General features: G+C 36.2%; 1 protein-coding gene across 1 annotated transcript; it reads right to left on the bottom strand.

Annotated features, from left to right (window-relative positions):
• Positions 1-33,270: 33,270 nt before the first annotated feature.
• On the bottom strand, positions 33,271-38,890 carry LOC145120174 (Galactosyltransferase family protein). Its single transcript, XM_079055984.1, has 11 exons — positions 38,372-38,890; positions 37,208-37,289; positions 37,069-37,118; positions 36,787-36,959; positions 36,627-36,690; positions 36,443-36,515; positions 36,240-36,360; positions 36,079-36,166; positions 35,863-35,988; positions 35,679-35,788; positions 33,271-33,704 (listed from the first exon to the last, which is right to left on the bottom strand). Exons 1-11 carry the CDS (start codon positions 38,509-38,511, stop codon positions 33,556-33,558), a joined length of 1,176 nt encoding a protein of 391 aa, XP_078912110.1. The 5' UTR covers positions 38,512-38,890; the 3' UTR covers positions 33,271-33,555.
• Between the last annotated feature and the right edge of the window lie 33,199 nt (positions 38,891-72,089).

The following is a 72,089-nucleotide window of genomic DNA, read 5'->3' as shown; positions in this document are numbered from 1 at the left end:
AAAATGTTTAAAATCAATTAATTTGAATTAAAATCAAGAAAAGGGTATCAGGGTAATTAATCATTCCCTTATTTTAAACAACTCCTAAAATCTCTCTCTCTCTCTCTCTCTCTCTCTCTCTCTCTCTCTGTATACCTAAACCTACGACTTTATCATTCACTCCATTATTTTCCACTTGCGTCGCCGCCATCCACGAACCACTTTCATAGTCGGAGAACGAAAAAGCATCGCCTCTGCCTTCGCCACCATGATCGCCGATGATAGCCACAACAACCTCAAGTCTCCGATGGCCACAATCAAAAAGATAAATCAAGATGGTTCGCAGATTCGCAATCATCCCCAACCAAATAAATTTATACCTTGAAGGGGTTTGTTGCTTCTAGGGTTTCTTTCGTCCCCATTTTGGGTGTCATCGTTTCTCTGTTTCGCTTGAGTATTCCACATGGGAGACCAGCAGTCGGTCATATCTCTAGTAGTATCAACGGGAATTAAGAGATCTGCAAGGTGGGAAAGTCGGGTTTGAATAAAGAATGTGTAGGGGTGCTCATGGTTTTGAGGTAAATAGGAATTGGTTCGGTAATAGGTGTAGGATCGGTAGTTTTCAAGTTTACACCTTCGAAGCAAGGTTAGTTGTGTGTTTCTTGGGGACTGCTCTAAGTGCAAGTAAGTGGTTGAACGAATTTGGTACTTGTTCGATATTGAGATTTTGTGCCTTATCAACCGTTCAGTCGCCAAGGACTTGTAGTGGATTCAGCGAGAAGTGCCTTACGATATTGGAATCCGTTGAGGTATTGGGGATGATCATCCGGACTTGGAAGTTATAAGTGCTAGGTTTGGCTGGTCAAGGAAAGTTAACTGTTGTAAGCTCAGGTTTCCGATTTCTACCATCAGTAGGGACTGAGCAGTGGTAACGTATTACTCTTAAGTAATGGGAAAGTGTTGTTCGAATGGGTTATTTTAGCCATTGTGATTGTCAGCAGAGATCAAATGGTATCTTTTAGCAAACTTTTTAATACATCAATCCTTCGGCAGGTGAGTTGTATCATGGGAAGTACTTGGGATTATTGAGCTCCTTGAGAATTCGGGAAGTGTTCATCTGGTTTTGGAATGTGTGTGGTAGATGAGACTGGCTAGTAACAAAATGCTAGTTATTGTAAGCCCTGGTTGTTAACAGTTTTAATTGTAAGGATGTGAGATGGGTTGGAAATCCATCAGATTTTGTGGATTAGAAGAACGCAGTCGAATCCAAGTGGGGGAGAATTATTCTGATTTTCGGGAATTGGATTCAGGTTGAGGGTTGTGTTAGAGCTTCTCTTCATGTTCTCGTCTGATTAAGGCTTTGGGGTTCGAAGCATGACCCACGCACCTGATTTGGAAAAATTGGATGCGAGTTGGACTCATGACGATTATGGTTGGTATAGTGGATGGATGGTAAGACCATGGGTGGAGCCATGGCAGCATGGAGGTGTTGTAAGACTACGGGTAGTCGTAGCATTCACCATGTTAATAGACAGTTTTGGAAATATTGTAAGTCTGTGATGGGATCGTAGTATTCGCTAGAGTGAGTTAGACCATCGTTGGGGTGGTCGTTGGTATGAAGGAGGAATTACACGTGCCTAGTGCGAGGCGGAAAGTATTGGCGGAGAGTATCTCTTTGTTATGGGAGGAGGGCCATTGGGATCCGAGGCGAGGTTAGGCATGTGTAGCACTGGATTAGGTGAGACCCATGGGCATGGCCCGTTCGTTGGTACAGTGCGGGTGAGACCCGGTAGAGACCGGTTGGATCGAGGTAATGGATTATGGTTGGAGTGGGATGACTCTGTGGTCAATGAGTGGCATAAGTGTGATGCATAGGCTAGGGTAGCATTTATCAGTTAGACTCTCAGTAGGAGCTTGGTGGTTGGACCAGGTGTGAGACTTCCAGTCTCCGCGGTGGATTAGGGATTTTATATCTCATTATAGCGGAGAGTCACCGTGGAATCGGAAAATTTCGGATGTAATGCGAGTGTAAATCTTTGGATCTCAGGATATGAGTTATGTATCAGATTGGCAATGGGTCAAGACTCGCGTATATATATATATATATATATATATATATATATATATATATATATATATATATATATATATATATATATATATATATATATATATAATGGCCTTTCGTCAGCAAGTTATGGTTAAGGAATCTGTCTGCCAAGAGTATCAGCTGGATGGTTCTGTGATGAGTCGATATCGAGGTGCCAATCGACGGACCAAAAGGATGTTTCTCAGTTCACATTGCAGTAAGAGGTCCTCGTGATTATGTTTCGGAACGGTTCTACCAGCGTGGAGGTCAGACAAGTTATGGGGTTTTGGAATTTTAGCAGTAAGATGTTGGTTTGTCACTTAAGGGATTAGTGATTTTTTCAGCATTAGGAGGTTTTGTTCGGAGCTGGTATCCAGGAGGGTGGTAAGGAGTGATTTCGAGAACGATATCTAATTTAAGTGGGGGATAGTTGTAACACCCTGTTCATAATCGTTTCCTAATTTGGGGATGTGACCCGAAGACCGGTTATCATAAGGCTTAGGGCCTTTGGGAAAGAGATACTTGGACCCCTTTGGGTGTGGATAATGTAGGTTAGATGATTCGGGTGTTCGGTTGTGTTTTGGAGTCCAAGGGTATATCGGTAAAGTGGTAGTTCGGCTCTTTTATGAATTTTGGATTTTAGTTCGGAAAGTCTTATGGAAAGAGGGAGTTTATAGAAGTGTAGAGCTTCTCATTACCTCTGGATATAAGGATCGTCAGAATCGGATTTAGAACGAAGAGGTTATGGCTTTCAGAAGTTTGGTGGCTTTAAGGCTAAGCCTAGTACGCTTCGTGTGATTTCATGCATTTTAGTGCTCATTGAAGAAGAAGGAGCTTCTTGGAGAAGTGTGGGATTGCTTGAAGCTTGTGGATCCAGGCTTTGTGCATCTTGATCTACCTTCTGGATGTATAAAGCTTCAAACTTTATGGTTCTCTAGTGTAGATCTAGTCTTGGGTGGTATTTTATCTTATTTTAGTCCCAATGTTGTTGATCTTGTGAGTAAAAGCTACTCCATGACCTTTGAGCCTTATATTTGGTCCTTGTTGAGTTATTAAGTCATGAAAAATGCATCTTGAGGATTTTGTTGAGGCATGTATGAATTAGTGTTCTTAATATGAATAAAAACAACGATTGGGTCTCATTAAGCTATGAAAATTCATAAATTCAGGAACTTTATAACTTAAGACATCTCTTTAGGTTCAGATTTGAGTTTGGGTGCCCTGGTCTTAACCATTAAGAGCTTAATGGTGATTTTTGGCCTCTGGCGAGTATGTTGGGTGTACGTAGGAGTACGCTCAGTGTCATGTATGGATTGTGCATTGAGAACTTGTACATTGTGCTTCGGCAGTCGGTACGTCGGACGTACGTTTCTAGTGCGCGGGGCGTACTCCCCAGGGAGTCCATTTTCAGCCTTAAGACTTTTTAGGTGTTGGGCCATGAGTTGTTGGACCATTTTGGGAAAGGTAAAATGGTCTTTTACCCTTTGGGAAGATAGACTATTGTTTGGGCCTTAGGACTCTCTAATTGGGTTGGGCCATTATTGGGCCTAGTTTGGGCTTGGGCCATTATTGGGCCTCATGTCTTATGAGTTTGACCTTAACAATGTATTAAGGATTGGTATTGATTGTGTTCAGCGTGAGGAGCCATTGTGCAGCAGGTTTGGGCTTGGGATTTGCAATTGTAACGTCCGCAGATTCGGGCTAGTCAATTTAGAGACAATAAGTATCGAAAACGACTTTTCGACAAAATATTATTTAGAATAAATAATCTTAACCAAGGTGTAGAATATGTCACAAGGGTTCCGTACATATAAACAACGCCGAAATCCGAATTATAACGAAGAGGTTATGGCACGTCGAAGTTTTACGGCAAAACCGGCACGACACCGCGTAACGTAAAAAGTGAATTTTTGATAAACTACTTTTTAGCCTTAGAGATGTAAATGAAAGTTGTAGTATACGTTAAACCGAGAGCGTGCATAAAAAGAACGCTCAAATCTGAATTCGTATGAGGAAGTTATGGTTTTTTCTAAGATTTGGCAGAGCAGTACACAACCTGGAATTCGAATTTTAGATCGATCCATTTTTAGCCAACGCAACCTAAATGAGAATTGAATATCTCATTAGTAGGAGATCAACGATAAAAAGACAGACGAAAACGGAGTCCGTATGTAGAAGTTATGAATTTTACGCAGTCATTTAACAATGTAATCTTCTCATACAGTTAAATTTAAAACCGGTCGAGAATTAGCCGATGGAGTTAAAAAAGAAAGTTGTAGATATTGTCTTTACCTACGCGTGGATATAAAGAACGTCAAAAACGGGGTTGGTATGCGAAAGTTATAAATTTTTAAAGATCGGTTGTTTTACCTGCGTCTGCGCCACGTGTCAGCATCAGACTTCGCCTTGGAGCCTACGCAAGGCTCATGACGTGAGCACCCTTTTTCATGGCATGAATCGGCCCAGACAACCTATAAATAAAGACATAAATCACCCCCAAAACTCACACATTTCATACTCTTTCTCTCCCATTATCCCCCCAAACCTCTCTTCCCTTCCCTAGCAACTTCTTAGTGCTAGAGGCGAGTCCCGGAGCGCCGGAAGGCTTCGAGAAGAAGAGCTTTCGGCTCGGAAGTTCTGCCTCTGCAGAGTCCGTCTCCTAGCCAAACCCCCTCGTAGGTAAGCTCAATACTCGATTTAGGGTTTTAGGTAACAAAGGAGGCTGGTAAAGAGGCCGGTCAAGGGGACATAAGGCCTTTAAATAGCGTGCAACACCCTAAAAATTAGGGTTTCCTTCCCAGCTGCCAACACGCCGTGTTGGTTCATTAAACTCTGTGGCCAAAGATATCTCGACACGCTGTGTTGAGGCTCCAACACGATGTGTCCCAAAGAGAAAACATAAACAACTTGGAATTAAAATCATACCGGGAAATCAAGTGTTACACTACCCCTTGAGGGCCTTCTTATTAGTAGCCTCCACCCCTTGATACATACCTCTCAAAACCCTAATTCCCTTTAGTGATATTTGAGGTCCTTGTATGATATTTTGGTGCACTTTCTAGAAGGAAGACCCCATTATTGAAGATTTGGAGTGCTCAAGCTTATGAATCTAGGACCTTTTGACTCTCATCCATCTCCAGAAGGTATCAATTTTGTACCTTTATGCTTCCTTCGTTAGATCTAGCTAGGTTGTTAATGTTTATACTCTTTTTGGTCTCATTGTTTTGGTCCTTTTAAGTATGAGCTACTCTAGACCTTGTAGACTACTTTTCCAGGCATGTTTGAGGTTTTTATGTCATAAAAATGGGATCTTGACCATTTCCAACCATCCATGCATGAGTTCTTGGTCCTTAGAAGTTGTCATGAGATTAGGGTTTGTCCTTGAGCGTTGGTAAGCCATGTAAATGCATAAAGTTTGGAGCTTTATCTCTTAGTACAATTATTAGGCCTAGATCTGAGAGTTAGACGTGGTGTTTTTTTGTATTAAGCACTTAATGGGATGTTTTGGCATCAGCGTAGTTACGCATGGCGTAACTTAGGCTACGCTGCGCGTAGCTCCATAATTGTCTGTTTTTGCCGCTTTAGGCTCTATGTAGGGCATAGAGCTGTTACGCATGGCGTAATTTAGCTAAATGTTGACTTTTTGACCGTTGACCATTGACTTTAACCAAGTTTGACTTTAGGTCATTTGGGGTATTTTGAGTAGTGAATTGAGACTTGGTCCCTATTTGTTGTATAGGTGACCAGTAGAGTCGGTGTTTGGAGCAGTGATCAGTTCAATTTTATTTTGATCCTTGAGGTGAGTTTTCGTCACTGTACTTGTGGGTCGAAGGCACCAATGTCGGCCAACGAGATTGTGTTATGTATCCTGGTATATAGGATGTTGCTATGCTGTAGTGACCTGTTAGATTGGTAGATATGTATGATTTCTTGTACTTGTTGATTATTATTTATATGTTGTATATGTCGACATATTGGTGGTTGGGTTGAGGCGGGAGGCCAACAAACCCTGGTTGGTTGGGTTAAGGTGGTACTGCTTCGTGCGGTAAACCAACAAACCCTAGATGGTTTGGTTGAGGCAATAGGCCAACAAACCCTGGATGGTTGAGTTGAGGCCACGGGCCAACAAACCCTATATGTATATATTGTAATTGTTATTGTATTATTATGTGGAATATTTTGGGGAACTCACTAAGCTTTGGCTTATAGTTGTGGATTTCAATGTTTTAGGTACTTTAGATGATCGGGGAAAGGAGAAGGCTTGATCATACACATCATCCTATGGATTTTTATGATATGAGAAATGTTTTAATACTCTTATTTGTTATGATATTTTGGGAAAACAATGGTTGATTGTTACATGGTTTTTATGAATATGACTTTGAAAATTAAAAAATTTCACTATGGTTTTTGGGATGTTACAAGTTGGTATCAAAGCTCTGGTTTGAGAGAATTGGATGAACACTTGTGGGATTCCAGACTTAAACTAAGGATCTACAAAATATTTTTCAAAACTAACCTTAAAAAAAGACCAATGGAAAGGATGTGATGTGTATAATCAATCAGAGCCAATGAAAGTATTCCCCAAGATACCCATACTTGTTCTGTAAATTGATGATATGATATAATTACATGCTAGTTGTAGGCTAAGGATCCTCAGGAAATGCATGATAGAATTTCCTGATTGATGATGCATGATAGCCTATGAGATTTTCTTGATATGCTATATAGAATTGACATTATTATTATGGTTGCTTAGTGTATGCATCATAGTTGTAAATAACTAAGATTTTATAGCCTGGGAATATTTGTATTAGCCTGATTTCCTATTCCTTGTATGGTTGTGCGCTTAGGGTAGAATAAAGTATTCGACTGTCTATCGAATCCAATGTTATGGATGATTAGCATACACGAGTGGCTACAGGTTTAGTGGAAGTTTCATGAGTGAACATGGTTCGTAGTAGGCCAACTTGAGGAATGATTAGCCACTCTCGATAAAGTGAGTATAGGATGTATGAGTATCCTAGTTTTTTTAACTTTATGGTTGGGTGGTCTGTGATGATCCTTTGAGGCAATTACAGGTAGGTGTAGAAAGTAGTATGGGCTCGTACTACTGGAAACACATGACCCGTATGGGCATCAAGGAAGTCACGAACCCTGAGGTTCTAGTGATCCCATAATGTTGTAATAGTATGAATTGTGACTTTTCTTATGTATTCCAACTTGTTTTTCAATATGTCGATCACTAGAGGTTCCGGATCTGGAGTTGGCGGCCCGGAGAGGCCAAGATTAACTGACGATGAGATTCGTCACATGATTACCACTCAGGTGACCATGGTTGTTAGGGAGGCGATCCCAGAGATGTTTCGGTCTGTCAAGACCATGATGATTGAGCTTTTTTATGAGAGATATGTTGATACCACTGTTGGGTTATGAGCATTCTAACACTCCTAAGTGTACATGCACCCCTAAATACCTTGGATCTATGTTTTCTCTATTATACATAAAATTATGAACATCCAAGGTATTATCCTAATCTAGCATACAAAATAATAAATATCACAAGATAGAATACATACCTCTTTGATGTAGAATGTCTTCATGAAGCTTGAGTGCCTAGTACCCCAAGTGTGACACCTCAAATGGTTCACACAACACCAAATACACTTGGAATAACTTGAGAGAAACTTGAACACTCCTTGAAATCGTCTAGCCCTCACACTCACACATTAGTGCCCCATTTCTTGAGCCATGGGATTCTTTTATATGGTGGCTATTAGGGTTACACCATGTAACTCATAACTTTACCCATTCCTTATGCTCCATGGATTTTAACCTCCATGGAGTATCCATGGGTCACCCCATGGACTTAGTCCAACATAAGGAATCTTTGATCACAAGCGCACATATATAAGAATGAATGATTTACACAATCAACCCATATATTTAATTAGTCTCCTTTTGATCACTTAATTAATTCCAAATTAATTCTTGATCAATACTAATTAAATAACCTTATTAATATATTAGAACTTATAATATATTAACCAACCTTAAGTGTTATTTCTCTCATTATAGTCTATCCAAATGCATGATGCCATGCAACCCAAATGGACCATGCCGGGTCGGGTCAAGTCTTACCAATTATAGTTATGGACTTAGACATTAATCCAACAGTCTCCCACTTGGATAAGTCTAAAACTATTATTGCGTATGACTTCAGGAACCGATCAGCAATCGTAGCTCTCAAAAGCTTCTGTCGAACTCTGACCTTGTCGATGAACTCTGACCTTTGTCAATGACTTGTCCATTAGATAAGGGATCATATATTCCTCCATTCTAGATATCATATGGACTGAGACATGGATTATCAATCATTCTCTCTGTCCATTTGTTGTTTCCCGATTTCCGATTCATGATGACTGACTGATTGAACAAATCAAATCAGTCCTGGCTTGGCCAAGCACTCACATGTATCATCTTTAAATCATCGAGGGGCCCACAGATATCGCTTTTATCCTGAAGGTAAAAGGAATGGATAAACTTCGACTCATATGGCTTGTTCTACTACTTGTTGAATCATACACAAAGGCACGTTTTATAACATCGAGTTACCAATGCGTTTTCGTGCAATCAATGTATAACCAACTCATAGTAACAACTCATATCTCTAGGTTTGAAGAATATAAGATATTATCGTCTCATGATCACTCGTGATAAAATCCATGAAGTGATTCAAATGAGTGCGGGTTGAATCCAATACTCAGAACTTATGAGCACTCATGAGTGTTGTAGCACCACTTTGTCCACCAACTTGGACCTCTACAAACCAACCCATGACAGTCTTGATTCATATCTACTTCCAACATATGACCGACTGTGGATGGTTTGAATAACTTAATCATTCAGGAAGAGCGACTTAGTTATTCTGGAAGTCAAAACATGCAAAGTGAAACACAAGAATAAATGAATCAAATATGGTATCAAACCCTATGAATATAAATAAACACTTTTATTTATCACCATACTGATTACTCATTATTCATTGTTTCGGTTTTATCAACTTTATACTTGAATTAAAAACACTAGTTGTCCCATGCTCCAAGCATGTACACTATGTTTTTTCTTAAACAATAGCTTTGCCATACACCAAGTATGCACTCTATGTTTGTCTATGATCCTTACTTTGTGAAATAAACCAATTGAACATAATTTCAATGATTCTAATTTCACACTCCCAAATCCTTATCGAAAAATGTGAGAATTTCAAATTCCTATCATTTATCGAAATCTGTTTAGATTTTAAACTTATATGCACTGACCCTCCGGTAATGAATATGTACAAAGTCACAAAGACTTGTCAACAGTCATTATAAGGTATTCCAATGGAGATCAACTCCATAGAAACTAAGTCTCATATTCAAAGTACATTGCTTTGGACATGCTTCTTGCATTAAGTTTTCTAATCTTACACAGGTTGAATAATTTCTAACTTTGAAACATTTCCATATTCCATTTTGACTATCACTTCTGAACAAGAGTTGCCTCCTTACAGATTATGTCAATATGGTCCTTCCAAAATTAACATTATACTTCCAACTGTCCTTGAGCAACCAATCTTTGGTAAACCTTAGATTGTCCTCGACAATTGCTTAATCATTTTAGTCATACCAAATTCTAGACCTTTTCCCTTCATAATGCCCCAGGCATTTGGAAAATTTTAGAAAGGATGAATATAGCACATGTAATCGATCCTATATCCGAAGCATATGGGACACGATTCATGATGTCTCACATAAAGACTAAACCAGTCTTTTGCTATAATATTTCCATTTCAATTTGCCAAGTTCTCAAAATTCAGATTATGAAAAGGGATGCCGTAATCATAATCGAATTTTAGAACGCAAATAATGGACCCATATATAGAATTTCCTTATGTTGAGCCATTCCAACATGAAATTCATATATATATCCTTGATTAAATACGATTAAAATCTCAATCTAAGCTTTTAGAATTGAAATCAAGTATAATTTCCTCTCCCTTAATTATAGCAAAACAACTTTTTCAACCCCTGCAACCTCACGAATTGAAACTTTTGTTTTCTATAATTAACATTGCTAACTTGCAACCTTTGTCATAATTATCATGCTCCCACTAACATGATGATTATTAGCATAACACTTATGCTCCCACTAGCTTTGACATGTACTCAGAAATCAGCTGACTTTCTTACCAAAGTTCAGATTTCTGATACTAGATTGTTTTGATAAAACTTTATCAAAATCATACACCTCTCTTAGATAGCTCACATGTGTGTCTAAACAATTTTAGAACTATGAAAAGGGATGCCGTAATCATAGTCTCAATTGTTTAGACCTTTGCCACTTCTCACAAGTCCATGTTAGTGTGCCGGTAAACCACACACGCTCCACTAACGACTTTGAGAATGCAAATATCACAATTGCTATCTAGCTAAAATCTACTTAGTGAAAGTGTTTCCTCACCATCATTTTCATGAATCGAAGAGAAACCTTATGACATGTAGATTTAATAGTGTATGTGTTCTTATCCATGTGAATTTGTCAAAACAATAATCACAAGACAAGGTTAGTGACAAATCCAAACTCATATTGATTAAACTTGTGTAATCTTAAATTCTTGCCATTTGGCAGCTCAGGTGTCTGCCATTGCTTCCAAGTAGTTGTGCAACCAATTGAGAACTCTCAGAACTCCTATGCAAAGCCAACTTGAATAGGCACAAAAATTTCAACACGATAGGTTATAAACCTCAAGTCGTGTGCTAGTGAAGGACTTTAGGTTTTATTCTTGATTAAGTCTTGAAACTTTCAAGAGCTTTAAGACTCCCACTGTCCTCTTGACATATAAGACTCCCTTGTCAAATATTCAAGAGATAGTGCGGATTTTTTATCAAGACTAACACTTTACACAATTGGCCTAAGTTGGTCTCTGTTTTATCCAAAACATCACAACTTACCAATTTCAAATGTACAAGAGTAGATAACCTTTTACTCTTACATTTGACTAGTGTTAACAAACCCTCTTTAAGATATGTCACTCAAGTTACAATCTTGGAGTATGACTCTAAGAATTGTTTTGGAACGAAGTATGACTCATCTTTTTGATTTTACCATTTCAACAATTCATGACTCCTCTTCTTAGTCATTAGAATGCACTAAGATGACTTTAGAGGACCAATTGTGATATGGTATCTTAATCATTAAGATGATCATAAACATGATACTAAAGTACTCTCCCATCTTTTCAGATTTGAGAAACTTTTATCTTTCTGCCATACTTTGATTCTTCTCATTCGTTCTGTCTCACATTGAAACTTCTCCAATGCTACAGACTTATACTTAAACTTATAAGTATAACCATATTTACTGAACTTAAGTAAATCATGACGAATAGTCTTCTTGATCTTTTGTGGTGGACTTGACCAATGCACAAGAATGTGTACTCGATCCCTTGGTCCTTTCCTTATTCACATAAGGAATTAGTCTTAGTTTTCCAAGCTGAAAGTTCTCATTCATCATACTGTACAACTTGCATGATTCCAAGTTTCGGTCCAATTGAACCTTGGGTGATGAGAATATTTCCTTATTTGGTAATATTAGACACTACCACAACCGAAAGAATCAAATCCATTTTTCCAATATTGCTATCAATGGAATCTTATAAGCAACAACTTTTCACAAATGCCATTGTAAGGATACTTAAAATAAATAAAATCAATACCTTTTTCTTTTATTTTAAAACTTTGCGGAAAAACGTATCCTTACAATCCATATGAAAACCTTGTTGTTATCTATTCCTAAGCAATATAAATATCATAACTCTTAAGTAATAGCCCAAAATTCTGATCACCGAACCATGCAATTGAAATCCATCTTCGCGATCAGAATCAACATGTACTTAATAGAGTTAGTCAATGGACTTTACCTGAAGTAGAGCCAAACTTATTGACTTTAACATCCTTAGGTAAATTTGGCAGCTTCGTAACCAATGCCCCTTCCTTTGGCAATAGTTACCTATGGACCCTTGATAATGGGACTATCTCAGACTTCGCCTCTCTCTTTACCATTGGGTCAACCGAGTTGACTATGGCCGATCCCTTTCCATTGGGAAGAGAGAGCTTTACTGGATATCCAATGTCATCATTGTCAATGTCCATAGCGTTTTAGGAAGTTGATCTTAGCAAATAGATAAGATCATTAAGGGTCTTGTCTTAGTCTGTTTCATAGGATTCCCAAAAGAACTCACTATGTGACTTAGAAAGTAGTTGAGCCACCAACTTTCTCAAGAATTTGACACCCAACTCTCCCGGCTTGTGAATATGTGACTACATCTCCAAGATGTGATCACACCTAGACCTTGCCTTGCCAATAGGGCTTGAGTGACCTTACACTTTTTAGGAACTTGTAGGTTAGGCAGAATAATTGGAGGAGGTGAAAGAAGTATGATATCAATGGGACATCATCTTCATTTAGGAAAGCTTGTTTCAAGAGATTTGGGAAGATCATAAATGTCTAGACCAGACATCTCTTTGGGAGATATTCAAGATATTTGATTTAAAGTCCTTAATATGACACCCAATATGAAATATTAAGGCTAGGACCCAACAAACTATTTTATAACTTAGAAGAGGGATGCCGTAATCCAAGCTATAAAATATTTGAAGGTAGGTGAATGACGATTCACCAATTTCCACCATGAAAAACGAAATAATTTATTATGTTTTAATTGGATTTGAAAGTCCTAGATCTTTGAGATTCATTGAACTGTTCAAAGGCATGTTTCAATCTCGAGTGTGCCCTTCAGGTTTTGTGACTGGGATGCCAAGGATCACAAAACAAGGTGTGAATAACGATGCAAATATACTTGGTACCCTTAATATTTACCCCTTAATCAGTATGTCGGTTAACCACACACGCTCCACCAATACTATGATAAATATTAAGTTACCCTTTGACTACCTTGTTAAGTCCAGGTTAGTGTGCCGGTTAACCACACACGCTCCACTAACGACTTAAGCAAAGTGCAAAGTGTAATTTCATGGGTTAGCACCAAATTCACATTTTCCTAAGTAACTAAGATTGGGTATTAATAAGAGTTTAGTTACTTAGTATTTATCATTAATACTTTTAATGAAAGGAGAATTATAGTCCTTGTCCTACCCGTTCGGCTAACGACCCTCCACCAGTCAAGGAAGCGGTGGGTGAGAGTGGACACCCATTAAACTGCCATTTTATAGGCAGTAACCTTATACCCCCCTTATAGACCGGCTTCGTGAATGAGGCCTACTAACGGTAAGACTGACTTTACTCTTATACATATATATAAATATTATTAACTTATAATATTATAAAGTATAAGGGTTGAATTTTAACTTTTAAAATTCTAAGGGCTAACTTGGAATTAAAGTATTCATAAGTGAAAACTTTTCAAAATCCAAAACTTGAGGGCAAGTTTTGAAACTATTCAAAACTAATTAATTCCATAACTTATGAGTTTAAAGTAGTTTTAATTAAAAAAAAACACTTCAAGTTCCATAACTTGAGGACAAGTTATGGAAGACTTTAAACTAATTAATAAAAAAAATAACCTTTTTTTACTGTAACTTATGGAACTAATTAAGGTTACACTTTTTTTTAATTTAATGAAGAGACTCTTGAACCTCCATAACTTCAGGACAAGTTATGGAGTCATAAAACCATTTAATTAGAACTAGACTCTTCATTTTGTAACCTTTGCCAACTTTTATGAGCTTTATGATTCTTAAATGTGACTTTTCATATAACTTGAGGACAAGTTACAAAAACACACTTTGGAATCAACTCTTAGATTAAAATGGATTGAAAACAACTATTCCACACAACTTTTCTATTAATCTAAGAACCTCATAAGAACAAGATAATTCAAATCATCAATCTTCAAGAAATTAGCATGAACATACAAACTATAATTAGACATTAAGACTTGAAGATTTCTTGAAGATTGATGATTTGAATTATCTTGTTCTTATGAGGTTCTTAGATTAATAGAAAATTTGTGTGAAATAGTTGTTTTCAATCCATTTTAATCTAAGAGTTGATTCCAAAGTGTGTTTTTGTAACTTGTCCTCAAGTTATATGAAAAGTCACATTTAAGAATCATAAAACTCATAAAAGTTGGCAAAGGTTACAAAATGAAGAGTCTAGTTCCTCATTAAATGGTTTTATGACTCCATAACTTGTCCTCAAGTTATGGAGGTTCAAGAGTCACTTCATTAAATGATAAAATGTGTAACCTTAATTAGTTCCATAAGTTACAAAAATAAAGAAAAGTTACATTCTTTTATTAGTTTAAAGTCTTCCATAACTTGTCCTCAAGTTATGGAACTTGAAGAGTTTTTTTTTAATTAAAACTACTTTAAACACATAAGTTATGGAATTAATTAGTTTTGAATATTTTCAAAACTTGCCCTCAAGTTTTGGAATTTGTAAAGTTTTCCCCATGAATACTTTAATTCCAAGTTAGCCCTTAGAATTTTAAAAGTTAAAATTCAACCCTTATACTTTATAGTATTATAAGTTAATAATAAATATATGTATAAGAGCAAGTCAGTCTTACCGTTAGTAGGCCTCATTCACGAAGCCGATCTATAAGGGGGTATAAGGTTACTGCCTATAAAATGGCAGTTTAATGGGTGTCCACTCTCACCCACCGCTTCCTTGACTGGTGGAGGGTCGTTAGCCGAACGGGTAGGACAAGGACTATAATTCTCCCTTCATTAAAAGTATTAATGATAAATACTAAGTAACTAAACACTTATAAATTCCCAATCTTAGTTACTTAGGAAAATGTGAATAAGGTGCTAATCCATGAAATTACACTTTGCACTTTGTTTAAACCGTTAGTGGAGCGTGTGTGGTTAACCGGCACACTAACCTGGATTTAACAAAGTAGGCAAAGGGTAACTTAATATTTATCATAGTATCGGTGGAGCTCGTATGGTTAACCGGCACATCGATTGAGGGGTAAATATTAAGGGTGCCAAGTATATTTGCATGGTTACTTCACACCTTGTTTTGTGATCCTCGGCATCCCAGTCACAAAACCTGAAGGGCACACTCGAGATTGAAACATGCCATTGAAAAGTTCAATGAATCTCAAAAGATCTAGGAGTTTCAAATCCAATTAAAAACCTAATTACATTATTTCGTTTTTCATGGTGGAAATTGGTAAATCGTCATTTACCTACCTTCAACTATTTTATAACTCGGATTACGGCATCCCTCTTCCAGTTATAAATAGGTTGTTGGATCCTAGCCTTAATATTTCATATTGGGTGTTATATTAAGGACTTTAGATCAACTATCTTGAATATCTCCCAAAAGATGTCTAGTTCAGACATCTATGATCTTCCCAAATCTCTTGGAACTTTACTTCCTCCACCTCCTCCAATTATTATCCCTAACCCACAAGTTCAAGGTCACTCAAGCCCTAATGGCAAGCAATGTCTATGTGTGATCACATCTTAGAGATGAAGTCACATATTGACAAGCTGGGAGAGTTGGGTGTCAAAGTCTTGAGAAAGTTGGATGTTCAATCACTTTCTAAGTCACATAGTGAGTTCCTTTGGGACTACTATGAAACAGACTATGACATGAACCTTAATGATCATATCTATTTGCTTGGTGCTGCTGAATCAGCAATGATTTGGAACGATAGTAAAGCAAATTTTATTAGAAGATCAACTTCCCAAAAACTGTATGGACAGTGACAATGGTGACACTGGAAATCCAGAAAAAGCATTCTTTTCCCAATGGAAAGGGATTGGCCATTGTCAACCCGGTTGACCAAATGGTAAAGAGAAAGGCTAAGTCTGAGATAGTCCCATTACCAAAGGGTCCATATGTTTATTTTGCCAAAGGAAGGGGCGTTGATTGCAAAGCTGCCAAATTTACCTAAGGATGTTAAAGTCAATAAGTTTAACTCTACATCAGGTAGAGCCCATTATCTAACTCTGTTAAGTTCTATTATGAGATTCTCATTACATGATGTGACTGGGTCACATGTTGATGCTTTAAGAATCAAAGAAAAGTGAAGAAACTTAAAGGAAGTACATGCTGATTCTGATCACGAAGATGGATTTCGATCGCATGGTTTGGTGATCAGAATTTTTGAAGCTGTTACTTAGGAATTATGATATATTGCTTAGGAATAGATAACAACAAGTTTTTCATATGCATTTGCATTGTAAGGATAAGTTTTTCCGGAAGTTTTAAAATAAAAAACAGTTTTGATTTATTTATTTTAAGTATCCTTACAATGGCATTTGTGAAAAAACTGTTGTTTATATGTTTCCATTGATAGCAATATTGGAAAATAGATTTGATTCTTTCATTTGTGGTAGTGTCATAATTTACCAAATAATAAAAGATTCTCATTCCCAAGGCTTCAGTTGGATAGAAACTTGGAATCATGCAAGTTGAATAGTATGATGAATGAGAACTTTCAAGCATTGGAAAATTAAGACTTGTTGACATGGATGTGTGAGTCAAGTTAAGGACTAAAGGGATCGAGTACACATTCTTGTGCACTGGTCAAGTCCACCACAAAGCTCGTTAAGACTATTCGTCATGATTTACTAAATTTTAGTAAATATGGTTATACTTACAAGTTTAAGTATAATTCTGAAACATTGGAAAAGTCTCAATGTATGGCAGAACGAATGGGAAGAATCAAATTAGGCAGACAGATAAAAGTTTCTCAAATCTGAAAAGATGTGAGAGTACTTTAGTATCATGTTTTGTGATCATCTTAATGATTAAAGAACCACATCACAATTGGTCTTCTAAGGACATCTTAGTGCATTCTTATGACTAAGAAGAGGAGTCATGAATTGTTGAAATGGTTAAATCAAGAAGATGAGTCATACTTCGTTTCAAAACAAGTCTTAGAGTCATACTCCAAGACTATAAGTTGAGTGACATATCTTAAAGAAAGGTTTATAACACTTGTCAAATGTAAGAGTAAAAGTGTCCTACTCTTGTACATTTGAAGTTGGTAAGTTGTGATGTTTTGGATTAAACAAAGACCAACTAAGGCCAATTGTGTGAAGTGTTTGTCTTGATAAAGAATCCGCACTATCTCTTGAATATTTGGCAAGATAGTCTTATATGTCAAGAGGACAGTGGGAGTCTTAAAGATCCTAAAAAGAATTTCAAGAACTAATCAAGAATAAAACCTGAGGTTCTTCACTAGCACACGACTTGAGGTTTATAACCTATCATGTTGACATATTCTGTGCCCATTCCAGTTAAAGTTGGCTTTGCATAGGAGTTCTGAAAGTTCTCAATTGGTTGCATAACAACTTGGAAGCAATGGCAGGCCCTGTACTGCCAGGTGGCAAGAAGTTAAGATTGCATAAGTTCAGTCCATATGAGTTTGGATTTGTCATTATCCTTGTCTTGTGACTATGGTTTTGACGATTCACATGGATAAGAACACATACACCATAAAATCTAAGGGTCATAAGGTTTCTCTCTGATTCATGAAAATGATGGTGAGGAAACACTTCCACCAAGTAGATTTGAAGCAGATGGCAAAAGGTCTAAAAAATTGAGACTATGATTACGGCATCCCTTTTCATAGTTCTGAAATTGTTTAGACACACATGCATGCTATCTAAGGAAAGGTGTATGATTTTGATAAAGTTTTATCAAAGCATCTCGTATCAGAAATCTGAACTTTGGTAAGGAAGTCAATAAAGTATTGATTTCTAGAAGTCCAGCTGATTTCTGAGTACATGTCAAAGCTAGTGGGAGCATAAGTGTTATGCTAATAATCATCATGTTAGTGGGAGCATGATAATTATTGTTAGTGTTGCAAGTTAGCAATGTTAATTATAGAAAACAAAAGTTTCAATTCGTGAGGCTGCAGGGATTGAAAAACTTGTTTTGCTATAATTAAGGGAGAGGATATACTTCATTTCAGTTCTAAAGGCTTAGATTGAGACCTTAATCATCTTTAGTCAAGAATATATATATATATATATATATATATATATATATATATATGAATTTCATGTTGGATTGGTTCAACTTAAGGAAATTCTATATATTGCGTTCTCAAAATTCGATTATGATTACGGCATCCCTCTTCATAGTCAAATTTTGAAAACATGGCAAATAAAAATAGTGTAGCAAAAGACTGGTCTAGAATCATGTCTTTATGTGAGACATCATGAATCGTGTCCCATTTGCTTTGGCTACAGGATCGATTGCATGTGCTATAATATTTGTCCTTTCTAAAATTTTCCTAATGCCTGGGGCATTAAGAAGGGAAAAGGTCTAGAATTGGATATGACTAAAAGGATTAAGCAATTGTCGAGGACAATCTAAGGTTTACCAAAGATTGGTTGCTCAAGGACAGTTGGAAGTATACTGTTAATATTGGAAGGACCATATTGACATATTCTGAAAAAAGAGGCATCTCTTGTTCAAAAGTGATAGTCAAAATGAGAATATGGAGTTGTCTCGATAGGTGGAAGTTATATGTGTAAGATTAGAAAACTTAATGCAAGAAGCATGTTCAGAGCAATGTACTTTGAATATGAGACTTAGTTTCCATGGAGTGGATCTCCATGGGAATACCTTATAATGACTGTTGACAAGTCTTTGTGACTTTGTACATATTCATTACAAGAGGTCAGTGCATATAAGTTTAAAATCTAAACAAATTTCGATAAATGATAGGAATTTGAAATTCTTACATTTTTTGATAAGGATTTGGGAGTGTGAAAAGAGAATCATTGAAAGTATGTTCAATCGATATAGTTCACAAAGTAAGGATCATAGACAAACATAGAGTGCATACTTGGTGTATGGCAAAGCTATTGTTTAAGAAAAAACATAGTGTACATGCTTGGAGCATGGGACAACTAGTGTTTTTAATTCAAGTATAAAGTTGATAAAACTGAAACAATGAATAATGAGTAATCAGTATGGTGATAAATAAAAGTGTTTATTTATATTCATAGGGTTTGATACCATATTTGATACATTTATTCTTGTGTTTCACTTTGCATGTTTTGACTTCCAGAATAACTAAGTCGCTCTTCCTGAATGATTAAGTTATTCAAACCATCCACAGTCGGTCATATGTTGGAAGTAGATATGAATCAAGACTGTCATGGGTTGGCTTGTAGAGGTCCAAGTTGGCGGACAAAGTTGTGCTACAACACTCATGAGTTCTCATAAGTTCTGAGTACTGGATTCAACCCGCGCTCATTTGAATCACTTCATGGATTTTATCACGAGTGATCATGAGACGATAATATCTTATATTCTTCAAACCTAGAGATATGAGTTGTTACTATGAGTTGGTTGTACATTGATTGCACGAAAACGCATTCGGTAACTCGATGTTATAAAACGTGCCTTTGTGTATGATTCAACAAGTAGTAGAACAAGCCATATGAGTCGAAGTTTATCCATTCCTTTTACCTTCGGGATAAAAGCGATATCTGTGGGCCCCTCGATGATTTAAAGATGATACATGTGAGTGCTTGGCCAAGCCAGGACTGATTTGATTTGTTCAATCAGTCAGTCATCATGAATCGGAAATCGGGAAACAACAAATGGACAGAGAGAATGATTGATAATCCATGTCTCAGTCCATATGATATCTAGAATGGAGGAATATATGATCCCTTATCTAATGGACAAGTCATTGACAAAGGTCAGAGTTCATCGACAAGGTCAGAGTTCGACAGAAGCTTTTGAGAGCTACGATTGCTGATCGGTTCCTGAAGTCATACGCAATAATAGTTTTAGACTTATCCAAGTGGGAGACAGTTGGATTAATGTCTAAGTCCATAACTATAATTGGTAAGACTTGACCCGACCCGGCATGGTCCATTTGGGTTGCATGGCATCATGCATTTGGATAGACTATAATGAGAGAAATAACACTTAAGGTTGGTTAATATATTATAAGTTCTAATATATTAATAAGGTTATTTAATTAGTATTGATCAAGAATTAATTTGGAATTAATTAAGTGATCAAAAGGAGACTAATTAAATATATGGGTTGATTGTGTAAATCATTCATTCTTATATATGTGGGCTTGTGATCCAAGATTCCTTATGTTGGACTAAGTCCATGGGGTGACCCATGGATACTCCATGGAGGTTAAAATCCATGGAGCATAAGGAATGGGTAAAGTTATGAGTTACATGGTGTAACCCTAATAGCCACCATATAAAAGAATCCCATGGCTCAAGAAATCGTGCACTAATGTGTGAGTGTGAGGGCTAGACGATTTCAAGGAGTGTTCAAGTTTCTCTCAAGTTATTCCAAGTGTATTTGGTGTTGTGTGAACCATTTGAGGTGTCACACTTGGGGCACTAGGCACTCAAGCTTTATGAAGACATTCTACACCAAAGAGGTATGTATTCTATCTTGTTATATTTATTATTTTGTATGCTAGATTAGGATAATACCTTGGATGTTCATAATTGTATGTATAATAGAGAAAACATAGATCCAAGGTATTTAGGGTTGCATGTACACTTAGGAGTGTTAGAATGCTCAAAACCCAACAGGATTGGTTCAACTAAAGGAAATTCTATATATTGCGTTCTCAAAATTCGATTATGATTACGGCATCCCTCTTCATAGTCAAATTTTGAAAACATGGTAAATAAAAATATTGAGCATTCTAACACTTCCTAAGTGTACATACAACCCTAATAACCTTGGATCTATGTTTGTCTAATAATCATGCAAAGTTGAATTCCAAGGTTATATTCCTATCTAGCATACATGGGGAACATTTTTAACTTGAATGAAAGATAGAATAACTTACCTTGTTGTTGATTATGATCCTTGAAACCTTGTGAGCCTAGCACCCCAAGTGTGATGCCTCAAATGCTTCACACAACACTAAATGCAAAGGAGTAAACTTTGAGAGAATCTTACACTTGCAAAATCGACTCTAGCCCTCTTGTTTCTTATGTGTCGCCAATTTTGGTGGAGAATGGGTTTCTTATATAGTGTTGACACATCTAGGGTTACACCATGTAAACCCTAATGTGTCATGACTCTTCATTTCCATGACCCATGGGTTTGTAACTCCCATGGAGCATCCATGGAGCATCCTATGGGTGGAACCCAACTTGATAATCCATGGAGCCTCTTAGCCCACTATATAAGATATGGAAGATTTACATAATCTACCCATATATTTAATTAGTTATCTTTTGATCACTTAATTAATTCTAAATTAATTCTTGATCAAACTAATTAAATAATATTATTAATATATTAGAACTTATAATATATTAATAAACCATAAGTGTTATTTCTCTCATTTTAGTTTATCCAATTGCATGGTGCCATGCAACCCAAATGGACCATGCCGGGTCGGGTCAAGTACATACCAGAAATAGTTATGGACTTAGACACCTTATCCAACAGTCTCCCACTTGGATAAGTCTAATAACTATAACTGCAATACTTCAGGAACCGATCGGCAATCGTAGCTCTTTCAAGGTCTCTCGGAACTGAGAAGATGATGATACGCCATTTAAGATAAGTGATCATATAATCCTCTGTTCTAGATATCAGCCGGACAAATACATGGAACAATGTCTTACTTATTGTCCAGCAGTTTGTTTCCCGATTTCCGATTTGTTTGACAAACAACTTAATTGAACACATCAACTTAGTTCTGACCGGGCCCGGTACATAGGTCAAAACAAAATCATCGAGGGGCCCAGATATCAGCTTCTAATCCAAGAAGGAACAGATAAACTTCGACTCATATGTTTGTTCTACTACTCATTGAATTATACACAAGAGCACGTTTTATAACATCGAGTTACCAATGCGTTTTCGTACAATCAATGCATAACCAACTCATAAGTAACAAATCATATATCTAGGTTTGAAGACTTATATGATATTACCGTCTCACGATCACTCGAGATAAATTCCATGAAGTGATTCCAGTGAGCGTGGGTTGAGTCCAATGCTCAGAACTTATGAGCACTCATGAGTGTTGTAGCCATGTCCAACAACTTAGACCTCTGCAACCAATCATGACAGTCTTGATTCATACCTACTTCCGACATATGACCGACTGTGGAGGTTCGAATAATATGATATACCAAACATAATTATTCTGGAAGTCAAAACATGCAAAAGAAATATAGTAAACGATCGACAAGAGATAGCAACACTTTACTCATAAATAAAACACCTTTTATTCATCATCTAATGTCAATTACACTTTACAAATTTCAAGGTTATCTAACTACTAAATCTAATATCATCCTTCAGCCCTATGCTCCGAGCATGCTGGAGATGCTTAACCCGAGTCAGTCCCTTCGTGAGGGGATCTGCTGGATTCTCATCCGATGATACCCTCTTTGCCACGAGGAGTCCTTCTTCTATTCGATGTCTGATGAAATGGTATTTTCTGTCGATGTGTCTGGATCTCCCGTGATCCCTTGGTTCCTTGGCTAAGGCAACTGCACTTTCACTATCACAGAAAATTTCCATTGGCTCTTTAATAGCTGGTATGTACTGAGTCTGTTCCATTGATTGAGAGGGAAAGATTATCTCAGGAGTATCTGTCACTGAATCAGACGACAGAGTCGATGACGGAAATCACCAAGATGTTTACTAAGAGAGCCCTTTTTTGCCCTGAGTATGCTACTTCGGAGCAGGTTCAATTTTCATGTTACTTGAGAATGCTCAAGATGGAGATCCGCGAATTTGTATCTGGACAGACGTATAGCTCTCTCTCTCTCTCTCTCTCTCTCTCTCTCTCTCTTCGAGCCGTAGGCTTTCTTTTGGAGGAGAGAGATTGAGATTGAGACCCAGACCAGAGAGAAGACGCAGACCCCGGTTCAGACACAGCTAGCAACGAAGCGGTTCAAACCTACTGATTCGTGATCCGGAGGGCAGAAGGGCCGTACTTTTGGCAAGTATGGGAAGGTACATGAGGGTGTATGTCGATCAGTGACTGCATGCCACAATTATGGTAGGCAGGTCTATTTTTTAAGGAAGTGTCGTCAGCCGCACCAGTAGGCCCCATCGTCAGGCGCTCGTGTTTGTTATCATTATAATCAGGTGGACCATATAAAGGCTTAATGTCCTTTACTTGATTCTATGCTCGTGTAGGCACCGGCCCCATCGACACTTCGGATCACGGACGGACGTCATGGAAGAGATAAGGCCCCGAAGGCTAGAGGTCATTCTTTTTAGCTCACTGCAGAGTAGGCCAGGGCGGCGCCTGACGTCGTTACTGGTATGTTTTCATTTATTATTCCGTCAAGTTATTTCCTGTATGCTTATGATTGTATTTCTGTTAGGTACCTTTTTAGTGAATTCCTTGCTTGCTTTTGTGCTTTTTTGACTTGGGTGCGAGTCAGTCCATTGTGTCTTAGTCCTTTAGTAGGGGTTTCGATATGACTCTTGGGGAGCTGGAGTGCCCGTTGTGAGTTTCCATCGCCAACAAACACAAGGTTTCTGGTTCGAGTGTTTTTCGGTATTGTACTTTGGAGATATTTGGGGTGTCTTATCCAATTGACTTAATTCCCATCCCTATGGGGGATGTGTGCGTGATTGTAGGGATGGGTTGGTTGAGCAGGTTTGGAGCCATGATCGACTGTGAGAGACAGCTGGTGAAGTTCATACCCCAAGTGGGGGAGAAATGACTATTTATGGCGAGGGTACTAGGGTTGGTTCAGCCTTTTGTTCAGCTGCCAAGGCTCATCAGTATCTTCAGCACAAATGTGTGCGTTATCTCGCATATGTGGTAGACACTCAGGATGAGGGGAGAGCTTTGGTTTCAGATGTGCCAGTAGTCAGAGAGTTTCCAGATGTATTTCCAGAGGATTTACCCGGTATGCCTCCCGTGAGGCAGGTAGAGTTCAGCATCGATCTGATCCCCGGTGCGGCCCCGATTGCTAAGGCGTCGTATCGCCTCGCACCACCAGACGTGCACGAGTTGTCATCTCAGCTATAGGAGCTATTGGGAAAGCAGTTTATTAGACTGAGCAGTTTACCCTGGGGAGCATCGATTTTGTTTGTAAAGAAGAAGGATGGGTCTCATCGTATATGCATAGACTACCAGGAATTGAACAAGTTGATAGTGAAGAATTGTTACCCACTCCATAGGATTGATGACCTCTTCGATCAGTTGCATGGTGCATCTTGGTTCTCCAAGATTGATCTGAGGTCGGGCTACCACCAGATGAAAGTAATGGATGAGGACGTGGAGAATACAGTGTTCCGAACTTGTTATGGTCACTACAAGTTCGTGTTGATGCCGTTTGGGTTCACCAACGCACCTAAAGCGTTCATGGATTTGATGAACCGGGTATGCAGGTCGATGCTCGAGCCATAAGTTATTGCTTTCATTGATGATATCCTCATCTCCTCCACGACCAGGGAGCAACATGAGGAGCATCTTAGAGAGCTACTTGGAGTGCTAAGACAAGAGAGACTTTATGCCAAGTTATCCAAGTGTGAGTTATGGTTACGTGAGGTCCAGTTTCTGGGACATCTCGTCAATCAGAACGAGATTCTAGTCGATCCAGCCAAGATTGAGGCAGAGATCCAGTGGGAGGTTCTGAAGTCCCCATATGAGATTCAAAATTTTTTGGATTTGGTTAGTTACTGTAGGAGATTTCTTCAGGGTTTCTCCAAGATTGTTGTTTCTCTAACTTGCCTGACAAAGAACAGTGTGGATTTCCGTTGGAAACTGAGCAGCATGCTGCATTTGAGACTCTGAGAAGGAAGTTATGTGAGACCCCGGTATTAACCCTTCCTGAGGGTGTTGAGGACTCTGTAGTATTTTGTGATGTATCGATCACGATTTTAGGGGCGGTACTCATGCAGCGGGGTAGAGTCATAGCATTAAGTCATCTAATAAAAATTTAGCTTAACTACAAGAATACTACACAATTTACATAGTATATTAAAATCAACAATACTATACCATTTTCAAAATATATAATGTTTAAGTTAACAAAGTATATTTGCAAATGTAAATGTATCATGTATCGTTGCTATGTCTTATATATTTTTTTAATTAGTGTATACACATGATTTAACAACATTGTATAAAACAGAAATATTGATGAGGAACTTAAGAAATTCAAACTTGTTTTTTTTAATCAAATTGCCTCCCTATGCTTTTAAAAAGTACAATGACCATATATATATATATATATATATATATATATATATATATATATATATATATATATATATATATTTCAAACCATGTTAATTTTGTAAAACATTGGGACGCAATCCTAGTTACTCATCTTGTAGATCAAAAAATAAAAATAAAAATCTAAAATAAAAAATAAAATAAAAAATCCGAAAATTCTTTTTTGATTATTATTTTCGTCATTTTATTTACCCAAAAAAAATTAAAAATAAAATAAAATAAATACCGTTTTTTTAAACATACGTGAAATATTCTAATAGAATATTACACTTTAAATATTCAAATGTAATTTTTAAAATGTTAGAATATTCTAGTATTCTACTAGAGTTGTTATATATGTTAAAATATTCTAATATTATACTAAAATTGTTAGAATTTGTAGAATATTCTAATATTCCATTAGAATTGTTTAAATATTTGTAGTCTAATATTCAAGTAGAATTTGTGAATATTCTAACAATATTTTTGTAATTTTTATACTAGATATTTTATTAGAATACTAGAATATTTCACAGATTTATATATATATATATATATATATATATATATATATATATATATATATATATATATATATATATATATATATATATATAAAATGGAGTTTTTTATTTCTTTCAAAAAGAACCATAATTATAAACATATAGGTCATAATGTATTTGTTGGAAATTTAGAACGCTAAATTGCAAGTTGAAAATTTTTCTTTGTCTCATGTAGGCTAAATTGAAAGTTGGCTATTTTTCTTAACTACATGGAGTTTTTGATTTTTTGATTTCTTTAAAAAGGAACCATATGTTGGATTTGTTAAAATTTAGAAGGGTAAACTCTAAGTTGGCAAATTTTTTAAACATATGGAGTTTTTTATTTGTTTCAAAAGGAACAATATATAAAAACGTATAGGTCATAATGTATTTGTTGGAAATTTAGAAGGCCAAATTGCAAGTTGTCAAATTTTCTTACTCTCGTATAAGCTAAATTGCAAGTTGGCATTTTTCTTAAATATATAGAGTTTTCTATTTCTTTCAAAAGGAACTCTATACAAAAACATATAGGTCATAATGTATTTATTGGAAATTTAGAAGGCTAAATTGCAAGGTGGTAATTTTTCTAAGTGTTATATAGGCTAAATTGCAAGTTGACAGTTTTTCTTAAATACATGGAGTTTTTGATTTTTTTTCAAAAGAAACCATATACATAGACATATAGATCATAATATATTTGCTGGAAATTTAGAAGGCTAAATTGCAAGTTGGTAATATATATTAAATATACGGAGGTTTTGATTTCTTTCAAAATGAACCATATGTAGACTTATAGGTCATAGTATTTATCAGAAATTTAGAAGGCTAAATTGCAAGTTGACAAATTTTTTTAGTCTCATATAAGTTAAATTGAAAGGTAACAATTTTTATTAAATACATGGAGTTTTTGATTTTTTTTCAAAAGGAACCATATATATAGGTGTATACGTCATAACGTGTGGGTTGGAAATTTAGAAGGTTAAACTGAAAGTTGGCAATTTTTCTTAAATACATGCAGTTTTTGATTTCTTTCAAAAGGAACTATATATACAAACATATAGGTCATAATGTATTTGTTGGGAATTTATAATGTTGTAACACCTGTTGCCAGGTATTTTCATTTCAACCCTTAGTACTTTAAATTATTACAATTTAGCCACTTACGCTGAGCGTACCAGTTTTGTACGCTGGTCATAAGTTAGCATGAGAGTCGTGGCGGAGGAGGAGTACGTTGTGCGTACATGTGGGTACGCCAGGCGTACTCGTGGAATCCTTAAACCCTAAATTTTTAGGGTTGTGTCCCCTATTTAAACATCTTAATCCCCCTTGGACCTCCTTATGACCAACCTCCATTCCTCTAAACCCTAAAATCGAAACCCTTGCCCTTGTAAGTGAGATTTGAAGCTTGAGAGTGATCATTGAGTGTTCTTGGTAGTGAAGGAAGATCATTCAAGAAGTGGTGGTGCATTCAAGCCTTTAGATCCAGAATCTACATCTCTTTGTTCATCTCTTGAAGGTATAAAGTTCATACCTTGGAGCTTGTTTTGCTAAATCTTGTTTAGGCTTAGATTTATGTTCTTTTTGTCCCAAAACCTTGATCTTTGTTAGTATGGAATACTCCATAGAATATGAGTTGTCCTTTCAAACGTTTTAGGGTGCTTAGAGTCATAAAAATGTTAGTTTGGTCCTTTCCTTTCTTCCATGCTTGTGTTATGGAGTTTTTTGTGATGTTAGAAGTTAGAGTTTTGGGATTAAGCTCTCTTTAGCCATGCAAAGGCATAAAGTCGAAGACTTTATGGATTAGGACGTCCTTTAAGGGTCAGATCTGAGGTTGGAGTAAATCTCTTAATGATTAAGACCTTAAAAGTTAAGTTTTGAGATAAAGCCGAGTACGCCGAGCGTAATCCTGGCTACGCCCAGCGTAGCCAGTTGCGAGCCCAATCCCTTCCTTCCTTGCGCTCTACGCCCAACATAGAGCTGAGTACGTCGCGCGTAATGATCAAAGAGCTAACCTTTGACTTTCTTTGATTTTTTGACCTATTATGCCTTAGGTGGATTTGTGAGGGATTTTAAAGGGGCGAAACGGTATTTTGCCCTAAATGTGGATTAGAATTGTCTTGGGATTAGTGGAGTATGGAAATTACCTTAATTATTAATTAGGGTTAATTGGTGTAATTATTAGGCAAAGTCTAGTTTCGACAGTTCGGGTGTGAGTTCTATCAGTCATCTGCGCGAGGTGAGTCTCTTCACTATTCTTGCTTGTGTGGTAGAATATATTTATGTGATGACCAGCTGGATCTATGTGCTATTATTGTGATATGTGTTATTGTGTGTTATGAGATTTCGGGTAGTCTCCAGGGTTGCTGATAACCCACAAGGCATGTTGTTTGCCCACTGAGACTTTGGGTAGTCTCCAAGGTTATTGATAACCCATAATTGTTTATTTTGTGTTGTGTTGTATGTGGTATTTTGGAGAACTCACTAAGCTTTGTGCTTACAGTTGTTAATTAAATATGTTTCATGTACTTCTGAGGATCGCGGGAAGGGGAATGCTTGATTGTATACATTCGCCTGCAGTTTATGATTCCAGATATTTTGGGACACTCTGATATTTTGATGATGATTTGTATTTGAAATTTGCGATTTTCTTGAGATGGTTTTTATGAAAATGTTTTTATATGAATTTAAAAATGAAAATTTTGGTTTGGAAATTGGGATGTTACAAAGGCTAAATTGCAAGTTGGCAATTTTTCTTAATCTCATATAGGTTAAATTGAAATGTGGCAATTTTTCTTAAATACATGGAGTTCTTGATTTTTTTTTTTATTTCTTTCAAAAGGAACCATATACATAGACATATAGGTCATAATGTATTTGTTGGAAATTTAGAAGGCTAAATTGCAAGTTGGCAACTTTTTTTTAAATACATAGAGTTTTTGATTTGTTTCAAAAGGAACAATATATAAAACCATATAGGTCATAATGTATTTGTTTGAAATTTAGAAGGTTAAATTGCAAGTTATCAATTTTTCTTAGTACCATATAGGCTAAATTGCTAGTTGGCATTTTTATTAAATATATGGAGTTTTGATTTCTTTCAAATGGAACTATATACAAAGACATATAGGTCATACTGTATTTATTGGAAATTTAAAGTGCTAAATTGCAAGGTGGTAATTTTTCTTAGTGCCATATAGGCTAAATTGCAAGTTGACAATTTTTATTAAATACATGTAGTTTTTGTATTAAATACATGTAGTTTTTGACTTCTTTCAAAAGGAACCATATACATATACATATAGGTCATAATGTGTTTGTTGGAAATTTAAAAGGCTAAATTGCAAATTGGTAATTTTTCTTAAATATATGGAGTTTTTGATTTCTTTCAAAAGGAATCATTTAGAGACATATTGGTCATAATGTATTTACTGGAAATTTAGAAGGCTAAATTACAAGTTGACAAATTTTCTTAGTCTCAAATTGGCTTAAATTGCAAGTTAATTTTTTTCTTAAATACATGGAGTTCTTAATTTCTTTTAAAAGGAACCATATACAGAGACATAGATTAAGGGATGAGCTAAATTGCAAGTTGATAATTTTTCTTAGTCCCATATAGGTGGGTGAAAAGAACTAAAAGAGAGTTTATAAGGTTTTTCTCATTTTAAGTCTTCAAGACTTTAGTTGAGATTAAGGGATGAGCTAAGCCCACACATGAATCTAGCTAGGTTGAGACGTCGTATCTAGGGTTTTTACCCTAGTCAAAACTCGTGTCATGTTGTAAGCCGTGATGTCGTCACAGATCGCTTTTTGGCAGCTCCTTAGGGTTTCCGTGACTATAACCGCGAAATCGAGATCTCTTCTTCTTCTTCTTCTCTTTGCGATTTGCAAGTAGACGTTTCAGTTCTTGCTCCGAGTTTTCGCTTTTTATTTATCGGTTCTTCCATAGTTTTTGGAAAAAATAATAATCTACATTAAATACTGGGTTTTAGGATGAAGCTTACAAACATTGAACGACGTAAAAACCTTAAAACGCTAGACTCATTTCGTTGCAATTTCAACAACCAAGAATCAACGATCTTAGGTTGTTTTTAATTTTTCCGTCTCGTATTTAATTCGTCCAACAACGGGATATTAATGATTAGTTAACAAAACTTGGTCATTAACTAATACTAATCTCAATTACTATTTGAGACGATTCAACATGTAATTATCAATATTATTTGTTTGCTTGTTGACATTTAATATTAATAACGATTTGATGATAGTTTACGATATTAATACCTTATTTATATAATTTTCTTTAAAGGGTTTGTAAACACTATATTTACTGCCGTCCACCATCAATATCATACAAAATTTCTTAGTATGAAATCACTTCTTTAGCTATCACTCAACATCTCGTTATAAACGTTTACTTTTCACTTCTTGGTACGAAACAATTCTTGAAAATATTGCTTTAGTAATCATCTTATACAAATAAATATAAATATATTTTAACAATTATGATATCTTTATTTAAAACAAACAAAGCATATCTTATATGATTAAATATAACTATAATTTAACAATTATGATTTTTTTATTTGAAACAATCATATCAACAAATTTTATAATTTAATTAATCTTCATCTAAAAAAATAATAAATATTTATTATATGAGTATATAAACCAAAATTAACATCATACATATATTGTTTATTTTAAAATATCGAAACACTTGTAATATGTAAAAAATGTTTGGTCTAGGTTTTTACAAAATTAAAAAAAGTCTTATTACTTTATTTCTAAAAAATTCATCATTTACTTTTTTGTATAATTTTTTTTACCAATTGAAGTTTAATCGGTGCATTTGATATTCAAATTTGAATGATTTTTAACTTTTGATAAATATAGTTTAGAAAAAATAATTTATCATCATTATATTCCAATTATACAAATAAAAGCTACATGTCCAAGCTACTAGCTACCAACTTTTAGTTTCTAGCTATTTTTCCGAACACGTCATTTATCTTAATTTGGTCGTTATTCATTTGTTGTACATAGCTAATCGGTATACTTTCAAATAGTTGTCCTATGTTACCAAATAAAAAAAACGTATTAACATTCTTAAGTCATCTAATTAATATTTTGCTTTACTTAGTATATTTGTTAAAAATTAACAATACTATACCATTTTCAAAATCAACAATACATGAATACGTATAATATTAGTATAATATTAAAGAATAAAAACAAAAACATACTTAGCGTAAAAACTATGGTTGCAGAAATCGGGATTAATCGTTTGGCGTTCTCCAACGACTAGGATTAGTGTGTTTGATGGAAATTAGAGATTAATCGGGTTTGGCGGGATTAATCGGTCAACAAAAGTCAAAAAAGTAAAAAAAAATCAAAAATTAAAAAAAAAAAATTTACTCCAAAATTTTAAAATTTTCAAAATTTCAAATATTATACAAAAATGTTCATATTTTTGTATTTTCAAATTTTCAAATTACAAATTCTCTTATATTCTATTTTTGAAGTACTTATTTTTCTTAAAATATATTAAACTTTGATTAATTTTAATATTTTATTAATAATCTATGGTTCCCGATTAATCCACGCCAAGAACGATTAATCCCTTAACACCAGTCGACCGTGGAGCTACCGTCGAACGATTTTTACAACCTTGGTAAAAACGTAAAAAATTTGCAAACTTCAGGATTTTTTTTTGTGAATTTTTTTCATGGTAACTTAGAAACCTATGATAGCAAATAAGAAGGGTAAAAGTAAATTTTTTTTTGATGTTTTGCAAAATTCCGGTTTTAAGGCATCAAATGATAGGATAAAATAATTTTTTTAAAAAATTGGGGTTTTTATTAAACGTTGCAAGCGTGTCGTGTCGGAACAGTAAACGGGTTGAAAGTGTTTGACCCTAAACCGACCCGTTTAATTAATATGTCGTATCATGTCGACCCGTTTATTTTCGTGTCGGTTTCGTGTTAGGGTTATACCTTGAAATATGTTGTGTCATGTGATGTTGAAACAGAAAAAATAGGAGTTTGGTAGACAGAAAGGAAAAAGTAATAATTGGCAGACAGAATAGATAAAGTCATAGCAAATCCAGATGACAAAATGGAAAGAGTCGGAGTTGGGGAGGCGGAAGACGAGACCATGAGGATGAGAAAGTGATCAAAATGATTGTGTAGTTTGGAAGAGAACGGAAAAACTGAAAATGAAGTATTGATCTAGACGGCTCAGTCATTTTCACGTTACAAAACAACTCAATACAAAGGTTTTCTTTTACTTATGATTTTGGTTTTGGATCTTTCTAGTTTATTTAAAGAATTCAAAAAAATTTGCATATAAATAAGCCGATCATTTTCGAGTCATATTCGAGTTGAAATTCTCAACCCTAATCTTACCCGTTTAATTTTTGTGTCGTATTGTGTCAACTCATTTATTTAAACGGGTTGAATATCTTATCCAAACCCGTTTATTTCGTGTCGTAGTTTTTGTCACCTCTAATTTCTATATCAATATCCATTGTTTTTTTTTTTTTATCAAATTGGCTGCCTACACTTTTTAAAAGTACAATGACTTGATATAGATAGAAAAGTTAATGGACCTTTTCATTTCTTTCTAAAAAAGAACCATATATAAATACATATAGGTCATCATATACTACTATGTTATGACCTTATTTATATAATTTTCTTTCCAACCGTGTGTAAATATTATATTTACTTAGGTTAATGTATATAATTTGCTATTTAAGTCATTTATATTTCAATTGTATCCAATAAGTCATGAAACTTTTTTCAGTTCTCATTACATTATCAAAGTCTATTTCAATTGGGTAATTATCAGATGTCACAATGGACATAATGTGAGACCTTAATAGAAAAATTATGTTATATTGAATGTCAAAGTGGACGTCTCGTACGATTCAACACCAGTCTACCAAGTTGAAATCTACCAAAAAAAATTAGTGACATTAAATACAATTAAATGATATACAACCTAAAACACAAACTATGTATCATTGATAATCATTTTATTACATTAACCCTATTTACACCGTCCACCATCAATATCATACAAATCTTTTTAGTATGAAATCACTTCTTTAGCTATCACTCAATCATCTCATTATAAACGTTTACTTTTCACTTCTTGGCATGAAACAAATCTTGAAAAAACTGCTTTAGATTCAAGAAACGGTTTTCAATGGAATACAAGCCACAAAAAAACGAACCAGTTAGCAATTAGACACATCAGTCACCGGCCTGCCAACCCTTTATTAGGCACGTTTTTTACGTTTAAAATCCAAATTCACAGCAATCAAAAGACCCTAAAAGATTCATACTCTCATGGACCCCACATGCGTTCATAACTTTCCACCATGTGATCATCGATTTCAAGAACTGAAAAGTGACGAATACCCACAAAATTAATCATCTTTTATCCAAACAAGAAAGTAATCCCACTTTCATATAAAGAAAGATCGATGAAAAACGGAGATTTATGCTCTTGAAATCATTCTCAAAAGTAATCCCACTTTCCATTCACAGATTTACAAGCGCATGATGTATATCAAAACATTAGCATACGATCCATGATCATGATGAACTAATTACTAATTTACTACCCTACCCTTTTCCAAACCAGACTTCATATGTGCAAAATTGTTACTTTTTTTTTAATCAAAAAGGGCAATTTCGTCATCAGAAACTGGTGTGCCAGATGGCGTCATCACCTTCCCCACACACCTTGTGTACATCTTTCATTCTTTCAACTGATTTGCATATCCCACTGCAACTCCAATCGAATGAAGCTGCACACATGTTTCCTGCTTGTGTTTTCCACTCGCAATCTATTTGATCAAAATAAAAAATAAAAAGTTATCAAACATTCAATTCAAAGATTACTTAACAAACTATTTTACTAAAACAATAATAAAATGGAAGCATATAAAGATTTAAAAATAATTTACTTATTTTAATAATGTTCAATGCTTTGATCCCATATTTTAAATGACCTTGTAGTTGTAGGGTTTTGAGTCCCTAATAAAGAAAGTAGTTTTTTACCAAAAATAGAAATCAAGAAATATACCCGTAATGTTCATTTGTGACCTAATGAGAAAAATGTAAATTATTTGGACATAAATTAGTGGAAAGTTGGAAATTGTTTCAAGATTACAACATTTAGCACGTGTACAACGTCTTTCGTTACAAACATGGACTTTTCATTATAAGGATGATCTTCATTTCACTCAAGAGTGACACTTGATTTTTACAACATATTATCCTATCTAATCTAACATTTATCAAATGTTAAGTTACTGTTCTTAACGTCTATTCAAAGAAACAATGTGAGTGGCATGGGCTTGAAAAGGAACGACACGGTTTCTCCCCCTCTAAGTTAATCCTCATGTTTAGCAAAGTTAGTAAGGTCTCTTAGGGGATGTATGATTTAAAAAAAAAAAAAAAAAAAAACACTTCTGACAACTTCTGGCAATCTGCTGCGTCGCGCAAAACACTTGACCTTTCGCAGCTGTTTGTTTTTTAAAAGACTTCTGACTTAAAAACTGTTGCGGGTGTGTTGCGCAGCACTAGACCATCCTCTTCAAATCACTTCCCACCTTACTTTAAGTTGTATTATTCAACATAGATTTGTTTAAATTTTTTTCAACGTGTTTATTATTTTAATAACAATTCATGTATACTTTACATAATTTCAAAACCGTTTGGTAAATTACATATAAATATTGTTTTGTGTTGCACAATATTAATAAATTATAAAGATAATTACTAAAATTACCAAATCTATTGAAGCTAACTAAAGAAATAACCATTGTTTTGGAAAATTTAACAAAATAAACATTTTGTTCGCTAAATTAACAATTTTATTCATTGTTATTTAGCAATTATTATGTTTAATTATTTTATATAAACATGTTTAAAAATCATATCATCACAATGATCTTTATATTCGATTTGCATATGATTAAAACTAAATAAATTTTTGATTTAGAATTATTTTTAACTATTGTATGGATAATTTCAGTTTATTTCAGCAGCCTGCAGACGTTAAAAAACAGACTTCTTATTGCAGTTTGTAGACATTTGGTCCACCTCTTCTTCAACTGCAGAAGGTTGAAGATGTGGTCCGCAGACTACAGACGTTTTAACTAAAAAAACAAACACCTTTGTTTCTAGCTTTAAGGCCATGTTTGGCAGACTAGCTGAAAAGGTAGCTGGTAGCTAATAACCTAGCTTATGAATTAATAGTGTTTGGTAAAAATTAGCTTATAAGCTAGATTGCAAATGTAAAATGACATAAATAGACATTTTTAGATATATAACTAAAAGCAAAAAAAAAAAAAAAAAAAACATACTAAAGGGGCTACGAGGTTTTGGAACTAAATTTTTGTTGTTCGAAAATAAAAATAGATATAATTAAGGGCATATTTGAAATATTTTTGAAAAAGCCCCATAAGCTTATTAAAAACTATCTCAAAATATCTTATCAAAAAGTTAGCTTATAAGCTGGTTCATAGACTAAAATGTGCTTATGAAGTTAAGTTAAAGTCAAAGAGAAAGAGGTAATTATAGCTTGTATAAATAGCTAGTGTGTTTTTGTTTCTCATTCGTAATAATTCAACAAAACTTAAATACTTTTACTACTTTTACGACCATAAGGGTTAACATATACTTCAACAACATTCTCCCTTTGAACTCTTAAATCTATCTAAAAATTTCAAAAATCTTATCTTTTTTATATCTACAATATTCTTTGTGACATGTGAAGGAAAACATTATATATGAAGTGGTGGGAATTTTTTTACCCGGGGGTGTTTGGCAACAAAGGCTTCGATCATCAACATGTTCAACATCAAGACCGATAAACCAAGACCCTAATGAAACATCTTCATTTGCATACTTGTGAAGTATGTTTCTAAAAAAAGTTGAGAATTAGATTTAGACAAAAAAAAATTAATAATAATATTAAAGTTGACCAAAAGTGCTAACCGGTTGACTGAAATAAAAGTTGCCAAATCTTTGGAAATCGCATATATTTGTCCCGTTGCATGCCTAAAATACTTGTTTCCATCTTCTCCAAATTTCCAGTATTCCGGTTCATGGTATTTCACCCCTCTGTATTTAACAAATATAAAACAAGGGTAAAATGGTCTTTTTTCAAAGTAAAAAATATTTATATCCACATAATTAAATTATAAATCTTACTTTTGTGCAAGGACAGGACCCGATTTCATACAACCAATATAAACACGAGGTTTTGAACGATGACGAAGCAAGGTGGACCCAATCATACCTGGAGAAAATGACCAAATTACCCTCCTAACCTATTTTAAAGATTTGTTAAATAGATTATAAGTTTGGCTAACCAAGATTGATATGAACATCATCATCGACTTTGATGTAGAAATCAGCATCCCACTTTGCAGCAGCAGTTGAGAAATAAATTTGAGTTTTAGAAGACAACTCATGGTATCCCTCCACGTGGTTCTTCACGTTCAAAATGGTTAATTAGGAAAAATGTCTTAAAGGGTATTTTTGTAATTTGATAAATAAATGGAAGAATAGATACCAGGCGTAGAAAATCTTGATGTTGTTTGTCTTCGATATCAATGGCGTCATCCAAAAGCCCTCCCGATGTTGCACTAAAGCACAAACAATATTAAAATTAGGGTTACAAACAACGTATTTTTTTTATTTGTTTACTATATTGTTTAAAAAATCTACCAAATTAATTACTAATAATTAATACCCACCTGTGTCCTATGACAAATCGTATGATAATTCCCTTTTCTTTCTCCAATCGAAGTAAATCCTTTCCTGAATCGATAAAAACAACAAGTTTTACATGAAGAACGCAAAAGTAAATAAACACAACAATTCGAAAAGGATCAAAAAAGAAATTGAAATTAAAACCTTGAGGCATCCATGTTTCTCTAATGGATTCTCTTCTCCTTCTGCTGCTAAATGCTGTCATGATCCCCATCACAAAGAAATACTTTTGGTGTTGATTTGATGATTCAGGTCTCTTTGCAGATCTTGCTGACGCAAGCTCTGTTTCTAGTGAAGAGATTGTTTTATCTAATGTCCTGAAAGTTTTTATTGTTTTAGAAATTATGAGATTGTTTTGTGTAATTTAGACATTTGATGATTTGTAGTTTCTTGATATAATGTAAATAAGTGAAAGAAGAAAGTTACATGATGACATCATGTGTATGTGAAACTTGAGAGAGAATATCTTTAGAATCCTGTAAAAAAAAATTAAAATATTGTAGAGTTAGAGGTGTAAATGAGGCAAAAGTACAATGTTATAATAGAAAATATATCGATTACATGCCTCATTTTCGCACTCAATAACATGATCCACTTGTTGTTTTTGTTTCTCATCTACTTTGATACGAATGGAACTTATTCCAAACCTACAATAATAAAATGAAAAACATAATTATGACACTTGTAAACAATTGAGCTATGCATATTTGATTATTTTCATTAATGGAGTTAAAAGTTTCTTGTATATGGACAAAAGTTTAGGCATTTACATGAGTTTTCTTTTGTTTTCAAGAATGATTAAAACAAGAGCTTATCCAATTTGAACACACCAATTCTCACAGCTAGTTGATAAGCTAGCTTATTTTTCGAGCTTTTTTAAGTTGTCATGTTTGTCAAGTCAAAAAGTAGTTTAACTAGCTTTTCAGGAGTTTTTTTTTTTTTTTCCAAATATACCCTTAATTAATTATAGAAATCATATTCTTCTAAATGCCATTTTATGACATTTTATATATTCCAGCTAGTTTTTTACCAAACGCCATTTTTATCAGCTATCAGCTAACTTTTCAGCTAGTACAATAAGCTCTAAGAGTAAATAAGCTCAATTTTTCAATGCCTATAATTGGTTTTTATGTGCTCTACGGGTTTCATGGAGTTTTTATCTTTGTATGTAATGTAACTTTAGAAAACAATTAAGCCAAAGGGAAAAAGAAAAAGCTAATCTTTTATTTTTCTGAAGTCTTATGACATTTTGGACATGTTCTAATCTATGAATCCACCATCTTTATGCCCTTTGTTTCCTACTTTCCTTTATTTATGTTTAATGTAAACCTTTTTCACCACATGTTTAAAAGAAACTGCATTTACAATTCGGAATATGCTTATTGATTTAAGGTTTAAGAAGAACCCAAATCTAAGTGAAGCAGTTTAACCAACACCAAATCGCAAAATTCATAATTCTATTCGATTCATTTTCATAAAATAAGCTTCCAAGAAAGTGACATCGAACCAATAAAATAGATGAAACATTCGATCAACAACAAACAAACCATCGCCATTCCCCATCTGGGTCCAGTTCAAATAAAAGAAATTAAAATAAAAATTATAACAAACGCACACAACATTCATCCAAATTTCGAAATACGAATACAAACAAACTTAAAGAATCTAAGGAAACTTCAAACTTGAACACCATATTGTAATTAAGAACACAAGAGTGTATTTTACATACCTGTTAATGAAGATGACACCGAAACAAAAACTAACAATGCAGAACACTGCAACCCATCTGGCGGAGACGCCGGAGACGCCGCCGGAGCTGGACCCGAGCTTGTAGCTATGGGTTTGTTTGGCCCCATACTTAAACCCCATCTCGGAAAAAAGAGAGCTTTTTTCTTCTTTATGCTAATAGTAAAGATAAAATCAAAAAGATAGGTGTTTTTGTTTTTGATTTTGATTTTGATTTTGATTTTGTTTTTGTTTTTGTTTTTGTATCGGTTTTCTTTTAATCGGGTTTTAAAGAGCAGCAAGAACATGAAACGCCATGGGAGGAGACATCGAGGAGAAAAGGCAGCAAGATTGAAGGAGAGAATGAAGGAAGAGGAAAGGTGTTTGTTTGAAAAGGGTACAATATACAGACATCAATGGACAAATGCGGCTAAACTGCAATCAGATTTAATGTTTTACACCTCGAATCTTAATGCAATAATTCGATTCTGAAATGGGTTTTATAATTTAACTCGGAGTGGGTAGCATGTTTGGCTCAAGATCTTTAATTTGAAAAATCGTCATTAATTTATATATAAAATATATATTTTGAATCCCAATGATGCTCGCACAAGCGTACAAACGTATGACAGAAGATTTCGTGTTTCTGTATATGATTTTTGGGATAATGACTATTCAATTATCTTTTTCTTTCCCAATTCGAGTTATCCTTTTTGAATGGATTATTTTATCAAAATAGTCATTTTTGCGTCCTTTTAAAGTTTCTTTTATACATCGTTTAATAGTATTTATTTTGGCTAAACAATAAATTATATTAAATTTGTAAGTATACTATTTTTACATGTTTTTTATGATGCTTTTACAAAGAATATAACAAGATATATAAATAGTCGTATATTTTCAATTATGGTTAATGATTAGTCATCCAATAATTAACAATATGTACTCTTTCGGTGAATAATACACAATAACTATAATGACATTATGACAAGGTTAGTCTAATAAGTACAAGATGCAATGCACATTTTAATTTGAATTATTTTTTTACAACAAAATGTTTATTGATACTAATTTTATGCATTCTTTGTATCTACAATGGGCTTTCATCCAATAATTAACAATAGGTACTCTTTCGGTGAATAATACACAACTATAATAACATTATGATAAGGTTAGTCTAATTAAGTACAAGATGCAATGCACATTTTAATTTGAATTTTTTTTTACAACAAAATTTTTATTGCTACTAATTTTATCCATTATTTGTATCTACAATCGGCTTTCATTCCTTAAATCTATTTATTCTTAATGAATTTTCAAACATATATTGTCAATTAGAATACAACTTTTATCAAGTATAGATTCAAAAGAGAAATTAAAGAAAGTTCAAATTTTAAAAAACACTAGCACAAGAAACCAAATTGTGCACTGACATATTTGTAGAAAAGAAATATATATTACATAGATAGGCAGAGTTTGTTATTAAGATGGGTGAGTGGTGTGCTACATATTATTACACTTTTGGTCTGTTATTTCAGCGTCATATCATTTTTCTCTCATCCCACAAAACTTATTGGAGTGGTCACTTCTCACTACCTCTCATCCCCTCATTTTATTAATATTCAAATATGTATAAATAATATATCAATATCATACTTTATTTATAAGGAATTAAAAATCATAAATTTAGATATATTTTTTATAATTTGGTATATATATATATATATATATATATATATATATATATATATATATATAATAATTAAAAAGGAAGAAAAAAAAATTGTTGTATAATCTCCTCGTGCGGTGCCCTTACCACACTACCCATCAACTAGAGGGTGTGGTGTTCCCCTCATACCAAACTGTCATATCACATCTACCGTATGGTGCGGTAGCGTCACACCTATCAGTCTAAGCGATTTCTTAGTAAGCAATTTCAACATATACATCATATTTGTTGTAAGAATACATATTTCACAAATATACTTATATATTTTTGAGTAAACTATAAAATTGGTCCATGTTGTTTGTTGAAAACCATGGATAAAGTTTAGAAAGTTTTCAACTTTGCATTATTGGTCCAAAACATAAAACATTTTGTGGATTTGATCCTTAATAAACTTAAAATAATATTATACTTTTTAAAGTTCTTTTTTTTTTACATTTTTCAACATTGTTTTGATAATTTAAATGGTTCTCTAGCGTTTACTATTAACTCTCCGATATTGTGAGTTTTGGGGGGAGAGAGTTTACCTTTGGCGATGATACTAAGCAGCCTCTTTCGGAACTAAGTCGAGCACCCTTCTTCTAGCCAACATTTGACTGAAACTCAAAAGGTTTGAACTTGAGACCTCCCAGGGTGCCCAAGTGTTACCGAGTGAGCCACCAGGGTGTTGGTTATGTTTTGATATTTTAATAATTATTAAATAAATATTATGCACAACCCCCCCCCCACCCTACATACTCTCTATCTCTCTCTCTCGCACACACTCTCTCTCTCTAGAAAGAAGTTTAACACAAACCTTGAAATAGATTTGCAAAATAGAAAATCTTTTTTATTGTTTTTTTTTCAATTTATGGGTTTATAGATACAAATGTTCCTTTGATTTACAAACAAAATGAGAGATTGATCAAACTCTAAAAACACACTGAGATTTATTTGATTTAACAAGATAAACCGTAAATAGAAATACCTATACCATAAGCGTTAATGAAATCCCCATACATTGAACCCTTCGACATTAAAACCCGCAATTTATTGTCAAGTATCTCCATAAATCATGAAGAAACAATCTTTTAGCACACGAAAGATAACCATAAGGCTATCAGGAGTGGTCACCACTTAACCCCTCCAAAAGTGATGCAACCTAATCGCCACGTTGTGACATCCCCATTTTCACGGCCAGAAAAGACCGATTTTTGTTTATGCTTTATAAAAATCAGAGTACTTCGTTTAATGAAAATGTTGCGGAATTTGTTCCTAGAAAAACATGATAAATGCGTTATCAAAGCATTTCTGAAGAAATGTATTTTATTCATTTTCAAAACGTTGGGATGTCATCGTCAATACAGAAACATAAGTATAAACAGAACTTACATTCATTATCACTAGTGATTTATATCTCCTTAATCTCTCAGTGTAATGTAACTTCATATCGACACCTGTGATTCAAATAAACTGAGTGGGTCGGGTTGGGAAACCTGGTGAGTACATAGGGTTTTCAACCCACAATAATATAATTATTATGTTTAAACATCAAACAATCAACCCAATTACCCATCCCCATTATCTTCTTTACTCTTAAGGATCTACCCTAAGAATCAACTATTCCTCGTTCATTCATTCCTAAGGATCATCCTAAGGAATCGGCACGAAATCCATCGTCACCGGGGTTTAGGCACTAAGTCTGCATAGTCGCCAGGATTTATACAACAGACATTAAGTCCGCATAGTCGCTAGGGTTTAGGCACTAAGTCTGCATAGTCACCAGGGTTTAGGCACCAAGTCTGCATGATCGCCAAGGTTTAGGCACTAAGTCTGCATGATCGCCAAGGTTTAGGCACCAAGTCTGCATGATCGCCAAGGTTTAGGCACCAAGTCTGCATGGTCGCCAGGGTTTAGAGTACACCGGGTGAACACATCGTTCACAACACCTACAGGTTGCGAGCCTGCTAGTGTTCCACTGGACTGTCTAGAATAGTCCGTGGTTGTCATCCATACTCTGCTAGATGACGGGGCCAACATTTGGGTAAAAGGCTTCTCACATCGTCCACCTCTCACCCTCACCTCATGGTCTATTTCACCTCTCACCTCATCATCCGACTCATATCTCATCTACCCATGTTTTACCCAACATATTATGTAGATATAAATACATATACAGTTTGAATCATATAAAACTTGTATAAAATCGTTCATCCAGCATAGATAGCAAGTATACGGATAATATGCACACATAGCACGTAGTTTATATAAAATACTTCATATTTATGTGTAAGATGAAAGTAACTATGCACTCACCTGGTAAGCTGGTGACTCGGTACTCGGACATCACTCCGTTATCTCAAACAATTTTCCCTTGACAAAACCTAGTATCAATACCACTAGGGTTTAGTCTAACGTTAACTGCGACTAATTAATAGTCTAGCTATTATTACTATTATATAAGCGTTAAGTAACACTCTTATATAACTCATAATAATAGCTCATATATTTATTATAAGGTCCTAATAACATTACTATATTTAAACATAAGCTATACTTAAGGTAGGGTAAGCATATCTCACTTACCAGGGGTTTGGCTAGGAGTCGGGCTCTGCAGGGGCAGAACTTCCGAGCCGAAAGCTCTTCTTCTCGGAGCCTTCCGGCGCTCCGGGACTCCCCTCTAACACCTAGGAGGTGCTAAGGAAGGGGGAAGAGGGTTTGAGGGTAATGAGAGAGAAAGAGTATGAAAGGTGTGAGTTTTGGGGGTGATTTACGCCTCTATTTATAGGCTGTCTGGGCCGATTCATGTCGTGAGAAAGGGTGCTCACGTCGTGAGCCTTGCGTAGGCTCCAAGGCGAAGTCTGGTGCTGACACGTGGCGCCAGACGCAGGTAAAACAACCAATCTTTAAAAATTCATAACTTCCGCATACGAACTCCGTTTTTGACGTTGTTTATATCCACGCGTAGGTAAAGACAAGATCTACAACTTTTCTTTTGACTCCATCGGCTAATTCTCAACGGATTTTAAATTTAATAGTATGAGAATATTACACTGTTAAATGTCCGCGTAAAATTCGTAACTTCTTCATACAGACTCCGTTTTCGTCTGTCTTTTTATCGTTGAGCTCCTATTAATGAGATCTTCAACTCTCATTTAGGTCGCGTAAGCCAAAAACCGCTTGAAATAAAATTCGAGTTTCGGGTCGTGCACTGCTAAGCCAAATCTTGGAAAATTCATAACTTCCTCATACGAAGTCAGATTTGGGCGTTCTTTTTTTTGTATGTTCTCGGTTTAACGTATATTACAACTTTTGTTTAGATCAATAAGGCTAAAAAGTCCTCCATCGTAATTTCACTATTTATGTCTCCCAGTGTCGTGCCGGTTTTGCCGTAAAAGTTCGACGGGCCATAACTTCTTCGTTATAACTCGGATTTCGGCGTTCTTTATATGTACGGAACCCTTGTAACATATACTACCACTTGGTTAAGATTTTTCATTCTAAATAGTTTTCCATGAAAAACTCATTTTTGATGCTCATTGTCTCTAAATTGACTATCCCGGATTTGCGGGCGTTACACACGTAACTATCATTTCCCTACCACACACTTAGGAAATGACCACTACTCCACTTCACATTTCTATACTTTTACAATGTGTTTTACATTTAAGAGAGAGGGATAGAGATAAGAAGAAAGAGTTAGAGAGAGTGTGAGGGAGGGTGAGAAGAAAGAGATGGAGATGATAAGAAAAGAGAGATATATAGAAAGAATTAGGCGTCAAGCAGCATGAAACAAACCATGGCCAACAACACCAGAGTGGTGTTCACGTGCATCATGCTCGGCTATAACGTCGGTACGCCTGGTAGCTTAATATGAACAAAATCAACAAAATACATAGGGATTGTCAAACCCATAACTTGCAACAACCTCATCGTGTTCAACCTAACCTAAAAAAAACTCTTTAGAACTTTTCAAAAATTAGATTAACCTTGAAAAAAATCAATAAAATCCACGATAATCTTCAAACCAAGAACCTGCAACAATCTCATCTTCTTTAACCTAACTTAGGAACTTTTTTGAACTTCTTTTCAACCTTTAAATCTTGAAAAAATAAACAAAGAATATAAAAAACAACAAGGACCCATCTGGAACATAGTGTTAGGGTTTTTCTTTTCTCTACAGTTCAACTATGTCAACGATAAAAAATATAAAAAAAAAAAAAGAAATAAGGATAGAAGAGATATGAGAGATGAGCGAATTCGATGATAAGATTCTGGTCGGGGTCATTGACGTTAGGGGGGAGAGAGAGTGAGAGACCCAAAATAAAAATGAGATGAGTGGTGGGGAACGAAAAAGTAAGAGAGATGTAGTGGTGGTTGCATTGGCAAGATGGTGGTAGCGACAATGAGATTACCATAGAAGGTGTCTTTTTTTAACAGTCGATGCAGACACACAAATTGTAGATATAAGCTAATACAGCTTTAGTTGTATATGAAGATGAAAGAAATAACCGAAGATAAATTGGCATTTGACTAATTGGTTGTTATTTTTTAATATAAAACTAGTAGGTCACTACCCCCCTTCACGGGGGACTAAACTTGCATAACGACGAAAATGTATGGAGCAAATTTGCAAATATATAAAAGTCATATGGCGAAAGCGTGAAACAAAAAACTTTTAGGGAAAAAACATGGCAATATATTGAGGGGCGTTGTGGGAGGCATAATTTGTAAATTTTTTGTTTGGTAGGGAATATTTTGTAATTTTTTTTAAACACATGGAATGTTTCTATAAAAGCAATTGCATAAGGACCTTTTCTATAAATTATAAGGACAATTTTGTAATTTAGTTTCTACACAGGGTCAAACCAACCAATACACGAAAATCTTAAACATATGGGCTGTTATTGTATTGTATTAAAAAAAAAATTTACAAGGAAATTTTCTGTACATTACAAAATTATAGAGACTAAATCTGCCAATATCAAAAACCTATGTGGTAAAACTTAAAAACCTTACTGTTCCTAAGAGCTTTATTTTAATATATATAATAATATAAAATAATTATAATTTTTTAATAGTTAATAATTAGATAATTAGTTATGAAAATCTATTTTAATAACTAATCTATAAATTTATATATATATATATATATATATATATATATATATATATATATATATATATATATATATATATATATATATATATATATATATATATATATATATATATATATATAAACCCTATACCAAAACCAAGTCGAATAAGGTATCCTTATTCGGTTAACCAAACCAAATTAACCGAAAACCAAATAACCCCAACCAAACAAACCAAACATCATTTGGATCGATTTGGTTATTCGGTTTCGGTTTTGTATCACACCCCCATAGAGAGAGAGAGAGAAAGAGAAAGAGAGAGAGAGAGAGAGAGAGAGAGAGAATGAATGATTTTCTCTAGCCTGCTCCACTGAGTAAAATGAAATTAGGGACCCCGACATGAGGGGCGTGGTGTTTGTAGGCAATCATCATGTCTACCTCAACATCGGTCATGTGCATCACATAACCTTATAGGTCTGAAACATGTGAAACTTTTTTGGCATCGAGATTAATTTAATTGGTGTTATATCACATTTAACTATTTAGTTAAACTAACATTTATATTGTATTATTACTAGGCTTTAAGATTTATATTCTGAAGACAATGAATAATGTAAAACTATAACACCCCTTTTTCTAGAATAGATCGGTTGAGGTCTTAGAATGATCAAATGTAAGGTTTTTGGGAAAAACTTTGTGCCACGACGCGGTGAATGGAGCACCACGACGTGGCATGCCAATGCATGAAACGCATATCCGGATGGCTTCCACGACGTGGCAAGAAGAAGGCCACAACGTGGCAGCGGCTGCAGCCCAAGGCCATGATTTTTAGTGTTTCTTCCATATTTAAATACCTAATCTCTGGGATTAGGGCATCTTCTTTAGCTTCCAACTAAACGCTACCCTCCATGAAGATTAGAAAGCTTGTTCTCTTGATTTGAAGCTTATTCTTTGGATTTTGGTGAAGCTTGAGAAGAAGGAAGTTCATAAGGAAGCAAGGAAGCAAGGAGCTGGTTTGGATCAATCATTCTTTTCAGTTTTCTAAGCTACTTGGGGTATAAAGTTCTCACCTTGACATCTCTTCTTCTTGATTCAATTTTGTGGTCATTTTTAGTGGTTTTGGTTCTTTCCATGAATGCTCTTGGAGTTTGAGGAACTCTAGAGCTTGTTATGGCTCTCTAATGGTCCACGAGTTCTGTTGAGTGAGAAAAGGCCTTAGTTTGAATGATTCTTGGTCCCATGCACAAGTTTTGTCCCCATTAAGGACTTAATGGACTTAGGGTTATAGATTTAGCCTTACAATGGAGTCCTAATGGATAAAGTTGGAAACTTTATCCATTAAGTCATTGAAAAGAAGTAGATCTGAAGTTTTAGGCTTAGATCTATAAGGATTAAGCACTTAATGAAGAATATGACAATCTGCCAGTTCTCACAACGTCGCAATGGGCTTGCCACGACATGGTGGTTCTCTTTTTCACGACTATTCCGTCCTGGTATTCCCACGACGTGGCCAGGAGGTCTCCACATCGTAGTGAGTATTGACTTGGCTGACCATTGACCGTTGACTTTTAAAGAGTTTGAATTTGGTTCAAACTTGAAGGACTTGGGTTATTGATTAAGGATTTATCTATATTGGTGTCAGTTGGTTCGCGAGGGTGAGCAGTGCAAGGAAGTGGGGGTGTTGTTGTACTTCCTTGGGTATCCATTGCAGGTGAGTTTCCTCATTATACTATGTATAATGTGGAAATATCCTTATATGTTAGAATATATGAGTAGTGGTATGCTAGTTAGAGTACCAGGTGTCGTTGATCGTCTAGTTGAGTGCCCTAGGGGTTGTATGTAGTCATGTAGGATAACCTAAGAACTCTTGATCTAGGCTTTCTTGCATGTTCATTGTTTAGTTGTGACTCTAGAGTGAGATCACATGTTTAACTGTCTATCTCACCTTTGATTACATATAACTATGCATTCATTAGTGATATGTCAGTAGTGACGTAGTGATATGCATTCATTCGCGATTAAACCGACACGACTTTGCGTATCAAGGAAAGTAAATATTTTATAAATAACTTTTTAGCCTTAGTCATCTAAACAAAAGTCGTAGTAGTCGTTAAACCAAGAGCGTACATATATAGAACGTCCAAATCTGACTTCGTGAGAGGAAGTTATGATTTTTCAAGGTTTCTGCGCAGTAGTGTGCACACAGAAATAGAATTTCAGAACGGTAGGTTATTAGACAAAATAATCTACATGAGAATTAAAGATCTCATAATCGGAGTCCGTCGATATAGAGAAAATTGGGAATGACGTCCATATGTAGGAGTTATACTTTCTGCAGCGATTTCTAACAGCCTAAGCCTACCAAAAATATAAATATTTGATAGAGTGAGAATTAGTTGTTGGGGTCTAAAGGAAAGTTATAGATATCATCGAGAGATTTCCAGTGATATATAGAACTTCGAAAACGAAGCTTGTATGAAGAAGTTATGCCATTTTGAAAATCCAGAAAATCGCCCGCGCGAAGTGCGCCACATGTGCTGATGATGTGGTACCACGAGAGAGTGCCACGTGGCCATGTCAGGGCAACCCCTTTCTTCCGAGACATGCCAACGTGGACCAAGGAGATTTTGACACGTGGCACCTTATAGAATAGGTGCATGTGGATGATTGATGTAGCGACACGTGACATAAGCCGATATGAGCCAACACACCCATAGGGCGCGGCGCGCCCCTATATAAGCGCAACGCACTTCGTGTTTCTTGCTTATAAATACTCCATTCCATATATGCTTCACTCCCCACACCCCTACTCACTTTTATGTCAAATATTCCTTACTTTTAGGTGATTTTCCCTTAGTTTTTGTGTTCCGACGAAGCCCTGCAAACCCTAAGGTATTCAACCAAGTAGTAGCCATCAAGTAGGAGCCCTACAAGTGCTATTTCCAGAATTTGGTATGGAGGAACCTCTGTAAGTTAAACTACACACTAGTTCTTTCACTGTAACTTACATTTATAGTCATAAGTCGTTATTATGAACCCATAAATAAGAACTATCAGTAATTCCAAGTTATAATACTAATTGGTCTACTTACGGGAGAGGTGATTATAATGGTCATGTTGACTTGCTTGTTGGTTTTCAGAAAGGCTACACGTCGAAATGGTCCTGCCTCCTAACTGTCCTGTATGGCTTATCCTAATTTGATAGAACTATCAGTGTTTATTGGAATGATCGATAGGTCTAGGCTATCATTAGAAACATTACACTAAAACTTAGTGGTAATGATACCAGGTCACGTCAAAGGAAAAAGCTAAGTACTGAATCGAAGCGATGTCAAACTTTCCAGACATCACTTTAACAAGTGAGTACATAGTAACTTTGACTTACACATAAATATGAAGTATGTAGATGATTTTATGCTAAATGTGCCTATTATCTGTACTTCCTGATATCTGTGCTAAATGATATATTATAACATGATTTTATTTGATCGTGTGTGTGTGTGTGTATATATATATATAATGCTTATAATATATTAGGTAGAAAAGGGATGATAATCATGAAATTGATGAGATGAGATGATGATAAGATGAGAGGCCTTGATTTTATAGATGATCTAGTCGTCTAACAGGGTATAGATGGCGACCATAGACTATTCTAGACAGTCCAGTGGAATGCTAGCAGTCTCGCAACCTGTAGATGTTTTTGAACTATGTGTTCACTAAAGATGTACTCCATCCACCATGGTTGCCTTATGGACATGCATTTGCTTACAATGATTCTTAGGGTAGGTCCCTTGAGACTAGTATCTAGGGTCATAATGTGAGGATAATGAGAATGGGTAATCGGGTTGAATTGTTTGATGAAAAGAATATAATTAAAGAATTTAATTATCGTGGGTTGAAACTCTATGTGCTCACCAGGCTCTCCCAAGTTTGACCCGCTCAGTTTCCTTATATCACATGTATGCTACGAAAGCACGTGTGTATTGAGATGATTCTGATGACAGGATAATGGAATGTAGGCCAATAGGTTACTGTACTAATGTAAGGCCTGTAATTTTTTGTTTATGCTTATGTATTGTATTGACGATGACATCTCGAGGTTTTTAATATAAATAAAATACATTTCTTCGGAAATGCTTTGATAATATCATTATCATGTTTTGTTAACAAATTCCGCATTATAATTCTTTAAAAAGAATACTCTGGTTTTTAATAAGCATAAATAAATCGGTCTTTTCTGGATGTGAAATTTAGGGATGTCACAGTTGGTATCATAGCATTAGTTTAAGCGAACTACGAATTTTGAGGATTTCTAAACTTAAACTTAGAATGCTAAGCAATGATTGTGAGATGAGTGTCAACCATATTTTAGGTAGTATGCCTAAAATAACACATGCACTATCTTATTTTAGGAATGATGCCTAAATTGCTTTTATGTGCTAAATGATTTATGATATAGCATGTTATAGCCATATGATACCTTTAGATGCTTTAGGATACCTGCCTAGGATGATATTATATGAACGAATCTATGGTCTTTTGTTGGCCTGGATTTGGAAATTTTTTGTGTTCAGGTTTCTAAACGTTTAAAGTACGGTATTAGAATTGGCCTGTAATATTTCGGAGGAATAAGGAGGGTTATACGTCGAATAAAACCTTCCTTATCTTAATATTCTCGTCTCGAACATATGTTTTGGTGTATAGATCAACATGGTGAGAACCCGAAGCGGATTAGGAAACGATAATCAGCCGCCTGAGCCTTGTATAGTCGAGCATGCACCAAGAGGAATGTATGCGCAAGAGCAATTCGTGATGGCAGGAGTCCGAGAAATAATCTGGGATATGATGGCCAAACAGAGGGAAAAAATAAGGCAAGTAATCCGTGAAAATAGAAAAGAGCCTACGACACATGTTGAGCAAACTAAGCTAAACATAGAACAGTCAGAGGAAGGGAACTACAGTCAAACAGCCAGTCAAGCTGAGCCACGAGTGGTTAGAAGAAACCAACCGATAGAGGAAACGATAGACGTGGATGCAAGTACAAGTATTTCATGGAATCCAATCCATAGAGTCTTTCCGGAATCCCGACACCGGTGGAAGTCATGGATTGGATCTCCGAGATGGAGATGGTATTTGAGAGTTGTGATTGTAGCAACAACAGAAGATCGTTCTCGCAGTCAAATAGTTGAAGACTGGGGTATTACGCTGGTTGAAGTTACTGGTTGATACCATGCCCAAGGGAGAAGCTAGTAAGATGTCTTGGGACGACTTTCTAGTGCAACTTAAAATGTCTTGGGACGACTTTCTAGTGCAACTTAAAACTGAGCGACTTTCTAAACGAAATTCGTAGTAGTCATTAACCCAAGAGCGTGCATATAGAGAACGTCCAATTCTGACTTCGTGAGAGGAAGCTATGATTTTTCAAGGTTTCAGCGCAACAGTGTGCACACAGAAATCGAATTATGGAATGGTAGGTTGTTAGACAAAATAATCTAAATGAGAGTTGAAGATCTCGTCAATCAGATTCCGTCGATATAGAGAACATCGATAACGGAGTCCGTATGTAGGAGTTATACTTTCTGCATCGATTTCTAACAAGTTAAGCCTACCAAAAATATAGATTTTTGATAGACGGAGAAATTGTTGTTGGGGTCTAAAGTAAAGTTGAAGATATCTTCGATAGCTTTCTTGGGATATAAATAACGTCAAAAACGGAGCTCGTATGAAAAAGTTACGCCATTTTGAAAATGTGGAAAATCACGCATGCAAAGTGCGCCACGTGCACTGATGACGTGGCACCATGAGGGAGCGCCATGTGGTTATGTCAAGACATCCCTTTTCTTCCGAGACATGTCGATGTGTACCAAGGTGATTTTTACACATGGCACCATAGGAAGGTGACATGTGGCACCTTCTAGAAGAGGTGCATGTGGACGAGTGACACATCGACACGTGGCACAAGCCTATAGGAGCTAACACACCCATAGGGCGCGGCGTGCCCCTATATGAGCACGACACACTTCCTTTTTCTTGCCTATAAATACTCCATTTCGTATATGCTTCACTCCCCACACCCCTACACAATTTCCTCTCAAATATTCCTTACTTTTAGGCCATTTTTTCCTTAGTTACTGTGTTTCGGCGAAGCCCTGCAACCCTTGAGCTATTCAACCAAGTAGTAGCCATCAAGTAAGGGCCCTACGAGTGTGATTTCCAGAATTTGGTCAGGAGGAAGCTCTGTAAGTTAATCTATACTCTAGTTCTTTCAGTGTAAATTATATTTATAGTCATAAGTCGTTGTTATGAACCCATAAATAAGAACTATCAGTAATTCCAAGTTATAATATTAATTGATCTACTTACGAGAGAGGTGATTAGAATGGTAATGTTGGCTTGGTTGTTGGATTTCAGAAAGGCTATACACCGAAATGGTCCTGCCTCCCAACAATCTTGTCTGGATTATCCTTATTTGATAGACCTATCGATGTTTATTGGAATGATAGATAGGTCTAGGCTACCATTAGAAATGTTAGACTAAGACTTAGTGGTAATGATACCAAGTCATGTCAAAAGAAAAAGTTAAGTGTTGAAGCGAAGCGCTGTCCAACTTTCCAGACATCACTTTAACAAGTGAGTACATAGTAACTTTGACTTACACATAGATATGAAGTATCTAGATGATTATATGCTAAATGTGCCTGCTATCTGTACTTCCTGATATCTATGCTAGATGAAATATTATATCATGATTTTATTTGATCGTGTATATATATATATATATATATATATATATATATATATATATATATATATATATATATATATATATATGTGTGTGTGTGTGTGTGTGTGTTTATGCTTATAAAATATTGGGTAGAAAAGGGATGATAATGATGAATGAGACGATGATAAGATGAGAGGCCTTGACTTTATAGATGATGTAGTCGTCTAGCGGGGTACATATGACCACCATAGACTATTTTAGACAATCCAGAGGAATGCTAGCAGGCTCGCAACGTATATGTGTTTTTAGCTATACGTTCACTAAAGATGTACTCACCCCCACCCCCATGGTTTCCTTATTGACAAGCATTTGCTAAGGAATCTCCTAAGCAATATTGTCTATCCCAATTCTTACAATGGTTCTTAGTGGAGGTCCCTTGAGACTAGTATCTAGGATTATAATTTGAGGATAACGGGAATTGGTAATCGGGTTGAGTTGTTTGATGAAAATAATATAATTAAAGAATTTAATTATTATGGGTTGAAACCCTATTTGCTCACCAGACTCTCCCAAGTCCGACCCTTTTGCTTGGTTATTACTGAAGATGTTAACCATCTTTTTTGTTTTTTTGAGTTGTCATTTTTCTATGGGTATATGGAGTTGGTTCTATTAACGGTCTAGCCTCCTTTCTTTGCCGCCATCAATCATCTCAGATTTGATTCTCAAGATGAAGTATGATAGCTTAACCAAGAAATTTAGAAAGTTAAAACTTGGTCTTATATACTGTAACACTTGAATTGGGTATGTTTCCTTTTAGCCCTTTTTATTTTAAATATTGCAATTTGGTCATTGGGGTTAGTACACGGGGCCTACCATTGGGTACGCTTAGCGTACTAGCTGTGAAGCTAGTACGCAGGTCGTACCTCATGGTACACATAGCGTTCTATGGGGGAAGTTTGATCGCGGAGTCGAGCCTCGTACGGTGGGCGTACGAGGGTTACGCTGGGCGTACGAGGGTTTAATGAAACCCTAATTTTAGGGTGTTGCACCCTATATAAACTCCTTAAGTCCCTAGGCCTGACCTTTTTACGAGCCTCTATACCTCCTAAACCCTAAATTTCGACCCTTAGCCATCATTTTGTGTCTTTGAGCTCTTGCGAAGAAAAGTTGGTGCTTGTTTGCTCATTTTGAAGGGATAGAAGAAGGTTGATGGTTCATTGCTTCGTGTGCAGCTTAGAGATCCATAATCATCACTCCTTTTGCAAGTCATTTGAGGTCTAAAGATATTATCTTGACAAGTTCTCTTATGGATCTTCTTTTGGACTTGTTTATGGCCATTTTAGTCCCTTTTGGTTGGTCTTGATGAGTTACGACCATTTTAGAAGCTAAATCTTGTAGATCTGGATGTTTGGAGGGTTCCTTAAGCTTAAAGGTGCGAACTTTATGGTGTTTATGGTCTATTGGTCTCATGCATGCATTAAGTAATTTTTTAAGCTCTTTTGAACTCTAAGAGCCTCATTATGCCATGCATGCACGTAAAGTTGGCAAATTTACGTGATAAACCATCTTAAGGAAATCAGATCTGAATTTGGATTGGGTCTTAATCGATTAAGAGATGGAAAAATGGAAGTTGGCCAAATGGGAGAGTACATTGGGCGTACAAGCCCTAAAGCGTGTACACTGTATGTACGTGCTGAGTACGCCTCGTGTACTCAACAGCTTGGGCTTTCGGTTTGGGCCATATATGGACTTAAATGTTTACGTCCTTATTGGGCCATCAAGTTTTTGGGTTTGCTTGAAAAAGGCCCATGAAAGAGATTATGGCTCAATTTGGAAAATTGGGCCATAATTGGGCTTGAGGTGATTATTTTGGAATTTGGGCTTTTGAACAATTGGTTTGGGCCTAGGCTTTAGGCCAGGTTAGGTAAAGGGTAAAAAGGTCTTTTACCCTAGTTTAGACTCTTTGTGTGAGTTGGGATCCAATTATTGATTGGATGATTATTTTGTGATTGATGGGGCGGGGATTTTAGCGGGCTAACAGCCAGAGATTCTTTCTGTGAGATTCGGCAGTGCGAGGTGAGTTTCCTCACTGTGTTTTGCGGGTCGAAGGAACAAATGTTGGCCCATGGTTTTGTTATGTTAGGATGCTAGATATCTGCGTGACTCTTGCATGTGTTATGTGCTCGTATGCTTACCGAGCGGGGCCCGATGACCATTGTGTATGCTAGGTATCTTTGTGATTATTGTATGTATATGTGCTTATATGATTTGTATGTTGGGAAGGGTCCGTTATGCGAGTTTGGGTGGGGCCCGTTATACTTATTGGGCAAGGCCCAATATATGAGTTTGGACGGGGCCTGTTATACTCAGTGGGCGAGGCCCGTTATGCGAGTGTGGGCGGGACCCGATTCACTCATTGGACGGGGCCCGTTATGTGTTTATTATGTATGGTATGTGGTATCTTGGGGAAATCATTATGCTTTCTTCTTACGGGTTTTAGTTTATGTTTCAGGTACTTCCAGTTCCAAAGGGAAGAGCTCAGGATGATTGCATAACACACACCACTCATTTCCGCTTCTTTGTGATTTACTATGGTATTGATGATGTATCGATACATTTGATAATCTTGGTTTTATAACAATGTTTTGGGTTGTTGTTTTTATTAATCTAAAAATGAAAAATTTCCGGGTCTTATTTTTGGGACGTTACAAATTGGTATCAGAGCCTTGGTTTGAGGGATTCAGACATACTCTCGGGTGTGTCTGAACTCAAAATGAGGATTTGGTAAAGTTTTTCAAAAATAAATGTTTTAAAGAAAGGAATTTTCTAAGACAAGAAAGAGTGTGGTGCATGCAATCGACCGAGCTCAAGTAAGTTTTCCCAAAATACCCATACATGTTATCTGATATGATTTGATCTGTGAATCTGTGAATCGCATGCTAGTTAGGGCTAAGCATCTGCTAAGTTTTTGCATGATAGAATGCTAAGAGAGATGCCTTTGTATGCTTATTGTATGAGCTTGTAGACTTGCATGCTAGTACTGATCAGTCAGTGATAGGTTGGTCTGATTAGGTGATTCTTGGTTCTAATCACTTGATGCTTGAATGTTGCTTGCTTTGTGCTTTCTAGGAGTTCTCACTAGCTTCAGCTAACTAGTAAGCGAATATGCTAAGTTACATATTATGGGAACTAAATAATTTTAGAAGGTTAGGTTTTAACTCTATTGCGCAGCTCTTGTCTTAGTCCAACCGTTATAGTGTGAGACCTTTCATTCGAAGACTTATCTGGTTTTAATGATATGTAATTGTATTCGTGAGATATTTAAAGGAAGTTAGCGGAGTTCCTTCTGCAGCTGAGGGCAGAGAGTGGTGTGGAGTTTGCCATAGGAAAACCTAGGATGAAATCTAGTGCTGGGATCCTTATTTTGATGAGGGTTGATTGTATGGATATAAGGTGAATTGACGGAATCGAGGTATTCCTTGAGGAAAGTACAAATAGATGTGGAAGGTAGTATGGGCCCGTACTACTGGAAGCAGAGGATCCGTACTCGAGTCAAGGAGAACAGCGATGAAACCACGAAGCTTGTAGAGATTGTGATCCCTCGATATATTCTTATGCTTATTCTGATGGTTTATATGGTCTATTTTCAGTATGGTGACATTGCAAGGCAGACTTGTTGCCAGTTCTAGTGCTGGAGAGGGCTCAGGCTCAGGTTCTGGAGTCGGGTAACTAGATGATCAGACTAGGGAGTTCATCTCGTCTGAGATTACGCGTTGCATTATTGATCAAACTCTTGTGATCTTTAAGTATGGTCAAGGAGGGTATTCTTGAGATTTTGGATAAGCGGTTGAGTGCCTTTCTTTCAGAGATGGTGGCCTTGGTAGGGGGCGCGTTCATTGACTTTCAGGGAGTTCCAAGCATGTGGAGCTCTGGAATATCATAAGGAGAAGGACCCAATAGCGAGCAGGAGGTGGTTAGCGGATGTTACTAATGCCTTCCGCACCAGCAGTTTCCCCGAGGGGGAAAAGGTCAGACATGCCTCCTGTCTTCTGAAGGACAGGGTATGGGATTGGTGGGAGGAGGTCGGGCGCGCAATGGGTGATGAGGCTATTGATTCGATGACCTTTGATGATTTTGTGACCACATTCAGGGTTGATTTCACACCGGTGATTGAGGTGCAGCAGTTGGCACGAGAGTTTCAGGATCTCCGCCATACTAATGAGACGGTGGTTGAGATCATCGCGATATTTCGGGAAAGGGCACTTTTGGTTCCGCAGTATGTGGCGGATGAGGAAATGAATAAGGCTAGGTATCATGAGATGTTGAGGAGTGTTATTCGACAGTTTTTGAGCCGATCCAGCTGCAAGACGCTGGACAATATGATAGCGAGCTCTAGGGAGAGAGAGATTGATCTTGAGAAGGAGTAGAAGAGGAAACCGGATGAGGTTCAGGTTTCTGGGGGTTCGAGAAAGAGGCCCAAGGTTGTTGATGCAAGGGGAAGAGCCAGCAAGGTCGTGGCCGCTGTTGCAAGTGCGGCAGGATGCACGATGGGGCGTGTAGGGTGGGTGGTTATGGCTGCTTCAAGTGCATCCGGACTGGTCATATTAGCAGGGATTGCACTGCTACTACCACCACCACCCCGGTATCTGTTCTGATTTGCTTCTATTGCAATCAGAGGGGCCACAAGAAGGCCCATTTTCCAAGTTTGGCTGCAGCAGGACCAGTGTCAGCAGCTGCTCCTTCAACTCTTCGGATTACTGACGGACGCTAGGGTCGGGCAGATGCACCTGTGGTAAAGAGCAGGGCTTTTCAACTGACAGTCGAGGAGGATCATGCAACTCCTGACATGGTGACGCATATGTTAACATCCGTAACATCCTTTTAACATTATCAAAAGGTTGTCTAATTATTGTAGTTAACATACAAGTTTTATATTTTTCTATGTTAACATCCGTAACATCCGGAATTTCGAAGGTCAATTATGGAAATAAATTCCCTTTTTAGGGGCCAACTCGTTGAGTTTATGGCATAAACTCGACGTGTTGGAAGCTTTTGGGGCACATGTTTTTAAGGACCAACTCGTCGAGTTGGTGAAGGGAACTCGTCGAGTTGGTGAAGGGAACTCGACGAGTTGGACGAGTTGGGGCTTTGTCTTGGTGGTTAAGTGATTATTGATTAAGCCCTTAACCTTTTAAGCCTAGGATTTGGGTTTTGAGCCCAATTGGTTGGTCCCTAGGGGTAAAGTTGGAAACTTTACCCTCCTAGACGCTATTTCAGTTAAGATCTGAGTGGGGAAGCTGTTAGTTTCGATTATGTCGGCTTAATGGATTAAGATGTTTGTTTCCCGATGAAATCGGCGAGTTGGATCGGTTCTTCTCGATTTTTGCAGTCTGATGAAGGAAACTCGACGAGTTGAAGGGCAACTCGGCGAGTTGGGTCAACTTGGACTGTTGACTTTGAATTTTGACTTATGTCTTTGACCTAGTTTGTCCCAAGGGGTGTTTGTGGTAATCTGAATTGTATTTAAGGAAAGTATGGGGTTAGGATAAGGCCCATATGGGATTGGGCCCAATTTGGAAAATTGGACCATTAGTGGGCCTTTGTGGATCTTTTGGTGTTGGGCCTTTTGGTTATTGGAATTGGGCCTTAGTGTTGGTTCATTTTGGGGTCAGGGGTAAAATGGTCAATTTTACCCCAAGTATGGATGGTGGGCCTTAGAATGGATCCCAATTGCTAATTGGATGTTGTGTTGATCTATTAGATTGGAGGTGTTGTCAGGGCGGCAGCTAGGGATTTCTTTCAGTAAGCTTCAACATTCGAGGTGAGTCTCATCACTGTTTGTATGGGTCGAAGACACAAATGTCGACCCGTTTGGTTTATGTATTGTAGGAAGACCTGGGGGTTAGCCCTTGGCATTATGTATGAAAGACCAGGAGGCGGCTCCTGGCACACTGTATGCAAGACCAGGGTCTGAGCCTGGCAGTTACTTAGTTTAGTAGTATAGATTGTATGATAGTTGTCTTTGTGATGCTTGCATGGAAGACCCGGAGGTGGCTCCTAGCACTTTTCTGTAAGACCCAGGGTTGTGGCCACCGGCCTGGCAAGGAAGACCACGAGGCGGCTCATGGCATAATGGCAAGACTATGTGCGGCACATAACACCTTTATTGATTATGATATATGAATGATATTTATGGCTCATGATTTTGTACGACATGTGTGGATCATTTGTTATGTATGGTATGTGGTATTTGGGGAACTCACTAAGCTTTGTGCTTACGGTTTTCATTTTTTTGTTTCAGGTACTTCAATTTTCAAATGAAAGAGCTCGGGACGATCGCAGCGCATACACCCGTGTTTTCTGCAATATGTGATCTTTGGGATTGGACTCTGATAATTGTATTATTTGAAATGCTTTTTTGAATGTTTTGAACAAAGTTACAATAGTGTTTTGATTATAATTAAAATGGAATTTTTACCTTGGATTTTTGAGTTGTTTCAAGTTGGTATTAGAGCCTTGGTTTGAGGGATTCAAGCATATCCTCGGGTGTGCCCGAACTCAAACTGAGGAATTGATGAATTTTTTTTATAAAATAGATATTTAACTAAAAAGGAATTTCTAATCAAATAAAGGGTGTGATGCGTGCAATCGGTCGAGCTCAAGTAAGTGGTTCCCAGAATACCAATACATGTTTATTATGTTGTATGCTATGATTATGAGAATTGCAAGCTAGATTAGGGCTAAGGATCTACTCAGTATTATATGTTAGGAGAGATGCCTTTTATATGTCTGATTGTATGAGCTTTAGTATTGCATGCTAGCCTGTATATCTAATAAGTAGATGGAATGGCTTGTTTAAAGTATGTTGGTTAGATTTTTCCATTGCCTGAATGCTGCTTGTTTTGTGCTTTGTGGGACTCTTGGTGAGGTGAATTGACTGCTAAGTGAATATGCTAAGTCACATGTGGCACAGGTTAAATAATATTCGAGTGGTGGATTTGACCCTATTCCGCAGCTCTTGTTTGAGTCCAACCGTTCTAGGGTTGAGTCTTTTACTCGAAGGATTATCTAATCTTTGTTGTATGTGGCTATATTCATGAGAAAGCTAATTGTCATTAGTGGGAGTCCTTCAGCAGCTGAGGGCTAGATGGGGTCGGTAACGTAGGAGAGCCTAGGATATGCTTCAGTGGGGTAGTGATGCGGTTTAGTGAGTTTTGGTGCTTTGGCTTGAGGAAGTGACTTAGAGGATTCAAGAGGATTGCTGAGGAAAGTATGGGTATGTGTGAAAGGTAGTATTAGGACCGTACTACTGAAAGCACATGATCCATACTCGAATCGATGAGAGTCTTGGAGAATCTAAGAAGCTTAGAGGAGGATATTCTTGAGTATGTTTTGATCGTTGGTTTTGTTGGATTAGGTGTCTAAGCCCATAACTATAACTGGTATGTACTTGACCCGATAGTAGCATGGTCCTTTTGGGTTGCCTTCACCTGAATAATTTGATAGGATGGATATTTGAGAAAGAGGTTATTTGTGATTTATTAATATATTTTAAGAATAATATATTAATTGAGAAATCATATTATTTAATTGGTATTGGTCAAAAATTAATTTGGAATTAATTTAGTGATCAAAAGAGACTGATTAAGTAAATCAGTAATACATATAGTTTGGGCTAAAGATCCATATTGATTAGGATGGACTAATTTTATGTGGAAGTCCATGAAGAGTTAGTCCAAAGGGCTTATCATATGGATTATCGCACTAAAGGCCCAAGGAAGTGAATTAGGGTTTACAAGTGAAACCCTAGAAATTCCACACTATAAATGTAACCCCTAGCATCACCAAAAAGGCCCCTAAGAGTTCAAAGAAGAAACCTAGCCATTTTGTGTGCCTCCTAGCCTCTCTCTCATTATACTTCATTGTTGGTGGTGTTTGTGACTCATTTGAGGCATCACATTTGAGGTGCTAAGCTCTTGAAAGGTCAAGTTTTACAAGCTACAACAAAGAGGTATTCATCTAACTAGTTTTTTATGTTTCAAATATCAAAGTTGTATGCTAGTTGTAGGTTTCATGCTTTGGATAATTTTATTGCATGTATAACTTGAGAAAACTTAGATCCAAAGCATTAGGGTTGTATGTGCACCATAGGGATGTTATAGTGCTCAAAACCCATCAGTGGTATCAGAGACTAGGGTGTTTTCTATTATATAGATGCATTAGTTAATTGTTCAAAGCTGGAGCAAATTGAAATCAGCCATCTGCAGGCTGAAATCGATGAGTCCATAATGGAACTCGACGAGTCCATGATGAACTCGACGAGTCCATTGCCAGACTCGACGAGTTGGACAGTCTGTTGGTAGATTTTCGGGTTTTTTTGGCCAAAATTGGATTAGGATCATTGCTATAAACTGTTTTGTATCATAAAATCTGTATTTTCTAATATGATAGTGACTATCCTCATCCAATCAAAAGATAAATTGTCAAAATTCTAAGATAATTACTAGTGTATATGATAAACTAATTATTTGTATTATTTGATTTGAAATTATCTTGCTATATGAATTGAATTAGGTCAAATTGGTAAAAGATAAAATTATATGATTATTTTATTAGTTTAAAATTTGATCTATATGATTTTAAAGAGTTTCAAAACTTGCCCTCAAGTTTTGGAATTCAAAAGGTTTTGAAGAGTTTCAAAACTTTCCCCTCAAGTTTTGGAATTTGAAAAGTCTCATATATGAAACATTAAATTCCAGAACCCTAGTAATTGAAAAGGATTCAAAAGGTGCAACTCTTGGTTTCGTAACTTAAAAATTAATTAAACAGTTTTAATTTTGAATTTTTATATTTAGAACCTTGATGTTTTTGAATAGTTCAAATTACACCTTTATGGATTTTATTAAATTAATTAAATGTTTAACTAAAAGAGAAAGTTAATAAATCCATAATCATATGGTTTAAATTTAATTAAATTAAACGTCTAATTTATTAATAGATTAAACCACCAAGTATTTTAAATGTGTAAAATACACTCTTATACTATATAATATTAAAAGTCTAATATATTATATGTATACGTAAAAGGTCAGTCTTACCGTTAGTAGGTCTCATTCACGAAGCTGGTCTATAAGGGGTGTTTTAGGAAGGGGTCTGTAAAATGATCGTCATTGGGTATCCACTCTTACCCAATGCACCCTTGACTAGAGGAGGGTCGTTAGCCAAACGGGTAAGATAGGACACAAACTTGCATTATAAGTATAATGAAATACCAAGTAACTAAATGTTTTATAAAGTCCCAATCTTAGTTACTTAGGAAAAATGTGAATTTGGTGCTAATCTATGAAATTGCACATTGTACCTTGTTGGTCGTTAGTGGAGCGTGTGTGGTTAACTGGAACACTAATATGGGACTAATGAAGGATGGCAATGGGTAGCTCGTAGTTTGTCATAGATCAATGGAGCATGTGTGGTTAACCGACATATTGATTAGGTGATAAATGACTTCGAGAGTACCAAGCTAATTTGCATGGTTATTCACACCTTGTTTGTGATCCTCGGTATCCCAGTCACAAACTTGAAGGGCATAATCGAGATTAAACATGCCATTGAAAATTTCAATGAATCTCAAAAGATCTAGGAGTTTCATTTAAAACCTATTTCGTTTAAAAATTTCGTTTTCGTGGTGGAATTGGTAAATCGTCATTTACCTACCAACAAATAATTTACAATTGGATTACGACATCCCTCTTCCGAATTGTGAATTATTGTGTTGGGTCCTAGCCTTGATATTTCATTTGGGTGTTATATTAAGGACTAAATCAACTAACTTGAATTTCTCCCTTTTAGATGTCTAGTTCTGACAACTATGGTCTTCCTTATCCTTTTGAAAAAAGCTTTCCATTCGAAGATGATATTCCGCATGACGATCGAGGTGAAAGATCTATCCCTTTTTCGTGCATTGGTGGAACTTCTCTTCCTCTGCCTCCTCCAATTATTCTCCCTGACCCACGTGTTCATTGACTTGAAAAGTTCAAGGTCACTCAAGCTCTATTGGCAAGAAAATACGAAGTTGGAAAGTATGTGTGTGCATACGTCTTGGAGATGAAGTCACACATTAACAAGCTGGGAATGTTGGGTGTCGTTTTCCCGAGGAAGTTGGCTGTTGACTTGGTTCTTCAATCACTTCCCGAGTCCTCTGGTCAGTTTGTTAATGACTACTATATGACAGATCACGATGTAACCCTTATTGATCTAACATATTTGCTAATTGCTACTGAATCAGTAATGATTTGGTGCACTGGTAAAGCAAATTTGATTGGAAGATCTGCATCCCAAATTTCCATGGAACCTAGCGATGGCAAAGGCGATAGTCCAGAAATGTTTTCTTCTCCTAAGGGAGAGAAATCAGCCATGGTAAAAAAGTTTGATCATAAGAGAAAGGCCGAGTCAGAGATAATCCCATGCGCCATTCCGAAAGAGTCTATTTGTTTCTATTGCCAAGACAAGGGCATTGGATGCGAGGCTGCCGTATCTACCTGAAGGATCATAAGGATGGTAAAGTCAAAATGTATGACCCTGCTTCAGGATCGAAGAAAGGAAAGGAAGCATAAAGGAAGAGTGAGCTGAGTCTGGTCGCGAAGAAATGGATTTCGATCGCATGGTTCGATGATCAGATTTTTGAGCTGCTGCTTAGGAGTTATGATAGATTGCTTAGGAATATTTAGAAACATAGTTTTCATATGTATTTGCAATGCAAGGACAAGTTTTCCGCATTTTTATAAATAAAGAAAATCTTGATTTTGTCTTATTTTATATTATCCTTGCAATGACATTGGTGAAAATTGGTGTTCATATATTATTAGCAATATTGGAAATGAATTTGATTCTTGTGAAAATGTCATAATTTACCAAATAAGGAAGGATTCTCATCACTCAAGTTTCAATTGGACAGAAACTTGGAATCATGCGACTTGTATTGTGTGATGAATGAGAATCTTTATCTTTGGGAAATCAAGACTAATTCCTTGTTTACATATGTATGTAAGTCAAGTGAAGGAATAAAGGATCTAGTACACATTGATGTGCACTGGTCAGATCCACCACAAAGAACGATAAAGTATATTCGTCATGATTTACTGAAAGTTCAGTAAATATGGTTATGCTTACAAGATTAAGTGTAATTCTGAATCATTGGAAAAGTTATAATGTATAGCAGAACGAATAAGAAGAATCAATTAGGCAGAAAGATAAAAGTTTCTCCAATCTGAAAGGAAAGGAGAGTACTTATGTATCGTGTTTTATGATCATCTTAGTGATTATGGTACCATATCACAATTGATCCTCTAAGAACACCTTGGTGCATTTGTGTGACCAAGAAGAGGAATCGGGAATTGTTGAAATGGTTAAATCAAGAAGATTAGTCATACTTCGTTCCAAAATTGAGTCTTAGAGTCAAACTCCAAGATTGTGTCTTGAGTGACATATCCTAGGTAGGATTATAACACATCATGAAATGTGGAGTAGAAAAGTTTTCTTGCTCATGCACATTTGAGATTAGTAGTTGTGATGTTTTGGATAAAACAAAGACCAACTAAGACCAATTGTATGAAGTTATTTTCTTGATAAGAACCCACACTAACTATTGAATATTTGTTTGTTAAGGAATGTTTCTTGACAGAAGAATCTTATATGTCAAGAAGTCAGTGGGAGTGTTAATGGTCTTGAATAGCTTCAGGAACTAATCAATAATAAACCTATTGTTAATCACTAGCACACGGCTTGAGGTTTGTAACCTATCGTGTTGACACATTCTTGTTTCTGTGCCGTTCCAGTTGAAGTTGACCATGCATGTGAGTTATATGAGTGCTTAATTGTTTGTATAACAACTTGGAAGCAATGGTAGTTTTTTGTGCTACCATATGGCAAGAAATTAAGATTGAACAAGTTCAGTCCATATGAGTTTGAATTTGTCATAGACTTTGTCTTATGATAATGATTGGAAATGATAGATTCACATGGATAGGAACACATATACCATAAAATCTAAGTGACATAAGGTTTCTCTCCACTTCATGAAAATGATTGTGAGGAAACACTTTCACTAAGAAGATTTTAAGGAGATAGCAGTTGTGTTAATTGCGTTCTCAGATTCGATTATGATTACGGCATCCCTCTTCATAGTTCGAATTGTGAGAAATGGCAAAATGTTTGAACATTCAGGGCTTGTTGTTGTAAGTTCTGAAATAGTTTACACACACATATGATCTTTCTAATAAAAGGTGTATGAGCTTAGATAAAGACTTATCGAAGCATCTCGTATCAGAAATATGAACTTTTGTAAGAAAGTCAATACGTATTGACTTCTAAAAGTACAGCTGATTTCTGGGTACATGTCAAAGCTAGTGGGAGCATAAGTGTTATGCTAATAAGTATGTAATTATTATGCTAGTGGGAGGGTAATTGTTATACTAAGTATTGCGAGTCAACAATGTTGTTTATAGAAAACAAAGTTTTAAATTGCAAAGTTGCAGAGTTTGAAAAGTTGTTTCGCTATAGTAAGGGATAGGATACTTATACTTTATTTCAAATCTAAAAATGTAGATTAAAGTATTAATCAAGAATTAGTCATGAGCATATATGAATGTGAGGTTGAAATGTTTCAACATTGGAAATTCTATATTGGAACATTATAACAAGAGACTGGTCAAGTATCATGTCTTTATGTAAGACATTATGAATCGTATCCCATATGCTTTGGATATAGGTGATGGGTTTTGAGCATTCTAACACTTCCTAAGTGTAAATGCAACCCTAATAACCTTGGATCTATGTTTGTCTAATAATCATGCAAAGTTGAATTCCAAGGTTATATTCCTATCTAGCATACATGGGGAACATTTTTAACTTGAATGAAAGATAGAATAACTTACCTTGTTGTTGATTATGATCCTTGAAACCTTGTGAGCCTAGCACCCCAAGTGTGATGCCTCAAATGCTTCACACAACACCAAATGCAAAGGAGTAAACTTTGAGAGAATCTTACACTTGCAAAATCGGCTCTAGCCCTCTTGTTTCTTAGTGTAGCCTATTTTGGTGGAGAATGGGTTTCTTATATAGTGTTGACACATCTAGGGTTACACCATGTAAACCCTAATGTGTCATGACTCTTCATTTCCATAAACCATGGGTTTGTAACTCCCATGGAGCATCCTATGGGTGGAACCCAACTTGATAATCCATGGAGCCTCTTAGCCCACTATATAAGATATGGAAGATTTACATAATCTACCCATATATTTAATTAGTTATCTTTTGATCACTTAATTAATTCTAAATTAATTCTTGATCAAACTAATTAAATAATATTATTAATATATTAGAACTTATAATATATTAATAAACCATAAGTGTTATTTCTCTCATTTTAGTTTATCCAATTGCATGGTGCCATGCAACCCAAATGGACCATGCCGGGTCAGGTCAAGTACATACCAGAAATAGTTATGGACTTAGACACCTTATCCAACAGTCTCCCACTTGGATAAGTCTAATAACTATAACTGCAATACTTCAGGAACCGATCGGCAATCGTAGCTCTTTCAAGGTCTCTCGGAACTGAGAAGATGATGATACGCCATTTAAGATAAGTGATCATATAATCCTCTGTTCTAGATATCAGCCGGACAAATACATGGAACAGTGTCTTACTTTGTATCCAACAGTTTGTTTCCCGATTTCCGATTTGTTTGACAAAGAACTTAATTGAACACATCAACTTAGTTCTGACCGGGCCCGGTACATAGGTCAAAACAAAATCATCGAGGGGCCCAGATATCAGCTTCTAATCCAAGAAGGAACAGATAAACTTCAACTCATATGTTTGTTCTACCACTCATTGAATTATACACAAAAACACGTTTTATAAGATCGAGTTACCAATGCGTTAACGTACAATCAATGCATAACCAACTCATAAGTAACAAATCATATCTCTAGGTTTGAAGACTTATATGATATTACCGTCTCACGATCACTCGAGATAAATTCCATGAAGTGATTCCAGTGAGCGTGGGTTGAGTCCAATGCTCAGAACTTATGAGCACTCATGAGTGTTGTAGCCATGTCCAACAACTTAGACCTCTGCAACCAATCATGACAGTCTTGATTCATACCTACTTCCGACATATGACCGACTGTGGAGGTTCGAATAATATGATATACCAAACATAATTATTCTGGAAGTCAAAACATGCAAAAGAAATATAGTAAACGATCGACAAGAGATAGCAACACTTTACTCATAAATAAAACACCTTTTATTCATCATCTAATGCCAATTACACTTTACAAATTTCAAGGTTATCTAACTACTAAATCTAATATCATCCTTCAGCCCTATGATCCGAGCATGCTGGAGATGCTTAACCCGAGTCAGTCCCTTCGTGAGGGGATCTGCTGGATTCTCATCCGATGATACCCTCTTTGCCACGAGGAGTCCTTCTTCTATTCGATGTCTGATGAAATGGTATTTTCTGTCGATGTGTCTGGATCTCCCGTGATCCCTTGGTTCCTTGGCTAAGGCAACTGCACTTTCACTATCACAGAAAATTTCCATTGGCTCTTTAATAGCTGGTACAACTCCAAGGTCTCCAATGAAGTTCTTCAACCATATCGCCTCCTTTGCTGCCTCGCTAGCTGCTATATACTCTGATTCGCAAGTTGAATCAGCCACTGTCTCTTGCTTGGAACTCTTCCAAGAAATTCCTCCTCCATTTAAGGTAAAGACCCAGCCTGACTGAGAGCAGAAATTATCCCTATCAGTCTGAAAGCTAGCATCACTATACCCTACAACTCTCAAGTCTTCACTCTCACCGAGGGTAAGGACCCAGTCCTTAGTCCTCCGTAGGTACTTGAGGATATTCTTTACCGCAGTCCAGTGTGCCTTGCCAGGGTTCCCCTGATACCTGCTACATCAGGTCGAGTACACGTCATAGCATACATGATCGATCCTACAGCCGAAGCATAAGGTATTCGACTCATTTCTGCTATCTCAGCCTCAGTACTAGGGCTTTGTGTCTTACTCAATCTGGCATTACTCTGGATGGGTAACTCTCCTTTCTTGGAGTCCTGCATGCCGAATCTCTTCAACACCTTATCCAAGTAAGTACTCTGACTAAGTCCAATTAGTCTTTTACTCCGGTCTCTCAAGATCCTTATCCCTAGAATATAGGCAGCTTCTCCTAGGTCCTTCATAGAGAAACACTTCCCAAGCCAGGACTTAACTTCCTGCAGAGTTGGGATGTCATTTCCTATGAGTAGTATGTCATCCACATACAATACCAAAAAGCTAACTATACTCCCACTAGCCTTGACATATACACAAGATTCATCTTCATTCCTAGAAAAGCCAAATTCCTTGACTTTCTCATCAAAGCAAAGATTCCATCTGCAAGGTGCTTGCTTTAAACCATAAATGGATTTCTCAAGCTTACACACTCTATTAGGGTACTCTATGTTGACAAAACCCTCTGGCTGACTCATGTAAACATCCTCAGCCAACTTTTCATTAAGGAAAGCGGTTTTGACATCCATTTGCCATATTTCATAGTCATGAAATGCGACTATGGATAACAAAACCCTAATAGACTTAATCTTGGCCACTGGAGAAAAGGTCTCATCATAATCAACTCCCGGAGTTTGTGAGAAACCCTTTGCAACCAGTCGTGCCTTATAAGTGTGTACATTACCATCCATGTCGGTCTTCTTCTTGAAGATCCATTTGCACCCTACAGTCTTACGACCTGGTACATTCTCAACCAAGTTCCAAACTTGATTGTCATACATGGACTGTATCTCGCTGTCCATTGCCTCTTTCCACTTGGCTGACTCAGGGCCTGCCATGGCTTCCGCGTAACTGTTAGGTTCATCCAGACCTATCAGCGTCTCATCACTGATAAGTGTATCACCTTCCGCAGTAATATGGAATCCATAGTAATGCTCAGGTGCATTCCTAACCCTTGTGGAACGCCTCAGAGGTACAGACTTGTCAATTGGCTCAACAGAAGTTTCCTCCTCAAGTTGAGTGCTAGGGTTTGAAGTTCCTTCACCACTTGACTCTTGAATTTCTTCAAGGTCAACTTGCCTCCCACTGTCTCCTTGGCTTATGAACTCTCTCTCTCGAAAGAAAGCCCTCCTAGCTACAAAGACCACATTCTCACTAGGTCTGTAGAAGAGGTAACCAAAGGATTTCTGTGGGTAGCCGATGAAAATACACCTCTCACTTCGAGGTTCGAGCTTATCATGAGTCTCGCGTCTCACGAAAGCCTCGCAACCCCAAATCTTAATGTGGTCTAGTTTGGGTACTTTACCAATCCACATCTCATGAGGAGTTTTGGCAACTTTCTTTGTGGGAACTAGATTAAGGATATGGGCGGCAGTCTCTAAGTCATACCCCCAAAATGAGATTGGTAGCGAAGCTCCACTCATCATGGAACGAACCATATCCAACAAGGTTCGATTACGCCTCTCAGCTACACCATTCAACTGCGGTGTCCTGGGAGGTGTCAATTGTGAGACAATCCCACATTCCCTAAGATAGTCGAGGAACTCTGAACTAAGATACTCACCACCTCGATCGGATCGAAGCATCTTAATGTTCCTGCCCAATTGATTCTCGACTTCCTGTTTAAACTCTTTAAACCTCTCAAAAGTCTCTGACTTATGCTTGATTAAGTAGACATATCCATATCTACTGTAATCATCAGTAAAAGTCAAGTAATAACGATTAGCATCCCTTGTGGCATGTTTGAAGGGCCCACACACATCTGTGTGTATAAGATCCAACAAACCTTCACCCCTCTCACAAGAACCTGTGAAGGGTGACTTTGTCATTTTTCCAAGTAAGCATGATTCGCAACTATCATCTGACTTTAGGTCAAATGACTCCAATACTCCATCCTTTTGGAGTTGGCCTATGCGTTTCTTGCTTATATGTCCAAGACGACAATGCCATAATGATGCTTTATCCAAGTTATTATCATTAACAGAATAAATACACAATACATTATTTCTTAAGTTATCAACCACAGATACAGTTTCATACACACCATCACAAGGTAATGCTTTAAAATAAAGAACATTATTAAAGAAAGCATTAACCGAACCAACTTCATTATCAAATGAAAAGGTGAAACCTTGTTTATACAATGCATGAAAGGAAATAATATTTCTTGTCATTTCTGGCGAATAACAACATTTATTCAAATCTAAACTAAACCCACTACTTAGCGATAAAGTATAAACTCCAATCTTGGTGACAGGTAAAGCTTTCCTATTCCCCATGATTAAGTTTATTCTTCCATGCTCCACATTCTAACTTCTTCTTAGTCCCTGCAAATCAGAACAGATATGAATACCACAACCGGTATCAAGGACCCAAGAGTTAGAATGGGGTGAGTTATTAGATAAGATAGTGTAAATACCTGCATGGTTGGGTTTAACTTTCCCATCCTTCACATCTTGCTGGTACTTTTGGCAGTTCCGCTTCCAATGTGACTTTTCATGGCAATAGAAGCATTCAGCCTCTTTAGGGTCAGAAGAAGGAGTGACAAAACCTTTCTTGGTTCCACTTGAAGAAGAGCCATCAAGGGTCCTAGCCTTGGTACCCTTCGAAGAGCTCTTCCTCTTCTTCCCTCTACCTTTCCCGATTGCCAAAATCGGGGCGGAGTTTGGAGTAGGAGTGTTAACAACCGACTTACCCTTAAGACCTGTTTCTGCGGTCTTGAGGAGTCCCTGAAGTTTGCTGAGTGTGACATCTTCCTTATTCATGTGATATGTCATGCGGAATTAATCATAGCACGATGGTAAGGAGTGCAAAATGATATCTATTGCAAGCTCCTCAGGGAAGTTCACATTAAGCTTCAGCAACCGATCCACATACCTTTGCATTTTCTGCATGTGGCTCGTGACGGATTCCCCATCCTTCATCATGGTTGTTATGATAGAGCATATGATTTCATACCTCTCTTGTCGTGCACTTTGATGGTATCTTTCCATCAGATCTTGGTGCATTTCAAAAGGGTAGAAGTCCTCATAGGACTTTTGGAGTTCCGCTGTCATGGTGGCCAACATGATGCATGCCACTTTTGTAGCATCCCTTTCATGTGCCCGGAAGTCAGCGATCTCCTGGGGAGTTGCAGTGGTCTCATCAATCTCCTTAAGCTCCTTGTCAAGGACATATTCTTTGTCCTCGTAGCGGGTAATCATCCTGATGTTTCTGATCCATTCATTGAAGTTGGATCCATCAAAAGTGACTTTCCCACACAAGTTCATAAGGGTAAAGGAGCCATTAGGATTAGAGCCTGAAGCAGCATTGTTTGAAGACATCTGAAAGAAGAGAACAAGATTAGTTTAGATATTAAGAGAGTCCTTAATAAAACACCCAAATGTAATATTAAGGCTAGGATCCAATCACAATATATTATAACTTAGAAGAGGTATGCCGTAATCCAAGCTATAACATATTTGAAAGGTAGGTGAATGACGATTCACCAATTTCCACCATGAAAAACGAAATATAAATATTAGGTTTTTAATTGGTTCTTAAAAATTCCTAGATTCTTTTGAGATTCAATGAACTTTTCAAATGCATGTTTCAATCTCGAGTGTGCCCTCCAAGTTTTGTGACTGGGATACCGAGGATCACAAAACGAGGTGTGAAGTAACCATACAAATCACTTGGTACACTTAATTTTTATTACTCAATCGATGTGCCGGTTAACCACACGAGCTCCACCGACCTATAATAAACTTTAAGTCACCCTTTACCTTCCTTGTTAAGTCCAAGTTAGTGTGCCGGTTAACCACACGAGCTCCACTAACGACTTAAACAAAGTGTAAAGTGTAATTTCATGGATTAGCACCTTATTCACATTTTCCTAAAGTAACTAAGATTGAGAATTTAATAAAAGCATTTAGTTACTTTATAATATTCATCATACTTTTAATGAGAATTTATAAGTCCTTGTCCTACCCGTTCGGCTAACGACCCTCCACCGATCAAGGAAGCGGTGGGTGAGAGTGGACACCCATTAAGTTGCCATTTTATAGGCAACAACCTTATACCCCCCTTATAGACCGGCTTCGTGAATGAGGCGTACTAGCGGTAAGACGACTTGATGTTATACATATATATATATATATATATATATATATATATATATATATATATATATATATATTAGGAACTTATAATATTATAAAGTATAAGGGTTGAATTTTAACTTTTAAAATTCTAAGGGTTGGAACTAAAGTTTTAATCAAGACTTTACATGTTCCAAAACTTGAGGGCAAGTTTTGTAAACTTCCAAAACTTTTCATTTCTTATAACTTATGAATTAATTGAGTAATAAAAATGAAGACTCTTTATTTTTATAACTCTTGTGTTCTTTTAATGGCTTTAATAAAAGTGAGACTTTTGGTTTTCCATAACTTGAGGACAAGTTATGGACTCCATTAAAACACATTATGATCATGAATTAAACTACCATGAAGGTTACAAACAATTCCTATGATCATCTAATCTTCATAAGTTCAAGAACATGAATATGAACACTTTCAAGAATCAAAAATTACACTTAAAAAAAACTTGTAATTTTAATAATTGCCATTGTAAATGGATTAGCATAAACATTACACCATCTAAAACAAGCTTTAAAACATCAAAACAGTTTAGGGTAATGTTTCTAGTCCATTTCCAGCAACAAATGTGCAAACTTTCATACGAGCAGAAAACAGAAAAACGATTTTTTTTTTCAAGCTGTTTGCACACAAAAAAAAAAAACAACAAACAAACAAATCTAGGCTCTGATACCACTGATGAGTTTTGAGCATTCTAACACTTCCTAAGTGTACATGCAACCCTAATAACCTTGGATCTATGTTTGTCTAATAATCATGCAAAGTTGAATTCCAAGGTTATATTCCTATCTAGCATACATGGGGAACATTTTTAACTTGAATGAAAGATAGAATAACTTACCTTGTTGTTGATTATGATCCTTGAAACCTTGTGAGCCTAGCACCCCAAGTGTGATGCCTCAAATGCTTCACACAACACCAAATGCAAAGGAGTAAACTTTGAGAGAATCTTACACTTGCAAAATCGGCTCTAGCCCTCTTGTTTCTTAGT

Source organism: Lactuca virosa, chromosome 6 (assembly GCF_052849685.1).
Source record: "Lactuca virosa cultivar CGN04683 chromosome 6, Lactuca_virosa_CGN04683_v6, whole genome shotgun sequence".
In the NCBI taxonomy this organism is placed as follows: Eukaryota; Viridiplantae; Streptophyta; class Magnoliopsida; order Asterales; family Asteraceae; genus Lactuca; species Lactuca virosa.
This window is presented reverse-complemented; position numbering and strand designations above follow the sequence as displayed.

Excerpts from the sequence above, each read along its gene's own strand:
- LOC145120174 (XM_079055984.1), bottom strand. The coding sequence starts at position 38,511 with ATGGGGTTTAAGTATGGGGCCAAACAAACCCATAGCTACAAGCTCGGG. Across the intron at positions 36,516-36,626 it reads CGATTTGTCATAGGACACAG|TGCAACATCGGGAGGGCTTT; the intron begins GTGGGTATTAAT and ends TTTGTGCTTTAG. Across the intron at positions 36,167-36,239 it reads TGATGTTCATATCAATCTTG|GTATGATTGGGTCCACCTTG; the intron begins GTTAGCCAAACT and ends CATTTTCTCCAG.